Source organism: Hylobates moloch, unplaced genomic scaffold, assembly GCF_009828535.3.
Source record: "Hylobates moloch isolate HMO894 unplaced genomic scaffold, HMol_V3 SCAFFOLD_12, whole genome shotgun sequence".
Lineage (NCBI taxonomy): Eukaryota > Metazoa > Chordata > Mammalia > Primates > Hylobatidae > Hylobates > Hylobates moloch.
Window position 1 is genome coordinate 35704038 of NW_026652287.1, and position 66092 is coordinate 35770129.

The window sequence follows — 66092 nt, forward strand, 5'->3', positions numbered from 1 at the left end:
CCTCCGTCAGACCCAGAAGCCCAGGCCCCAGCCCCTCCTCCGTCAGACCCAGAAGCCCAGGCCCCAGCCCCTCCTCCCTCAGACCGGGGATCCCACTCCTTCAGCTGCCTCTTTGCGCCGACCCAGGACTATATAACCTAGCTCATCCTTCTCTAAGCACCTGAAGGGTCTTGAGGGTCCTGGTTTGTAGACTCGGAGGTTTTGAGGGAAGGACGTCAATTCGGGGCCTCTGGGAACGCATAGAGAGGCCAGAGGGATAGCTCGCGTTAACCCCTTTACCTGCTCTCCCAAGAACATGGTGCGGGGGCAGTGCCCTCCCCCCAATACAGGACTCTCAAGATTCGGGGGTAGGTGGAGGAGGGAAACTGGTCCAGGCTGAGTTGCGGGGTCTTGAGAAAAACATTAGTTTTAGACCCATATGAAACAAACACCTGTTAGACATTGACGCTGTCTACCCCATTTCCGCTTCTCATGCCAAGGCGAGGGGGGTGGTGTCTATAAATTCATCTTCTCTGAGGTGGCCCAGCGTCCCCTCCCCCCGCCCGGGCTGGAGGGAATGGGGAAGGAAGCACCCACTGCGCATGCCTCGCAGCCTGGGATGCTGAGGCTGTGAGCGGAGGCGAGCGTCGAGGACAAGTGATGGAGAGGCTTCCACGCCCAACCCTAGACACAGGACTCCAGCCTCCGCAGGAGCCCGAGCCCCTGGGGTCCAGTACTTACCACGTTGAATCAGGGGTCCGCTGATCGGATCCTGGGGTCCAAACCCGAGTCCACCCCCGCCCCCCGATTTTGAGCGCCGACCCCAAATCTCCCACTTTCATATGTCCAATCCCAGTACAAGGAGTCCACCACCGGGTCGACGGGCCTTTGGAGTCCTGCCCACCCCCAGATCACCGTCACCCAGAAACCCCGATTCCTGTCTCTCGTGTCCCTAGCCGGGTATTCAGGTCCTGGGTTTTATCCCCGCCTCCTTCCAATCCCCGCGTTCTATCCCCGCCCCCTTCGAGCCACGGCGTCCAATCCCCTCCATCCGTTCGATCCCCAGTCCTCCGTCTCCTTTTACCCCGCCAGATTCTCCATTTGGCCGCTCGCATTCTGCGCAGCTGTTCGGAACCAGGGTTCCTGGGCTCCTCACTCAGCGCATTGTCTCTTAGTCTCCTGTCTCTTCGAGGAACAAGGCTCAGCTGGGAGGTCTCAGCCCACCCCTAGGTGCATTGTAACGTCAGGCGCGTAGGGTGCCGCAGCAAATCTCAGCCCTTTCACGCCAGGGAGGGAGGAGGGATGTTTGGGGGTCAGGACGGCCCGCCAAAACCACCCACGGAAGGTGCATGGATTGAGTTGGCAAGAAAGAGGCGCTACAGCGGGTTGGATTCAAGGTAGACAGTGGGACTTCCGTGAGGGAGAAGCAGCATGGATAATGGAGAAGGGTATATTAGAGACCCAGCCCCGAATGAGAGGTCGAAATAGGTACAGAGAAGCAGAGACTGACACACAGAACTCTTGTTTATTCGGCTCTGGGCGTCAGTGTTCTTCGTCCAGCCTGGTCCCATGTGCTTCTAGGTCCAACCTAGTCGCAGCCCGGGGAGGGACTGGGGAAGACGGTTTCAGGGGCTGGAGTTAGGGGAGAAGAAATGTGGGGTAGAAGCTCCAATATATAGATAGGCAAACTGAAGCCGAGGAGGGGACGAGCCGTGCCCGAGGTCACCCAGCGAGCTGGGCACTGCGCTAGCCCCCTCGCTGCAAGCCGGAATCCTGGGAACCGAGCCGGGCTTCCGCCTCGCGCCGCCCATAGCTGTAGGGGTCCTGGGGCTCGCGGCTGGCCTTCCCCGAGGGCTCCTTGGTGGAGGCAGAGCGAATCCAGTATATGATCTCCGCCAGGCGGTGGGTCCGGCATACGCCCAGGTAGCAGACGTGCCGGCGGTTCTGGGGGACCTGGTGCTGGCCTCGCCTGGAGAGGGAGCGTGAGAGAAAACCGGGTTCAAACCGAATTGAGAGATGGAGCGTGATGGAGGTGGGCACCCAAGCACTCCAAGACCAGCGGGGAGGCTTACAGATCACCTGCCCGTTCCGGGCCGGGAGGGGGCGCTCGCCCTTTACGGTCTCCCTCCCGCCCTGTCCCTGCTGCCACCGGGGTTTCTCACCTGGCTGCAGTGTCCGGGTCCCCTTGGGCGGAGAAGGCGAGGAGCAACAGCAGGATGAGGATGTGGACAGTCATCGTGGGCAGGGCAGGGCAGGTCAGGATCCGTGGCCCGGAGTTGCAGCCACCCCGCCCCGTTCCCACACCGGGCTGATCGCCTCTGGGTGCAGCGCTGGAGCCAGGTACCAGGGCCAGTCCCCACTTCCCAGGCGGGGAACACTGACGCCAAAAGTCTGTGGGAAGAGGCCGCACCACACCAGAGGGGCAGGATTCAAACCCGGGTCCCCGCTTCCCGCACCGCGGCTCCAGAGCCTTCACTGGGTGTGCGGGGTCACACCAGCTGCTATCCCCCTGGGAGGTCTGTGGGGGCTGCAAACTCACCCCCTTTAAAGTGTGGGGAAATGGGGCGGGGCCAATGACACCCGCAGGTAGCTAAGCAGCGGGATTCCACAAAAAGGGGTGGAGGCGGGGAAGCGCCGGCTCTGGTTGTAGATGCGACCTCACCCTCACCCTGTCGGGAAGCCGTTTAGTAGACAGTTGAGACCCTGGAGCCTCAGGGGCCAGGCAATGCAGGGCGAGTGCACATGCGGCCCTCTGGAGGGTGTGGAGCGAGGGAGACCCCAAACACAGAGGAGCGCCCCTCCGAAAGAGAAAAGGCCGAGATGTCAGGCACCCACCAGTGAGGGCTCCAGTTGCACCGAAGCAGGTGTAGCTAGGGCTGTGTCAACGTGGAGGGTGTCCTGGGTCAACCAGGTCGAGTGCACAGTATTGTGGGGGACCCAGGACCCTGTGGCCAGGCCCTGAGGGTGGAAGGGTGGGTGCAGACGCCATGTCTGCAGCAGAGGCAGAGGGACCTCGTCTTCGCCTCTGTAAGATGGGTAGGCCCGACCACCTTACAGCTGCGACTCCCACTGACCTCAATGGAGGACGAGTCCCCAGCCCTAGGCCCCAAGCCATTCTAGGGGAGGAAGCAGGGCCACTCCCCCACAAGAAATTCTATCCTCCCAAACATACACCCCCAACCCACTCTGTGTCCCCAGCTGCAGAGGGCTGGGCACAGTTGGGCCTTGGAGGGACCCAAACAGGAAAAAACAGCCAGAGAGGAACAATGTTGAGTGTTGGGGGGAGGTGGGGAGACTGTTCTGGGAAACTTGAGGGCTGGCTGTGCTGGAAAGCCACCCCCACCCCCTACTAGGCAGGACACAGGGGTACTGCAGAGGGGAGGGGCGCAGACCCAGGAGGGGAATGAAAAGAGTTGGACAAAGACCCTGAGAGACAGCTGTGGAGGACAGGGACCCTGAGAAGGAACCAAGGAAGGGTAGCAAGAGGCCTAGAGACGGGGAACGGGAGACGCAGAGCCACAGAATGGCAGCCACCAGCAGGTGCCAAGGCCGGTCCCCCCACTGCTGAGGCTGGCACTGCAGTACATGCGAAGGGAACCCCAAACCTCCTTTGCCCCCAGGAAACGAAGCCAGACCCCAGCTGAGGATTTATTGGCGTAAATGCAACCATATAAAAACATAAGTTATGAAAAACACAGTCACGATGTGCCCTTCCCATTCCCCCAGCCCAGGCCCCTAAAACCCCCTTCTGCGGGAGGAAGGGAGAGGAAGGGGGAGCCCCGAAACCACCTAAGAACGCTCAGCCCCTGGGCCCGTGCAGGGCAGGAGAGCCGGGCCTCAGCGCATCCGGTAGTCGGTGGAGCAGGACAGCTCGCACAGCTGGCCCTTGAAGTCCAGGTCGATGGTGAAGTCCAGGTCCCGCTGCAGGGAGAGGCCGGGCATGAGGGCGGAACCCACCAGGAGGTGGTGGCAGGGGGGTGCAGGCAGGCCATGCGACAATGCGCCGGGCTCCGGCTTCCTGCCCATCTCCACGATGCAGACCCCAACTGCTGGTCCCACCCTAGCAGCTGCCCTGACCCTGCCAAGGGACAGCACCACATGGACACCCCCAAGCCTACTAAACTCACTCAGGAGCAGAGCCCAGCTGCTGTCCCTTGCCCTTGGATTTCTCCATCAAGATGATTCCCATGAGCAATGCAGCGATTGCTTCTTTCATAAAAAACAAAACCCCTCCCAAGCCCACTTCATCCTCAGGCAAACGTTCCAGTGAAACCAATGGTCCAGCCTGCGGCCTCCACTTCCCCTCCTCCCCCCATACCCTCCAGCACATGAAGACGAGACAAAGTCGCCAACGCCCCAGGACTCCCCCTCCCTCTCCAGTATCTGTTCCCAGCCAGCGCCATGGTCCCGGGGGCTGCATGAGTCTTTGTAGGGGGTGGTCCTGTGGTTGCAGGACGTTTACCAGCCCCCTGGCCCCTACCTACCAGATGCCAGGAGCACCCCTTCTCCGGAGTGACAACCACAAATGTTTCCACAGACACTGACAAACGTCCTCGGCGGGGGGGGGGGGGGGGGGGGGGGGGCAGTAAAACTGCCCAGTTGACAACTGCTGCTGTCACGGGCTCGTGGGTGTCCCGGGGTCCACATTCCATCACTGCCCTGAGTGCCACCCACCCTCGCACCCATGGGCCGGGACCCACTTTTCCAGCCCAGACCACTCCCGGCAACTCCAGGCTCAAGGCCTTCCATCCTCCTGCCTGCTCAGACCCACCACACTGGACCTCTGCCCAGATCCTCTCTCCGAGAAGCCCCCCAGCTCCCCCGGAAACCCCCTGATCTCAGGTGATGGCAGCTCCTGCCAGGTGCTCAGGAAGAAAAAGAAAGGGGAGCAGGAAACAAAAAGCGGCCTTTCTCCTCTCATGCCTCCCAGCTGGGCTAGAAAACCCCGCGCACTCTACTGGGTGCTGCCTCTTGCCCTGGAGCCCACGTACGCCAACACCTGTCTGCCCTGCTCCCAGCCTGACAGAGGTCACCTCCAACTGGCATCACCATGTCACTGAGCCCCTTATCTAGAGTGGAAGCACCAGGAGGGCAGGGTTTTGGCCTGGGTCCCCAGGCCCAGCTTCCGGTGAATGCTCAAGAAATCCTGCTGTGTAGACAGGCATGAGGCTGAGGGGCTCGCCCCCGCCAGCTGCCCCCATCCCCCACCCCGGCTGCCACCATTCCTCCCCCCCACTCCACCCTCCTGCCCAGCTGCCCAGGGCCTCACGTTGTTCTTGGCGTTGGGCCGCATGCCGATGGTGCCGAAGATCTCCTCGCCCGTCTTCACGGTCAGGTAGTCCTCCATGTAGAACACCGTCTGCTTCCAGTGCGTGTACGGAGACTCGGGGCCTGGGGACGCAGGCGGGTCAGCCAGCCTCGGCCTGCTGTCCCCACCCCACCCTTGCATTCCCTCTGTTGGAATGCCCACCCCCATGACAGCTGATGAGACTGCTGTCTGTGAGTCACCTCCCTGTCATTGAGCTTTGGAGACAGGGACCGTGTCAGCCTTTTGTGGATGAGGAAACTGAGGCACTGCACACTCTGGTCACTTGCCCAAGGCCACGTGGCTGCTACATGGCAGAGCTCACACTGGAACATGAGTGTCCCCATGGCTCCCTCTGCCCGTTTCTGTCACCCCCTCCAGTACGTGGGTGCCCCTCGGCCCTGGCTCGGGAACGGCCCCCAGCCCTGTGGGCCCTGCCTCACTGGTGGAGAAGCCGGTCCTCTTGTGGCAGCGCGTGAACTCGATGTTGAAGTAGGCCACCAGGGCGTGCACGTAGTCATTCCGCTTCACTTGCAGGCAGAATGGGGAGGTGAAGGTCAGATCTTCCACCTTGACGGTGTAGATGTCCACCTCCTGCAGGACAGGAGAGGGCGAGCTCCAGGATGTGTTCCCACCTTGCTTCATCCCCTCCTCCCTCCCTTAAGCTCCCAGAGGGCCTGTGACCTCGCTGTCCCCTTCCTGCTGGTCCTCCCTCACTGGCACCCAGCCTCAGCTCCTCATTCACTCCTCATCCTGCCTATCCAGCTCTCAAATAAACCGCCTGGGTTCGAGCCCAGATTCTTTGCTCCCTTCTCTCTGACACCCAAACCTGGCAGCGCCACCCTAACTCTGTCCAGACCTCCTGGAATGCAGGTGCCCCACTCCACCCTCTCCCCAACCCCTTGACAACTCCACCAACATGATGGCTTCAAACAGCAACCCAAATGCCAACCTAAAACCCTGGGCCAGTTCCCCTGGCTCTCAGGAGGGTGGCCCGGGTGGGGTCCCTGCCCCTCTAGTCTCCTCTCCTCCCCCACTCAACAACTTCCTCCTCCCCGACAGGAACCCCCGGTCAGCCACCCAGCTTCACCTGGCTCACACATCCCAGCTCAACAAATAACTCGTCACCGTATTTTTTTTTTTAAACAGGGTCTCAGAAGTAAAAAAAACAAAAGGAAAAAAACAAAACAAAACACTGTCACCAAAGCTGGAGTGCAGTGATGTGATCACAGCTCACTGCAGCCTTGAACTCCCAGGCCCAAGTGATCCTCCCAAGTAGCTGGGACCTCAGGCACATCTCGGAGCCCAGCCTGGCCCCGTGCTCTTCTGCAGTGGCCCGCGTGTATGTGCACCCGCTCATCGCCCTGGGGTCCTGCCTTTCCGTGCATGGGCTGTGGGCTTTAGCTGCCAACTTTGGGTGTTTCCTCCGCCGCACACCAAGTGCCAAGCATGGTTCTCACACAGCAGCGCTCACAAGATATTTAAAGGATGAAGTGTCTTTCCTGGGCCTCTAGCACCACCTCTGGCTGGCAGATCAGGCTCTGAGACCTCAGGCCAACATTCTGGGCCCCAAAGTCCCACGCCAGGGCCAGGTGATGGCCTCTCTTTGGTTTCAACCCAGGGGACACCTGGCCATACCCACCCCCTCACCTTTATGAGGCAGGCGTTGGTGACCAGCTGTTTGGGGTCCACAACATCCACTAGGGGCTCCTTGATGGCCACATCTTTGATGCAAGACATGTCGAAGCCATACACGTTCTCCCACCCTGGGGAGGCAGGCAGGGAGGGGGTGAGCCCCCAGCAGCCCACCCGGGGCCCCGCCCGCCAGCTCCCGGGCTGCGCTCACAGTGGATCTTGTAGTCTTTGTACTGCCGGTCCTCGATGGCCGTCACATATAGCGTGGCCCGGTCTGGGAAGATGAGGCCATCGGGCGCCTACAGAGGGGCGGGGCGAGGCATGAAGGGTGGGGCCTGGCAACACTACCCTGAGTCTTGCCTCCGAGATGTGGCCTCCTGCCCTGGTCTGAGCCACCCTCATGTCACAGCGGCAGCCACCCCTCACCCCCTCGTCTATTTCCCACACGGCCGCCAGAGGGCACCCAGGGGCACCTCAGTCAGCTCCTGTCCCTCGGAGGTTCTGGGGATCCTCAGACCCTCCCTGGCTGCTCTGAGAGGAAAAGCAAAGTCGCACAGGGTCCCATAAGGCTGCACAAAATCTGCACACGCCCTGTCACCCCTCACCTCCACTCCTCCTCCTGCTGCCGTTCTAGACCCTCCTTCCACACGGGCCTCCCTGCTGTTCCACACGCAGTAAGGGCACACCTGCCCTGGCCGTCCTTCCATATGCTTCATCCAGCTCTAGGTCACCTCACCTCTCCCGGGGAGGCCTGCTGGGGCCTAAGGACCTGGGCTATTGTCCTACTACGGTTTTCCTGTTCCTACGACCTCCCCTACATCGCATCATCTCCCTCCAGGGTCTATCACACCTGGCTCGGGCTGTGGCCTTCTAACACCTTGCAGCCAAGCCCCCATAGTAAGTCCCGTCTGTGGGAAAAATTGAGCGTGGTTTTCGTCTTCTGCCTGGACCCCAGCCCACGCGAGCTGCACCTGTCCCGCTGGGGCCTCACCAGCCACTTGTCCCGGGCATAGAGCACGGTGTTGAGCATGGACTCGTAGAAGAGGCAGTAGCCCATCCACTCGCTGATGATGATGTCCACCTTCTCCACCGGGAGCTCCACCTCCTCCACCTTCCCCTTGATGATGGTCACCACTGCGGGCGGACAAGGGCGGCCACATCAGCCCCCAGGAGGCCTGCCCCTTACCTCACCTCCCCCGGGGGCTACAGCCTAGGGACCCCACTCAGTTCAGAGAACTGGGTGAGCAGAAGCCATGAACCCTTCTAACTCTGTTTTAAAATTCATACATCGTTCTGGACATTTTTGAGGCAGGAGCAGAAATTTTATGTGGACTGGGTATCAGGTGATGTTACAATTTTTTTTTTTTTTTTGGAGACGGAGTCTCGCTCTGTTGCCCAGGCTGGAGTACAGTGGCGCGATCTCGGCTCACTGCAAGCTCCGCCTCCCGGGTTCACGCCATTCTCCTGCCTCAACCTCCCGAGTAGCTGGGACTACAGGCACCTGCCACCACACCTGGCTAATTTTTTGTATTTTTAGTAGAGACAGGGTTTCACCATGTTGGCCAGGATGGTCTTGATCTCCTGACCTCATGATCTGCCTGCCTCGGCCTCCCAAAGTGCTGGGATTACAGGCGTGAGCCACCGCGCCCGGCCACGATTTTGTTTTTAACTGGGTGGGCTTGATATGAGAAGTAACAGCATAGTCACATTCTCAGAACAGCCTTTATCTATTAGATAAGACACCTGCAGACGCATTTACCGGGAAAATTACATCACAGTGGGAATCTGCTTCAAATGGACTCGTGCATTCATTATAATAATCTCTTTTAAAAAATCACTTCAGGTCTGCACGGTGGCTCACGCCTGTAATCTCAGCACTTTGGGAGGCCAAAGTGGATGGATCACCTGAGGTCAGGAGTGCACGACCAGCCTGGCCAACATGGTGAAACCATGTCTCAACTAAAAAAATACACACACAAAAAAAAAAAAGTTCATGCCGGTAATCCCAGCACTTTGGGAGGCCGAGGCAGGCAGATCACGAGGTCAGGAGATTGAAACCATCTTGGCTAACATGGTAAAACCCCGTCTCTACTAAAAAACAAACAAAAAAATTAGCCAGGTGTGGTGGCTGGCACCTGTAATCCCAGCTAATTGGGAGGCTAAGGCAGGAGAATCACTTGAACCCAGGAGGCAGAGCTTGCAGTGAGCTGAGATCGTGCCACTGCACTCCAGCCTGGCAACAGAGTGAGACTCCATCTCAAAAAAAAAAAAAAAAAAGAAAAGAAAATGCTGGGGAGGTACCTGTGATGGTGGAAAACAGTGAATGCCGCAACATCCTGGAAAGTGTTACACAACATGACAAGCAGGTGTAAGAAGCCAAGGGCAAGAGGCTGGTACGAAATGCTACTGGCGTGAAAATTATGCGCGAGAATGTAAACGCATTTACATACGTATGTGTTTGTAGGTCCAGACTTCTCTGGAAGTTAGTGTTGGTTAAACTCAGAGGAGGGCAGCTGGGAAACAGGGAAGGCTTCTCACTGTGGGCCTTCAGTGGCCAACCACGTGACTCTATTACTCATTCAAGAAACTAGAGAGTGCTTCTTGCCCTAATTTTAAGACTGAGGCGCTAAGCTTGTGATTTTGACACTCAGATTCTCAGGCGGCCGGCAGCCCAAAAGACCATGGGTTGGGAGCTGCGAATCTGTGGCCATCCATAGACCCCACTGCTCTTCAGAGGGCCCTGGGGAAGCAGGGCATCACCCCCTCCACTCCCACAAACCCATCCTCTTTCTGGGCTCACCGTGGTCTAACTTGTTGGCTTTGACGATCTTCACCGCATAATCAGAGATACTGGAACACTCGATCTGAGGGCCCAGGAAGAAGGGAGGGTGAGACCCATCCCCTGCCCCCATCACCTCCATCCAATCCCTTAGCCCTGATGGGCCCCCCTCCATCCCCCAGGCTCGGCCCCGCCTGGCCACCCCGGAGACTCACCCCGATGACCTTGCGGGCCCCGGCCTTGGCAGCGAACATGCAGAGGATGCCGGTGCCCGAGCCGACGTCCAGCACCACCTTGTCCTTGAAGAGGTGCCGGTTATGAAACATGGAGTTGCGGTATGTGAGGGTGCGCACCTCGTCCTTCAGCATCTCCTAGGGCAAGAATGGCACAGAGACGCCGTGAGGGGCCCTATATCCCCAGCTGGAGAACAGTGTGTCCTGAGAGCTTGGAGGGCCAGAGCTCGGCCCTCTCGCTTTCTTCCATGCACCTCAGTTTTCCTTTTATATATTTTATTATTTTATTTTATTTTATTTTTTTTGAGACAGAGTCTCGCTCTGTCACCCAGGCTGGAGTGCAGTGGCGCGATCTCGGCTCACTGCAAGCTCCGCCTCCCGGGTTCCCGCCATTCTCCTGCCTCAGCCTCTCCGAGTAGCTGGGACTACAGGCGCCCGCCACCACGCCCGGCTAATTTTTTGTATTTTTAGTAGAGACGGGGTCTCACCGTGGTCTCGATCTCCTGACCTCGTGATCCGCCCGCCTCGGCCTCCCAAAGTGCTGGGATTACAAGCGTGAGCCACCACGCCCGGCCTATTTTATTTTTTTTTTATCTTTTGAGATGGAATCTCACTCTGTTGCCCAGGCTGGAGTGCAATGGTGCAATCTCAGCTCACTGCAACCTCCGCCTCCTGGGTTCAAGCGATTCTCCTGCCTCAACCTCCCAAGTAGCTGGGATTACAGGTGCACACCACCATGCCCGGCTAATTTTTGTATTTTTCATACAGACAGGGTTTCACCATATTACCCAGGTTGGTCTTCAACTCCTGACCTCAGGTGATCCTCCCACCTCAGCCCCCTAAAGTGCTGGGATTACAGGCGTGAACCACTGCACCCAGCCAGTTTCCCTTTTTAAAAAATCAGATTAGATGGACTAAACTCCAATCTTGGCCACACTTCACCACTGCTACCTAAGAACCAGTGAACCCTGGCTTTTAAAAGTCCTCAGGCTGGGAGCAGTGGCTCACGCCTGTAATCCCAGCACCTCAGGAGGCCAAAGCCGGAGGATCACTTGAGCCTAAGAGTTTGAGACCAGCCTGGGCAACAAGGCAAGATTATCTCTACAGAAAAATAAGAAAATCAGCTGGGCGTGGTAGCGCACGCCTGTGGTCCCAGCTACTCCGAAAGTGGAAGTGGGGGGAATCGCCTGAGCCGGGGAAGTCGAGGCTGCAGTGAGCCACGATTGCACCAATGCACTCTAGCCTGGGCGACAGAGCGAGACCCTGTCTCTAAAAATAAAAAAATGGCACTTTTATGCATATTTTGCCACAATTTTATGAAAAAGGCCTCAGGGGGAAAAGAAAATTCCTTAGAATGCCACCCCAGCTTCGTTCTGGGATTTCAGTGTCTTCAGTCAGATCTCAAGGGTGCAGAAGGTGTCAGGGCGGGAGCAGCCGGGGCGCAGTCCCACCGCCGGTCACTAGAGGGCGGCAGAGACCAGCGGGCCCTGCCCGACCTCTGGCTAAGGCCCCAGGCACGCATGCGCTCTCCCACCCCAGCCTTCGGCAAGAGGCCCCTGCAGAGATTCAGGCTAACCTCGGTCTCCAAGGCAACGGCTTGGCGAGGAGACCCTAGGGGGTGCGCAGCAGAGGGGCAGAGGGGCGGCCTGCTGCCAGGGGAAGCAGTGCGCATGCGTGGGAAAACAGGTTCCACCCCTTCCCCAACATTTAACCCCCGCTAAGATTGGGGCCTTGGGGACTGTCCCCACTGACCTCGTGGATGCCAAAGTGGGCGTAGGAGTCAAAGTAGTAATCTTTGGATGTCATGTCCTCAGCGTTGGGCTTCTCGCTGCTTTCCGCCTGGCCACAGGACACCTGGGAGGGGGCCGATGGGATCATGGGTCAGATCTGGGGGCTCCCCACAGCCTCTTAAACCTCCAGGTCCCTACTTTTCCCTAAAGAGTAGTACAGAACCCCCAAAATCATACCATGACAACCCTACAGCCCCCGCCTGCCATCTTGCCCCCCAGGAACCCCAAAACCTAACAACCCCATTTTCCACTTCCAGGACCCCCCCAGAGCACCATCCAGGGGAGCACCCCGATACCTCAGCCACGCCTACCATCTCTCCAGTCTCTCTGCCCCCGTCTCTAGCTCAGCCCACAGCTGGGGAGGGGAGGGGAAGGAAAATGGGGGCAGACACAGGGAAGGGCAAAGGGGGGTTGGAGGTGGAGTTAAGGAAGTAGCCGCGATACTGGGGGAGGCCAGCGGGGGCTGTGAACCTGGAGGGGTTGCTACTAAGTGTCTGGGGGCCTGGAGTAAACTGGTTTGAAGCAAGAGGGGTATGGTTAGGCCTCAAGAAAGGGCCAGATGTGTGGCAAGATATATTGATGTGGAAGTCGGGGTGGGGAGGGGTCTCACAAAAGGATATTTACTTCTTCAAGAGGCGGCTGGAGGCTCATCCCATTAGCCAAGGTGGCTACAAAATTCTAGGAGAGAGTAACAGGGAGAAAGGATTAGCTACTGGGAGTGGCTGTGGGAGGGCTGGGCGGCGGGACCTGGGCTCTGGCGGGGGTGGGGGGTGGGTTTCCAGCAATTCTCCTTCTTGGTGGGGAGTGGTGGCAAAGGGGGCAAGTAATGAGGTGGAGTGTTTAAGAAAGGGATGGGAAAAGTGAGGGGAGAAGAAAGGGGGTCTCCTATCCCAGCTGTGGCTGGAGAGATGGTGGCCCACCCCCACGCTGCCCCTCTCTGGCCAGGCAGCTGACCACACACCTCCCCCATCCAGGGAAGGGGAATTGGCACCCGCCACGGCCAGCTGTCGCTCCCTCTCATCACCTAATCTCCCCCAGATTAGGTGACACTTCCTGACACACACACTCCTATCCTAGGGTGCCATGAATAGCAGGAGGGAGCGGGGCTGGCAGGGTATGCCCACAGGGCATCTGCCACCTCTGCAAACCAGTCTCATGTCTGAGAGGATTCCAGAATAGAGGTGTGGCACACGGGTACTTCCCCAGAGCTAGCACCCCAGACCCCAGCTCCTGCCTTGGACTCAGGAGCCCCAAACAAAACCAGCTGGAACCAACCCCCTCCCTTATGACCCTCTGCCCACAAAGGTAGGGTCCCAGGGAGGATGGGCAGCTCCTGGACCCTCTAAGAATGAGAGGACTCCAGAAAGTGGCTTGGGGGCACGGTGGCTCACACCTGTAATCCCAGCACTTTGGGAGGCCGAGGCAGGTGGGTCACCTGAGGTCAGGAGTTTGAGACCAGCCTGACCAACATGGTGAAACCCCGTCTCTACTAAGAATACAAAAACTAGCTGGGCCTGGTGGCGGATGCCTGTAATCCCAGCTACTCAGGAGGCTGAGGCAGGAGAATCGCTTGAACTCGGGAAGCAGAGGTTGCAATGAGCCGAGATCAAGCCATTGCACTCCAGCCTGGGTGACAGAGTAAGACTCCGTGTCAAAAAAAAAAAAAAAAATATGGCTTGGGGAGTCAGCCCATCGCCCCCATTCAGACACCCATCCCAGGCCCTGAAGACTTCCAGGCGCGGCCAAGCCTGAGGCCACCTCTGGGAAAGTTATTTCCTCCACCCATAGAGCCCCAGGTGCAGGAGACAGCCAAGAGGGTGGGAAGTCATTATAGCGACCCTTGGGAGCTGCATCCTGACAGCTGAGAGCTGACCTGCCCCTCCAGCCAATGCCATAGGTAAGGGATGGAAGGACAGAGGCCCCATCAGATTACATCTCTTCCAGATGTGACCACTTTTTCAAGTCTCCAAGAAGGGCCACGTCACAGACCATGACCTACTAGGCTCCAAGCACCCTCCCTCCAGCTCTCCCACGCCAGCGGGGATGCCTATAAGAAGAAAGGTGCTGAGGGGGTTTCCCACTGGGGCCCATTTCTCAATACCACTGAAAACTACCGTCAGACAACCCCAGCCCCAGAGGGCTTGAAACGCAAGACTGAAACCTCCCCCACATGGCTGCACGAGAACCAAACCTCACTCGAAACCATTTCAGGCACCCACTCTCAGGACCCCGGGGCTCAGGACCCCCGCACAGGGCTTCAGGAAGGGGGAGGTCATCTCCCACCCTCACAAAGGCCCGGGGGAGATAAAGGGCTCCAGTAGAGAGTAAAGCTCTCAGCCTACGTATTTCCCACAACTCCTTCCCAGCGGACATACCCTCCTCCCTCCGCCCGCCAGGAAGAAATCCGACGGGAGGTGGGCTTCAGGACACGCCCCATGAAAAAGATGTCCCTCCCACACACCCAGAAATGGCCACAAGGGGGTGCACGGCGCTTATTAATGGCAAAATGATCTCGATGCCCCACCACCACCCAGAGGGAGGTCACAGTGGCATGCCCCATCCCCCAACTCCTAAAGCCCTGGGCGAGGAGGAGAATTCTGGGAGGGGAAACGGGGTCGGCGGGGGACCCCACTCTTGGTTTTCCTCCAGTCCCTAACCCAGAACGCACAAAACCGGGGCCGATATCCCAACAGATGCCCCCGGAGCTCGGAAGGAGGTTGTAAAGGGCTGAGAAGCACTGCTCCTCCCAAGAGACTCCCTTCATCCTGGAGAGCCCCAGGTCGATCCCACCCCACGGCGTATGCCCAGGTCCCCGGGGAGGAGGGCTGGGGACGTCAGGAGGGTCGGACCCCCTCCTCGCCCCCCCCCGCGGGCGCCCCTCCCCGGCCGGGGGCGGGGCCTTTGTCCCGCACGTGGAGCCCGCCGGGCCACCGGACTCGGCACACCCCCTCCCCACCCACCGCGCCGCGGCCACGTGGGGGCCTGGCCGGAAGCGCCCCCGGCCCTCCTCCACGTGGGAGGGGGGATAAGACCCTCCGCTAGGCCGGATGCCGAGGGCCCTTGAAAGCTAGGGAGCCGTCACCTCAAACGATATCCCCGGATGTGGAACGTGCTGCGCCCCCGTGTGCGGCGGGGGACCTCCAACCCCATGTCTCCAACTTAGAGCCCTTTCCCCACCACAGAGGCGTGAAACACCGACCCAAAGCTGCCCCCCGCCCACGGCGTCGCTCCAAGCGCTCACCTCCATGATGCAGTTCGCGGCCTCGGCTGCCGCCATCTTCACCCGCACCTACTCCTCCTCCGGCCTCCAAGACCCCCCCCTTTCTCCTCACTCCCCCGGGACCGCCTTATACCGGAGGGTCCACGGCCCGCCTACCACGACCCCGCTGGAAGATTTCATTGGCAATGGAGACGGCCCGTCTGAGAATACCGTCTAGTAATTGGCTGGGGAATACGTCCATCATAGGTCAGGGGTTTGCCAACTCTGGCGTCCAGAATCCCGCCCCCTCAAGTCGACCCGGGATGGGGAAAACTGCCCGTCTATTGCAAGAAGCGCGACTGGTGATTGGGCAGAATCCACCAGGCTTGCCCTCCCCTTTACACCCAGCACCGCCTCAAAGCTTCCCGGGGAGCCCCGCGCTAAAGGGGCGTCTTGAAACACCTGTCCATCACCAAAACGACCCGCCTCCTAATCGCTGCCATTGGTCTATCCGGAAGTGACGTTACGCAGCCTTAGGCCCACCCTCGCCTAGCGGCCGGCCTCAAGGAGAACACGGCAATTGGCCCACGCGTGGGGAAGAAGGCGGGGCTTCAGGCACCAACGATTGGCTCAAAGGAATTATCACTCCTCGTCCACTCGGTGGATCCTCCCAACCCGGGGGGAGTCTGGAGGAAAAAGGGAGCTTGTGCTCATTACCTGGGGGAAAACGGAATCGGCGAGAGGCCCAGAGAGAGGAAGGGCATAGCTGGGGTCCCGAAGCAAGTGAGGAATAGGAGTTCATCGTCAACACATTAAATCCCTAACCCTTGACATAATCATTCCAAGTTTTTTAAAACCATCAACCCCTCTCAAGCCACTTGGTTTTTGCCAAGTCCCTCCCCCTGCCAGGAACGCCCACCTCTCTTTGTCTGGTCAGCTTCTAAACGTGAATCAGAGCGCAGTTTAGGCACCACTTCCTCCGGGAAGCTTTCCTTGATTTGCAGAAAAAATTCCTAGTTGAATGAAGCTGAATGCAAAGGGCCGAATGCGTGGGTCCTGTCTCTCCTCTCCCCGATCCCTCTACTTCCCTCCGCTCATACTTCTCTCCAATCCCGGAATGAGCTCGCTCTTTGGTTTCTGGGCCTCGGCGCAGGCCATACTCTCTGGCGTGCCGCTGGCAAACGCCTGAGACTTAAAATTTCCAATAGGGTTCAGGCGCAATGGCTCACGGGTGTAATCCCAGCACTTTAGGAGGCGGAGGCAGGCGGATCACTTGACGTCAGGAGTTCGAGACCAGTCTGGGCAACATGGTGAAACCCTCATTTCTATTAAAAATTTCTACAAAAATTAGGCCAGGCGGCCGGGCGCAGTGGCTCACGCCTGTAATCCCAGCACTTTGGAAGGCCGAGGTGGGTGGATCACAAGGTCAGGAGTTCGAGACCAGCCTGGCCAATATGGTGAAACCCCCGTCTCTACTAAAAAAACAAAAATTAGCCGGGCGTGGTGGCGGGCACCTGTAGTCCCAGCTGCTCCGGAGGCTGAGGCAGGAGAATCACCTGAACCCGGGAGGCAGAGGTTGCAGTGAGCTGAGATGGTGCCACTGCACTCCAGCCTAGGCGACACGAGACTCCATCTCAAAAAATAATAAAATAAAATAAATAAAAATAAAAAAATTAGCCAGGACTGGTGGCACACGCCTGTAATCCCAGCTACTTGGGAGGCTGAGGCAGGAGAATCGCTTGATCTCAGGAGGTGGAGGTTGCAGTGAGCCAGGATGAAGCCATTGCACTCCAGCTTGAGCGACAGACCGAGACTCTAACTTAAAAAAAAAAAAAAATTTGAAAAGCGTGGCACTAAACAAACCAAGAAAAGGACATTTGTTTCCAGTGTTTGAGCTGAAGCAAGAGAAGCCCAGCTGCAAATATGCACATCAGGTCTTTAGCTTGTTGCAGCCCTGTGCATAAGCATTGCCCTCCAAAACACCACAAAAGCACTGCCTTAATTTTTGGGGTATGAATACATTGTAGCAAGGATGCAAATTTGCAAATAATCTACAAATACTGAGGATCAATTGTAATTGGTTCGGTTTGTAATCCTGTATGTACATTTCACTTTATTAATTTACAAACATTACTCCGTGAAGGGGGATATGGCCCTACAAAGGAGACAAACCACGCAGGCACAGTGACTCATGCCTGTGATCCCAGGACTTTGGGATGCCCAGGTAGGATTGCTTGAGCCCAGGAGGTGGAGACCAGCCTGGGCAACATAAGTGAGACCCCATTTCTACAATTTATTTTTTGAGACGGAGTCTCGCTCTGTTGCCCAGGCTGGAGTGCAGTGGCGTGATCTCAACTCACTGCAACCTGTTGCCTCCCGGGTTCAAGCGAGTCTCGTGCCTCAGCCTCCCAAGTAGCTGGGATTACAGGCACCCACCACCATGCCCGGCTAATTTTTGTATTTTTAGTAGAGATGGGGTTTCACCATGTTGGCCGGGCTGGTCTTGAATTCCTGACCTCAAGTGATCCACCTGCCTCGGCCTCCCATAAAAATTCTTTTTTAAAAATTAGCTAGGCGTGGTGTCACATGCCTTTACTTCTAGCTACTAGAGAGGCTGAAGTGGGAGGATCACTTGAGCCCAGGAGGTTGAGGCTGCAGTGAGCCATGATAGTGCCACTGTATCTATACAACAGTGCAAGTATAGGCAACAGAGCAAGACCCTATCTCCAAAAAAAAAGGGGGGTGTGGGGGGTGTGTGTGACAAACCACTGGTCTGTAGGTAGATGAGAAACCAGCAAGAGAGACTTGAAAGGAGCAATGGGAGGAGAAAAACAAGAAGAGGGTGTCCTAGACACAGGTGAAGTTAGAGTGTACCTTTCTGCGGAACTCGCTGGAAAGATCCCATGACCATCATATAGCATTAGCTAGAATAACCAGATCGTGCAATAGGAAAAAAAAATGCAAGTTGCTGGAATATTTACAGATATTCTCTCAAATATGCTACATGTCCAGGAGACAGGCTCTTGTAGGTGCTGCAAATAAATATTTCTAGAATGAATGAACTGGTTCTTTCCTCAATTTGTGTAAGCCACAGAAATCTCCGAACCAAATCTCCTCTCCTTAGAACTTTAGTTCTCAAGTGTAAGAACAGACAATTGAATACTTTGTAACGTTTTTAATATGAAAAGTTTTAAACAATTTATTTTTGGCAAAAACAGGTAGGGCAACCACCACCCCACAGCCCTGAGTGGAATAGGAAGGCTTGGAAAAGCACACGAACAGGGCAGGGACATGAGGTGTCATCTTGTAGCAGCTTCTGAGAAAGAGCTCAGTCCAATGGCAAGTTCAAGTCCACGGGTGAAACGGCCAGGATGCCCTCCTGGAAGGGAAAAGTGGCAGAGCCCTGTGAGCAGGGCAGGTGTTCCCCCCATACAGCAGCGTCCACATCAGCCCTGTGAGATCAGAGACGGGAAGGCAAAGAACCAGAGAGCGGAGGGCGACAGACACCCAGAGAATGGGACAGAGACCCAGACGGAAGGGCACAGGGATGAGGGGGACAGGGTCCTAGCAGGAGGAGGAAAGGATGAGCCCGAGGAGGGTCAGGGCACTGGAGTGGGGTTAGACAGAGACCCAGAGAGAGTGAAGAGTCACGGGACAGAGTCAGAGACGGGGAAGAGAGTCTTGGGATTTGAAGAATTCAGAGTCGTGGCTTCGTGTACAAATCCAGATTCAAACACTCTGCATGCTGGGAACTTTCCCTCTCTGCCCCCACAAGACGAGGATAATAAGAACCCCATGAGGCTGTAGTGGGTTTAAATGGGATAATTCCATTGAAATCCCTGGCAGAGGACCTGACCCACTGAGAAAACTCATCTGCTATCAATCCTACTTAAAAAAAATTTTTTTAAGAAATTGTCCAGGCGTGGTAGCTCAGCCTGTAATCCCAGCACTTTGGGAGGCCAAGGCGGGTGGATCACTTGAGGCCAAGAGTTTGAGACCAGCCTGGCCAACATGGCAAAACCCCATCTCTGCTAAAACTACAAAATTAGCCGGACATGGTGGTGTGCGCCTGTAACCCCAGCTACTCAGGAGGCTGAGGCAGGGAATCGCTCGAACCCAGGAGGTGGAGGTTGCAGTGAACCAAGGTCGTGCCATTGCACTCCAGTCTGGGCAACAGAGTGAGACTCCATCTCAAAACTTAAAATAAAATAAAATAAACGAGCTTCTTTGCTGAGCCCAACACTTATATCCAGTTCCCTCAACATGTGCTATGAGTTCTGATCTTACTGTAGACCGGACCACCTCCAGTCCTGCTCCCCACCCCCATCGCCCCCGTCCCCACACCTTCCTCATCTCGGGGAACTTAAGATGTTGCCCTGCAGCTGCTCGGGCCAGCATCCTTTAGTCTGTCCCCACATCTGGCCCATTAGCCAAATCTGTCAGCTTCACCGCTAAGTTAAATCCAGCATTCTCCACTGCTCCCGACTTGGGTCAGATCCACTCACCTCCTCCCTGTGCCCCTACTTCTGCCCTCGCCCCCAGCAGTCGGTCCCCAGGCGGCCGCCAGAGGGCGCCCATTGGCGCCTAAATCAGCGCCTGTCCCTCCGCTGCTCAGAGACCTTGGCTTACCCATAGTCAAAGTCCGAGTTCTCACTCACCGTGACCACAGGGTCCTGGCTGGCCCGGCGCCTCTCCTCCTCTCATCTCTCGCCCGCTCACCCTACTCCAGCCCTACTGGCCTCCTCAGCCCTACTGGCCTCCTCCTCCCTGCTCCCCAAACACACTTAATCAGCTCCTGCCAGGGAAACCGGTTCCATCCAGAGCCTGGCTTGTGTCCCTCTCTCAGTGAATACCCACAGGGACCCCCCAAGGCAGGTAAATGAGACCGTGCTCACTGGACCAGGGGGGAGAGTGCCGCTCAGGGAGACTGCGACAGTCGCCAAGCCACAGGGCCAGCATGCTGGAGCCCAATCCAACTCTGAAACCGGCACTGGAGATAAAGTAAGAAAAGGAGAGGGGAAGACTTCTGGGTCTTCTGAAGCTGATGTGTTAGAGGCGGGAGACACCAAGAAAGAAAAATAAACCAGAAGAGAAGTAAAACAAGTCAATTCCACCATCTGTTGGAAGGCGCAAAGTGCTATGGAAGGAAAAGAAAAGCAGGAAGGGGGAAGGAGGGCAGTGGGAGGGTGTGGAGGTGGCTGTGATTGTCAATGGGGACCTGGGAAAGCCTCATTGGGGGTGAAACCAGAACCCACCAGAAGGAGCAGAGGACGGAGGCAGGGGGTTCCCCGGGAGGGCATCCTGACAGGCACTGTTGGAAAGGCAGCAGGTAGCCATATAACCTCACCAACAAAATGCCTGCATGCCAGGCAGTGCACAGAGGGCTTCCCAGATTGACCCCATTTTAACCCTCAGAGCGACCCTTTGAGGTAGCACTACTACTCTATTTTTTTTTTTTTGAGACGGAGTCTCGCTCTGTCGCCCAGGCTGGAGTGCAGTGGCGCAATCTCGGCTCACTGCAAGCTCCGCCTCCCGGGTTCACGCCATTCTCCTCCATCAGCCTCTCCCAGTAGCTGGGACTACAGGCGCCCGCCACCACGCCCGGCTAATTTTTTCGTATTTTTTTTAGTAGAGACGGAGTTTCACCGTGGTCTCGATCTCCTGACCTCGTGATCCGCCCGCCTCAGCCTCCCAATTTTTTTTTTGAGACGGAGTCTGGCTCTGTCACCCAGGCTGGAGTGCTGGAGGGCAGTGGCGCGATCTCGGCTCACTGCAAGCTCCACCTCCCGGGTTCACGCCATTCTCCTGCCTCAGCCTCTCCGAGTAGCTGGGACTACAGGCGCTCGCCACCATGCCCGGCTAATTTTTTATATTTTTAGTAGAGATGGGGTTTCACCGTGGTCTCGATCTCCTGACCTCGTGATCCGCCCGCCTCGGCCTCCCAAAGTGCTGGGATTACAAGCGTGAGCCACGGCGCCCAGCCTTACTACTTTATTTTTTGAGACAGGATCCCACTCTGTCACCCACACTGGAGTACAGTGGTGCAATCATAGCTCACCGCAGCCTTGAACTCCTGGACTCAAGTGATCCTCCCGGATCCTCTGCCTCCTGAGTAGCTGGGAGTAAATGTGTGCGCTACCATGCTTTGCTAATTATTATTAATTTTAAAAATTTTTATTTTTTGAGACAGAGTTCCGCTCTTGTTGCCCAGGCTGGAGTGCAGTGGTGCAATCTCGGCTCACTACAACCTCTGCCTCCCGGGTTCAAGCAATTCTCTTGCCTCAGCCTCCCTAGCTGGGATTACAGGCATGCCCGGCTAATTTTGTATTTTTAGTAGAGACTGGATGTCACCATGGTCAGGCTGGTCTCAAACTCCTGACCTCAAGTGATCCACCCACCTCAGCATCCCAAAGTGCTGGGATTACAGGCATGAGCCACCGCACCCGGTTTTTATTATTATATTATTTTGTTGAGACACAGGCTCACTCTGTCGCCCAGGCTGGAGTGCAGTGGTGTGATCTCAGCTCACTGCAATCTCTGCCTCCCAGGTTCAAGCGATTCTCATGCCTCAATCTCCCCAGTAGCTGGGATTAAAGGCACCTGCCACCGCGCCCGGCTAATTTATGTATTTTTTTTTTTAGTAGAGACAGGGTTTCACCACGTTGGCCAGGCTGGTCTCAAACTCCTGACCTCAGGTGATCCACCTGCCTTGGCCTCCCAGAGTGCTGGGATTACAGGTGTGAGCCACCGCACCCGACCCTGGCTAATTATTTTCAATTTTTCTAGAGATGGGGTCTTACTATGTTGTCCAGGCTGGTCTTGAACTCCTGGCCTCAAATAATTCTCCTGCCTCGGCCTCCAAAAGTGCTGGGATTACAGGCATGAGCCACCTAGTCCGGCCTCTCCCTGAGTAACCTCAGTCACTGGTTTCACGCTTACAGTATTAGCGTACCCAGTCGTTGACGCCAAGCATAGCGTCCGCACTCATCGCTGCAGTCCTGGCATACAGCAAGGGCTCAACACAGAACGAACGCAGTGGAGCTGGGAGAATACCTGAGGTCTGAGAGGAACCTAAGAAGTCCCCGCCCCTCCTCTATCACATGACAGTTGGGTAAAGTGAGGCCCGGAGAGAGAGGCTTCAGCGGCTCACCCAGCCCCCGTGGGCCTGGATCCAGGGCGTGAAGCTGTGCACGTGCTCCACACTGAGTCCGGCCAGGGTGCCCCCCAGCCCAGCCACGCGCCGGCTCAGCTCCATGGCCAGGGCCAGGCGGGCCAGGGGCTCCGGGGAAGGAGGCGGGGGCCCGGGGCATGCTCGGCTTGGGCGAGAGCTGTCCTCCCGGCTACAGAACAGCTCCACCAGGCGGGCGAAAGAGCCGGAGGACAGGCGGACCAGCTTGCTGCGCAGGGCGGGGTCCGAGGCCAGCTGTAGGGTGGAAGAGGCAGGGTCCGCGTCAGCAGCGCCCCCGGGGCCAACCAATAGGGGGCTGGGAGGCGTGGCTTCCCGGTTCAGGATCGTTCTAGATGCTAAAGTTCTAGGCCACCCCTCATCCATATTAGCCAATCAAGCCAGACTCTAGGGTCTCTGCCAAACTACCCCTGGGATACTGGCCTAGAACGTGAGTCGCTAAGCCATGCCATCAGGGCCAACCTCTACTGTAACTGAGTTAATCTAGCCATGCCCCTGGTGGCCTTTCCCAGGGGCCAACCTAGTGTCTACAACAATCTTGCCCTCTACCATTCAATTAATATTAGAGGACGATGTACCTTGTCCAAGCTCCGAAGCCAATCAGATTCCAGGACACAGCCACAAGCCACGCCTCCTCTGGTAGTACATTTTCCCCTACATTCTAAGCCAGGTCCCTTCTACGCTCAGTAAGATTTTAGCCACTCCCCCACCCCCACATTCATTCCCTTACTTCCCCAACTTGGCCAGTCTCTTGTCGATAATGTTTTTGATGGCCACACCCTCTGCATTTAGACCATGCCCCTCTAACAATCAATTAAAACCACTAATTTACAGTACAGTACTATCCTAAGCATACCCCTGTCATTCAACCATTCTTTTTTTTTTTAAAGACAGAGTCTCACTCTGTCATCCAGGCTGGAGTGCAGTGGCGCAATCTTGGCTCACTGCAATCTCCACCTCTTGGGCTAAAGCAATTCTCCTGCCTCAGCCTCCTGAGTAGCTGGGATTACAGAAGCGCGCCACCACACCTGGCTAATTTTTGTATTTTTAGTAGAGATGGGGTTTCACCATGTTGGCCAGGCTGGTCTCGAACTCCTGACCTCAAGTCATCCGCCCAACTCGGCCTCCCAAAGTGCCTCAATCCTTCATTGAAACCTTGTCCCAGCCTCTTTCCACCTGACCATCCAAAGAAAATACAGATTCAGCTTCTGATCCCAGTGCCCCACCATTCTGCAACTCCTGTCCTTGCCAAGGAGTGGGACAGATGCCCATCACCTTCTGGTTAATGACTTCTGCCTCCTCCTCCAGCAGGGCCACCAGCCTCCGCAGTATGGCTTCCTTCTCTGTGGGCGGGGGACCCTGTAATTCTGGAGGCAGAAGAGAATTTGGCTGGGGGCAGAACCCTGGCTATCCTCCTACCGCCATCTTTCTCTGGGGCTCCTCTGTGCCTCACCTGGGCTAGGCGGAGATTTCAGTTGCTCTTGGACCAACTGTTCCAGCCGCTGGGCCACCAAGGCATAGAAGTCTGGAGTAGCTGGGCCTGGGGTGAGAAGAGTTAATGACAGGTTTCCAGGACATTGGAAACTTATGGATTCTCTCCTTCCCCCAACTACCTTGGCAGGTGGCAATTATTCCCATTTTATTTATTATTTATTTATTTATTTATTTTGGGAAACGGAGTCTCGCAATTCTCCTGCCTCAGCCTCGTGAGTAGCTGGGACTACAGGCGCACGCCGTCACACCTGGCTAATTTTTGTATTTTAGTAGAAATGGGGTTTCACTGTGTTGCCCAGGCTGGTCTCGAACTCCTGACCTCAGGCAATCTGCCCACCTCAGCCTCCCAAAGTGCTAGGATTACAGGCATGAGCAACCAAGCCCGGCCATGATTCCCATTTTATAATGGGGTAAACTGAGGCCCAGTGAGAAAACTTGGTTAAAAATGCCAAAACCCTTGTACTTTTTCACTTTATGAGATCCTCAAACTGGACTTAGAATGTCAGAGCTGGGGCCAGGCGCGGTGGCTCACGCCTGTAATCCCATCACTTTGGGAGGCTGAGGCAGGCGGATCACTTGAGGTTGGGAGTTCAAGACCAGCCTGATAAACATGGAGAAATCCCGTCTTTACTAAAAATACAAAAAAAAAAATTAGGCAGGCATGGTGGCGCATGCCTGTAATCCCAGCTACTTGGGAGGCTGAGGTAGGAGAATTGCTTGAACCCAGGAGGTACAGATTGTGGTGAGCCGAGATCGGGCCACTGCACTACAGCCTGGGCAACAAGGGTGAAACGCCGTCTCAAAAAAAAAAGAATGTCAGAGCTGACCGGGTGCGGTGGCTCGCGTCTGTAATCCCAACGCTTTGGGAGGCTGACGTGGGAGGATCACTTGAGGCCAGGAGTTTGAGGCCAGCCTGGCCAACATGGCAAAACCCCGTGTCTACTAAAAGTACAAAAATCAGCTCGTATGCTGGCATGCACCTGTAATCCCAGCCACTCGGGAGGCTGAGGCACGAGAATCGCTTGAACCCAGGAGGTGGGGATTGCAGTGAGTCGAGATTGCACCCCTGCACTCCAGCCTGGGTGACAGAGCAAGAATCTGTCTCCAAAAGACTGTCAGAGCTCAACTAGACCTTGAAGATTATCTCATCCAAGGAAGGCAAACACAAGACACTACTGTTAGTATCCCCCTTCCCTCACCCACTTCAGACATCACCAGTTGATCACAGCACTTCCTCTCCCCACCTGTAAACCCCTTTTCAAGCTAGCACTCCCAGCAGCCATTACCAATCTGTCCAGGTTCACACCTACGAGGAAACTTGTGGGTCACTTTGATCAAGTCCAGTGACCTCCTCCCCAATTCCTACTCTGCTATTGGAAAAACAGGAGAGCAGGGAAGAGAAAGCATTTTCCCCAGAGTCATGCAACTAAGACAGCCAGGGAGATGTGATTGAAAACCAGCCCTTCTGCCCCTCTATCAGGGGTATTCCTGGCTACAAAAGTCCTAGGGGCAGGGAAGTAGTTATGGAAGGAAAGAGACAACAACCAGATTGACCAAATGCTTTCTGAAAGCCAACCCACAGAATTGACAGAAATCTAATTGGGGAGGGGAGAGGACAGGATCCTGAAGGCTGGTGCTAGAGACTCCACACAGCCACCCCCTAGCTGAGTGATCTTAAACTAGCACCTTATCCCGTGTTCTGCCAGCTTCATGGATGATCATGGAAATCTCTTACCAGGCTCTGAACCATAGCAGGGGCGGATGGGCAGAGAGCAAGGCCGAGGGGACTCAGAGGGGGCTGCTCCTCGCCCCAGGGAGCAGGGAAGACATCTTCGAAGGCGGCTCAGGAAGTCTGTTGGCTCTTCTTGGGCAGGGCTTCTGGGGAGGAGGACTTCAGAGACTGACCCCACCAGAGATCCCCTGCAAGCAGTCTCTTTCCCCAACTCCCTCCCTCCCCCGCTGAGGACCTCTCTCCAAAACCCCAAAGACAGAGAATAGAGCTGGATATAAAGAGAGGAGACAGACTGAGACCAGGAGCAAGAGTTAGGAGGGAGCCTCAAATGCTGGCCCCTGGGGGAGAAGGGCCACTCCTCTTACCTAGGTAGAGTTGGAACAGGAGACCCGGCAGCCTCACCACGCCTAAGGAAGGCAGCTAGGACCCTCAGCGTGTCTTCCCGGAGCCCCAGCTCTTCAGAGCCTGCCATGGAGGCACCTGTGAGAGAGAGGGCTAGGGACTGGACTCCAAGGGTTTAGCAAGAAGTGGAGGCTTGGGGACCAGGACTTGTGAGTCCCAAGGAAGGTGCTGAGGGCCTGGACTCCTGGGTCCTTTGGAGAGTGTGGGTCTGGGACCTAGACTCTTCAGTCCTCAGACGAAAAAGGGATCAGGAAAAAGACTCTTTGATCCAAGGAAAGGTGGTGGGGCTGGGTGCCCAGATTCGTGGGTCTAAAGGAGGAGGGAGCTGGGGTCCTAGACTCCTGAGTCTTAGAGAGAAAGGAACTGGAGCCCCAGACCCTTAGGTCTCTCAGGAAGAAGGGGCTTAGCGCCCCAACTCCTGGATTCTGTAAGAGGCATATGCCAAACTCCTGAAACCCTTAAAGCATCGGGAACTACCAATCCCAGGAGGTTTCAGGGCAAATCTTCCCCTCGGTCCGCGCTTCTTCGTCGCGCAGCCTGCTGTGAGGTGTAGTTCCAAATCTCCGACTCCTGCTGGAATCTAGAGGACCCTGGACCCTTGGATGTCGGAGAAGCGGGACTGGGGTGCCCACTACTGGATCCTGGCCCCTTCCTCTTCCCTCCTCACCCCACCCCTCGTCAACACCCCGCTGACCTGGTCCGGGGCCCCACCGCCGCCTCCTCCACTCAATTTGCCGTCTCCTCCACTCAACTCGTACAAACTTTATTAGTTCAACTTTCCCGCGCCTGCGCACTGGGCCGGGTCGATAACTGGCCCAACGAAGGAAGGGCGGAACGCTGGGTACACGCTTAATTTGCATGTGACGCTCCCAGCATGCCTCTGGCCGGAAACCCAAAAAAGGGCATGGGGCGGGGACAGCCCCGGGCCCAGCGGGCCGTCCCATCGGCTTTCGGGTCTGTTACCCAAAGAATGATAAAGTTGGTTTTATTTCAAGAAGTCGATCGAAAAGAAAGCCCCAGCGCTCTAGAGCTCAGCTGACGGGAAAGGGGGTGCGCAGCCTCCAGTTTGAGAGCTACCCGGAGCCGCAAAACAGGAGTGGGCTCCAGCTCCCCGCACGCCCCGACCTTCCATCGTAGGTAACGCGGAAAAGACCGGGAGAGCGTTAGTGGCGTCCGAGAGCGAGGAGCGGGAAAGAGGATGGGTCTGCACGGAGAGTGGAAAGGCAGGCTGTGTATTCTGGGGAAAGTGGAGCAAAGAAGGAGCTACAGTGGCCGACGCCGGAGGTCGGCTGCAGAAAAACTAGAAAAAGTAGGGAGGGAAGAGGCAAAGAGGAGGCGTCTACACTGAGTGGGTTCTAGAGAGGGAGGGGTGGACTCCGTAGATGGGGGTAGTTCACTCTCGAAACCTGGGGCGTGCTCTGTCCTGGAGGAGGGAGGCGGGCAGTCGGGGGGGAATTGGATGGAAGTTCTGTGTTGGAAATGTTTCGGGAGATCTTTTGTAGGGGGACTGTGGAAGGGGCTCTACACTGGGGTAAGTGCAAGAGGTAGAGGCTTACACGTGAATCGATTCTGCACTGAAATAACTAGGGAAAGAGGATGCTACCCTGAAAGTGGGGATACTTACTTTCGATGATGTGGGGGAGAGAGGAGGTCTATACTGGCGGAATTGAGGGAGTGGAGGGTCTGCACTGAAGACGCTGGGGAAGGGTGTGCCATGGACATGGGAAGGAACCCTAGCTGATTAGGGAGCCTCTCGGGAGGATGGGAGGATGGGAAGAGGAGGTTTCCTGTTTGTACCCCTGAAAATATGGGTGAAGGACCTGTGCCGTGGCCCGTGAGAAGATCTGGGTGCGGAAACTCCAGGCCAGGTGGGTCCGGGGGAGGCCGGTCGCGCCCAGGAAATGCCCTATACGCGCAGGCCGGACCATGGGAACCGCAAAGCCACGGATCCTGCCCTGGCTGGTGTCGCAGCTGGACCAGGGGCAACTGGAGGGCGTGGCCTGGGTGAACAAGAGCCGCACGCGCTTCCGCATCCCTTGGAAGCACGGCCTACGGCAGGATGCACAGCAGGAGGATTTCGGAATCTTCCAGGTGCGTGCGACGACCGGGGACGCTGGAAACCTGGAGCTGCGCGCTGGGCGGAAAGGACTCCTAGTGGGCAGGGCTGAGAAGGCGGAGGTGGCGCGCGAGGAGCGGGCTCATGCCAACGCTGGCGGGTGGGGCTAGAATGGGAGGGGCGGGGCTAGCCGGATCAGCTGAGTGATGGTGGGGCGCAAGCAGGGTTGGAGCTGCCCGGTTACGGGGATAAAACCGGGAAAGCCGGTTAGTACGCAAAGGAAATGCATCCTGGGGGTTTGGGGCTCTCTAGTGGCCGGGGCTCTTGGTTGTAGGATAGATACTGGGGGATGGTTCTTGAAACATCAGAGGTGAGACCTGGAGCCCCAAATCTGAGGTTCCTAACCACCGAATTAGTATATGCTAGAGGTGGTAAACAGTGTGAGGGGCGGGGCTATCACAGAGGGTGTTGCGGGGCAGGTGGTGCACGGGGTTAGACACCAAGTTGGACTTGGAAGCCTGGCTTAGAAAGAAAAGGTTTTTGGGCCGGGTGCGGTGGTTCACACCTGTAATCCCAGCACTTTGCAAGGCCAAGGCGGGAGGATCGCTTGAGCCCAGGAGTTTGAGACCAGCTCGGGCAACATAGGCTCCATCTCTTTAAAAACAAAAATGAAACAAAACAAAAACCAAAGAGGTTTCAAAGGTTTTTGAAGAGGCCGAGCACAGTAGCTCATGCCTGTAATCCCAGCACTTTGGGAGACCGAGGAAGACAGATCACCTGAGGTGATCAAGACCAGCCTGGCCAACATGGTGAAACCCCGTCTCTACTAAAAATACAAAAATTAGCCAGGTGTGGTGGTGCCCACCTGTAATCCCAGCTACTCAGGAGGCTGAGACAAGAGAATCGCTTGAACCAGGGAGGCGGAAGTTGCAGTGAGCTGAGATTGCGCCACTGCATTCCAGCCTGGGTGACAAGAGTGAAACTCCATCTCAAAAAGAAAAAAAGGCTTTTGAAAACTAGAGGTGGGGGATGGAGGTAGGTGGGACGGGGGGATTTGGGGATGGACCTTGCAGAGTTAGAACTTGCCAGGAAAAGAGGGTGGTGTTAGGACTTGGGAGACAGGGTTAGGGCCCCAGGAGCAGGATCTAAGTCATCCTCCCCCACTATCCTGACACCACTGTTGCCCCAGGCCTGGGCCGAGGCCACTGGTGCATATGTTCCCGGGAGGGATAAGCCAGACCTGCCAACCTGGAAGAGGAATTTCCGTTCTGCCCTCAACCGCAAAGAAGGGTTGCGTTTAGCAGAGGACCGGAGCAAGGACCCTCACGACCCACATAAAATCTACGAGTTTGTGAACTCAGGTCTGCCAGATTGGAGTTCGTGTGGGAGGCTGGGCCCCAAGGGTTCCTGGCACGCCTACTCCCCTCACCACCTTTCTCAACAGGAGTTGGGGACTTTTCCCAGCAAGACACCTCTCCAGACACCAATGGCGGAGGCAGTACTTCTGATACCCAGGTGAGAATGTGCCCAACCTTCATGCCCCTCAGTCTCTAACCTGTCCCCATGGGCCTCGTCCTCTCCCTCTAGACCATCCCCCCGCTCCCCTGCCTCCAGCCTGCCCCTCACCTGAGCCAGTGCTGGCCCTGTCTGTCCCTGCTCCAGTCTCCTCAGGAGAAAATTCCAAGTCTTCACCCAGCATTCCAGGCCCGAGCACACCTTCCTGGGATTTCATGGATTTCCATTGGCAGGGGGCTGTCAGCCTCTTGGGAACTGAAAAACTCCCTCACCTTGATCCTGCTGAGGCCTGAGCCGGGGCAGCATCCCGTCTGAAATTCTACCCAGCCTGCTCTGCCCAGGTCTTACCTGCATAGAGCCAGATCCTTGGGTTGGAATGGTAGCACCTGGTGTTCATTAGTGTTTGTTTGGCTGTTGATGCCATGGCTGGCTCTGTCCCCAGGCTGGAAGCCCCTTGAAGGCAGAGCTCAAGCCTGACCTCCCTGCATTGCTGAGAACAGACCTGGTCCATATGAAGTCTCCAGAAAAGGCTATGGAAATGCTTGATTCTCTTTTTTTTTGTTTCCCTCCAGGAAGACATTCTGGATGAGTTACTGGGTAACCTGGTGTTGGCCCCACTCCCAGATCCGGGACCCCCAAGCCTGGCTGTAGCACCTGAGCCCTGCCCTCAGCCCCTGCGGAGCCCCAGCTTGGACAATCCCACTCCCTTCCCAAACCTGGGGCCCTCTGAGAACCCACTGAAGCGGCTGTTGGTGCCGGGGGAAGGTGAGTGTCAGCTGCAGGCTGGGAGGGCTGAGGTCTGGACAGTAGCCCCTGACTCTCAATCCCTCTCCCCTTCACGCCACTGCTGCCGCTGCTCAGAGTGGGAGTTCGAGGTGACAGCCTTCTACCGGGGCCGCCAAGTCTTCCAGCAGACCATCTCCTGCCCGGAGGGCCTGCGGCTGGTGGGATCCGAAGCGGGAGACAGGATGCTGCCTGGATGGCCAATCACACTGCCAGACCCTGGCATGTCCCTGACAGACAGGGGAGTGATGAGCTACGTGAGGCATGTGCTGAGCTGCCTGGGTGGGGGACTGGCTCTCTGGCGGGCCGGGCAGTGGCTCTGGGCCCAGCGGCTGGGGCACTGCCACACATACTGGGCAGTGAGCGAGGAGCTGCTCCCCAACAGCGGGCATGGGCCTGACGGCGAGGTCCCCAAGGACAAGGAAGGAGGCGTGTTCGACCTGGGGCCCTTCATTGTAGGTGAGTGAGACGGGGGCTTCGCCCTGGCCAGTACGAAGCAGCCTGCACAGTGGTTAACAACTCAGGATTGGCCGGGCACGGTCGCTCACGCCTGTAGTCCCAGCACTTTGGGAGGCCGAGGTGGGCGGATGACAGTTCAGGAGTTCGAGACCAGCCTGGCCAAAATAGTGAAACCCCATCTCTACTAAAGATACAAAAAAATAGTCGGGTGTGGTGGCACGCGCCTGTAATCCCAGCTACTCGGGAGGCTGAGGCAGAAGAATCGCTTGAACCCAGGAGGCGAAGACTGCAGTGAGCTGAGATCGCACCACTGCACTCTAGCCTGGCGACAGAGCAAGACTCCGTCTCGAACAAAAAAAAAAAAAAAAAAAGAACTCAGGATTAGGACTGAATTCAGACCCTGGCTGCCCTTGGCCCGCTGTATAACCGAGGCAAAGGACTTTGCCCTGAGCCCGTGGAATCTGAGAATGGTCTCCTCTCTCTACCTGCCTGCCAGCGCTGGGGTGAGACACAGGCCCAGTACACAGAGCATGCTCAGGGAATTTGCTGCCACTGTCATCATCATCGTAACTAATGATGGTGAACAGACCAATAGCAGGAAAGCTACGTCCCTTAGGGTTTTGCTGTGCGGTGGCACTTTCTGCCATGATGGAAATGACAGTCACCTGCACTGTCTGATGCAGCAGCCACTAGCCACAGGGGCCGAGCACTCAGGTGAGGCAAATGCAACCAGGACGTGATTCGTTTTAATTGGTTACAATTTATTTATTTATTTATTTATTTTTATTTTTATTTATTTATTTATTTTTTGAGACGGAGTCTCGCTCTGTCCCCCAGGCTGGAGTGCAGTGGCGCGATCTCGGCTCACTGCAAGCTCCGCCTCCCGGGTTCACGCCATTCTCCTGCCTCAGCCTCTCCAAGTAGCTGGGACTACAGGCGCCCGCCACCACGCCCGGCTAATTTTTTGTATTTTTAGTAGAGACGGGGTTTCACCGTGGTCTCGATCTCCTGACCTCGTGATCCGCCCGCCTCGGCCTCCCAAAGTGCTGGGATTACAAGCGTGAGCCACCGCGCCTGGCCAGTTGGTTACAATTTAAACTGAGATAACCTTACATGACTAATGGCTGCAATTGGACGGTGCAGCCTCAGACAGGACTGAATGCCAACCAGCTTCTCCAGATTAACTGAGCATCCTTGGGAGCATGGGTCCCCTACTCTGGGCCTGTTATGAATGCTGAGGCTTGGGGGCTTGGGGGTGTGGCCTTCCAACAACCCCACCCTGATGGGAGGGAGGGAGAGAAGGAGTGGACTTTCCCCAAACAAGCAGTCCCCTGGTCGAGGCAGCAGAGGGCCTTAGGTCAGGGGAGATGGTGGGGGTTATCATTCAAGTTTACGGGGAAGGGTGGGTAGAGGGTCCTCTTCTCATCCCTGACTAGGCTCCTGGGCCCCCAGATCTGATTACCTTCACGGAAGGAAGCGGACGCTCACCACGCTATGCCCTCTGGTTCTGTGTGGGGGAGTCATGGCCCCAGGACCAGCCATGGACCAAGAGGCTCGTGATGGTCAAGGTGCCTGCAGACCTGAGTCCCTGGGGCTGAGAGGGGTGGCCTTACAGAGGGAAGAGGTTGCTCCCAGGAACTCCAGCTCCCAGAGGGCCCTCTAAAAAACTGCAACTTCCAAGATCTCTGCAATAACCAGTTTTTCATCCCCGGGAGCTCCTTCCCATGGCCTCACCTGCAGAACCTGTTTTGAACTCTCTAAACCAGTGGTCCCCAAACTATTTGGCACCAGGGGCCAGTCTCATGGAAGATAATTTTTCCACGGACAGGGAGGGGGTGGTTTCGGGATGAAACTCCTCCACTGCAGATCATCAGGCATTAGATTCTCCTAAGGAGCAGCCTACATCCCTCCCGTGCACAGTTCGATAGAGTTCGTGCTCCTCTGAGAATCTAATGCTGCCGCTGATCTCACAGAAGGCAGAGCTCAGGCAGTAATATTCCCCCACCCGCTGCTCACATCCTGCTGTGCAACCTGGTCCCTAACAGGCCATGGGGGGTTGGGGACCCCTGCTCTAAACCATGTAGAAGCTGGGGGACTCAAGTTTTAGCTGCCATTGTGAGGCCATGGCTGTGGCTTCTAGGAGTCGAGATCACAGACTGCTCAGCCCTGACTCCTGGGAATTATGTGTGTGTGTGTGTGTAAAACTGTGTGTGTGTGTGTGTGTGTGTAAAACTACAACTCCCAGCAGCCCTGGGCCTATGGTTCATTCTGGGTGTGTGTGTGTGTGTGTGTGTGTGTGTGTGTGTGTAAGACTACAACTCCCAGCAGCCCTGGGCCTATGGTTCATTCTGGGTTTGTGTGTGTGTGTGTGTGTGTGTGTGTGTGTGTGTGTGTGTGTGTATGTAAGACTACAACTCCCAGCAGCCCTGGGCCTATGGTTCATCCTGGGTTTGTGTGTGTGTATGTGTGTGTGTGTATGTGTGTGTAAAACTATAACTCCCAGCAGCCCTGGGCCTATGGTTCATCCTGGGTTACAGCAGGGGCTGCAGGGAGTTGTAGTCCTCCCAGCCCTGACTCCTACCTTGGTGGACAACTGGCTGGGTGTTTCCCCTGACTCCTGTCCCCACTTCCCCCACAGGTTGTGCCCACGTGCCTCAGGGCCTTGGTAGAAATCGCCCGGGTAGGGGGTGCCTCCTCCCTGGAGAACACTGTGGACCTGCACATTTCCAACAGCCACCCACTCTCCCTCACCTCCGACCAGTACAAGGCCTACCTGCAGGACTTGGTGGAGGGCATGGATTTCCAGGGCCCTGGGGAGGCTTGAGCCCTCGCTCCTCATGGTGTGGCCTCTAACCCCCCTGTCCCCCACGACCTCAACCAATAAACTGGTTCCTGCTATGATCACCTCTTGTGCGTGTCTGGTGTTGGGTGCCCTCTGACCCAAGATGGTTGTTATTCCCACTCAGGGTCTCAGTTTACCCATCTGTGCAGCTATGTACAACTCAGGTGCTCAATGCATGAGGACCAAGCACTGCAGGGGGCAGCTGACACCTCCTCACTTCTGCCCAGGGACCTGATGGGTGATGGCTGCCCCCATTTTGTAGACCAAGACACAGGCTGGGAGAGGCACAAAGGTCACAGAGTAGGAAACACAAAGACTAGCCAGAACCCAGGCCCCCTGCCTTGCCTATGAACAGTTTGGGCAAATGGCCCTTCTCCTGCCAGGCCTCAGGCTCCCCTCTACGTGGGGCTGGAGGGGGCCTTGGTAAAGGGTCTCTGCGGCCACCCTGGAGCCTGTGAAGCCTGCCTGCCCAGTGACCCTGGGCACTGTCACCTCTCCTGGTTGGGCCTCAGTTCTGGGTGATGAAACTGGCAGAAGCCAGCGCAGCCCTGACTCACCCTTCAGCCCTTGCGGCTCTGTGCCTCAGTTTCCCTCTCAGGAGAGTGGATGAGATCACCCCAGCTTCACGGGGCTGCTGAAAAGAGAAGCCAACTCAATAGGGAACACAGATCCTGCTCTGGGAGCAATTCCAAGGCAGGCACATGGCACCCAGGAGCCCTGAGCTGGGAAGATGCTGATCAGGTGGGGCCCAGCCCCCGCCTCCCTGAGAGCAGCTCGCTCCCAGCCAGAGACTGCGCTAAGTGCTCCACCTGTGTCTTGTTCAATCGTCACAACACCCACTATACAGATAAGAAACTGAGGCCCAGGGGAGGCAGCTGCCCCAAGTCACAGTCTGGTCTCCCTGTCTCCCACCCTCAGCCTCCTGGGGGTCCCTCCCCAACCCTCTGGCAAATTTGTCTCTGAAAACAAAGGGTTAGAACCATGGGGCTCAGGGGTAATGTTTCATGAAATCTTTAATGAAATTGGGGAGAGGGGCACGAACAGAAGGGAGGGGCACTGGGGAAAGGCTTGGGGGCAAGGGAGGTGGGCACAGGGCAGGGCAGGGCAGGGGGCTCTCCTCTTCCCTGCAGCAACCCTCCCCCAATCATCCCACTGATGGGGGAGGGAGGTGGGGAGGTGGAGCCATAAATATGTCCAGAATTTCAAAGAGGTGAGGGGCGAAGAGCTGGCCAGGGCTCTCAGAGAGGGGGCAGGGGCAGGCCCGGGCCACCCTTGTCCGGGGGCCCTGGCTCCTTGGGCGGCCGTGGGGGCCCTGGGGGGTCCCCTGGCTTGCGACCGTGCTTGCGGAAGTAGCGGTAGCGCTGGACGTAGGCCCGCACCAGGTTGCTCACCTTCACCGGGTTGATCTCCCCACTTTTGCTGTGGCAGATCTAGGGGGCCGGGGACAGTTGGAGTCACCACCAGGCTCCCGGGGCCCCATCCACCCGGGACTGTTGGGCGCAGCTTGGGACTGCGGTAGGAGGAGCTTCCCCAATAACCAGGCCAAAGTCCCTCTGTCCCCCTAGACGATAGGTGCCCCAGGGCCAGTGGAACAGGCCCAGGTGGCCTTGAGAAAATCCCGTCACCCTCCTCACCTCCCAGACTGACCTCCTCCCCGTCTCCCATCCGTGTCCATCTGTCTGCACACATCTGTCCCTCCAGCTCGTTCTCTCCCCGGCCTGTGTCTGCCCCTCTCTCCGGGTGCCCACCTTGTGGACAGCCTTCCTCAGGATGTCCTTGTACTCCTCCTTGGTGATGTCCTTCTTCTGATAGTACGGCTTGATGGCCAGCTTCACCTCCTCCACCGCCCGCTCCTGCGTGTGCAGCTTCTTCAGATACTGGTGGGGCGGCGACAGCAGGGGAAGACACAGCAAGGGCCAGTGAGTACCTGCGGAACCTCCACCTCCACTCGCCTCTGCTGCCAGCCTAGCCTCTCTGGCCGTCCGGCTGCTCTCAGGCTGGAAGTCCTGCTGAGCGTCTGTCCCATGCGCCCTCTGCTGCAGGTGCCCGGGACCAAAGGCCAGGCCTGAGCCTCTGCATGTCACTGAACATCTCCTCTAGGCCAAACCCTGGGTTGCTCCAGGCCTGGCCAGGACCAGAACACGTGTGTCGCCTGCCCTCACAAAGTTCAGTCTGATGAGAAGACAGGCATTGGCCAAGCAATTGCAGCTGGTTTTGAATCAGACTCTATAGGCGGGGCTGTAGAAAACTGCACAGGGCTTTACACCACGGGAGCAGGGAGGACTCAGTTTAGGTTTTTACAATACTGCTCTGGTCACCCAGGGGATGGAGGGGGTGGCTAGGGCTGAGGGGCACTGGGGAGTGGGGGTGGGGACTGACCTCGAGACCATTTGCATCTGCCACTCCCTGTCTCTGACCCCTGGAATGCTCAGCCAAACCTTTTTGTGGCTCATTTTTTGTTTCTTTGTTTTTGAGACAGGGTCTCTCACTGTCATGCAGGCTGTAGTGCAGTGGCACAATCACTGCTCACTGTACCCCTGGACTCCTGGGCTAAAGTGATCTTCCCACCTCAGCCTCCTGAGTAGCTGGGACTAGATGTGCCACCACCACGCCTGGCTAATTCTTGTACTTTTTGTGGCAACTGGGTCTCACTACGTTGCCCAAGCTGATCTTGAACTCCTGGGCTCAAGCGATTCACCCGCCTCGGCCTTGCAGTGTTGGAATTACAGGCATGAGCCACCGTGCCCAGCCACCTTTGTGGCTCATTTGTAAAACGGGGACAGCACCTATGGGCAGGACTACAGCAACACACATGGAGGACATGGCACAGGCTGGGTACAGAGCAAAGACTCAATCCAGGGGAGCTGTGCCTGTTCCAAGGGGGATGGCCATGGGATGAAAAGGGGAGGACGGGACAGGGACAGAGCAGAGAGCCTCCGAGGCAAGGCTCTTCCTGCCTGTGGCCAGCAAGCTAGGGGATCCTGCAGCCGCAGGCTGGGGACAGCAGCTGCAGCCCTGGCCTCAGGCAGAATCTTTGCAAAAGCAGACAGGAAACCTCTAGCCAGAGAGCCACGTGGGACCACAGAAGAACAGGCCTTCTGCAGGCACAAGGGACAGTCCCTTGGCGCCACCCTTGGAGAGGCTGCCCTCCCAAGCCAGGTGACTATCAAAGTAGGGGCAGGTAAACTGAGTCCTGGGAAGGGCAGGGCACAATGGCTAGCAGACTCCAGGAGCAACATCAGTGACACTGTCTGATGAGCTACTGAGCTGTTAGGGCAACTCTATGGCCAGAAGAGACGCAGGCCGCCCTGGAGGGACTTCCCAGGCTTGCCTGGCCCCACAGGATGTGGGTCTCTAGAGAGACACTGCTCCCCAACACTCATCTCGGATGTGGCAAAGCGGGGCAAAGGGCAGAGCACAGACCAGGGCAGAGAAAGGGCCACTGTAGACCAGGGGGTCCTCACCGTCCGAGTCCTGCAGTGCAAGGCACAAGCTACGGACAAATGACCGGCTAAGCTGCAGCCCCGCCTCCGCGGCTCACACGGGATGTTTAATGGGGTTTATACAGCTTTATCTGGCATGGTACACAGCTGTGTAAGGGTGGCCAACACCACCGTCTGGCTATGGACTACTGGACTGTAAGAAAACACATCTAGGCTGGGTGCAGTGGCTCATGCCTATAATCCCAGCACTTTGGGAGGCCGAGGTGGGAGAATCGCTTGAGCTCAGGAGTTTGAGACCAGCCTGGGCAACACAGTGAGACCCCAACTCTACAAAAAATTAAGAAATTAGCTGGGCATGGTGGTGCGCGCCTGTAGTCCTAGCTACACAGGATGCTGAGGTAGGAGGATCCCTTGAGCCCAAGAGATCAAGGCTGAGGTTACAATGAGCTGTGATTGTGCCACTGCATGCCAGCCTGGGTGACAGTGCGAGACCCTGTCTCAAAAACAAACCAACCAAGGCCGGGCACGGTGGCTCACACCTGTAATCCCAGCACTTTGGGAGGCCGAGGCTGGCAGATCACCTGAGGTCAGGAGTCAAGACCAGCCTGGCCAACGTGGTGAAACTCCATCTCTACTAAAAATAGAAAAATTAGCCGGGTGTGGTGGCGGGTGCCTGTCATCCCAGCTACTCGGGAGGCTGAGGTAGGAGAATCACTTGAACCCTGGAGGCGGAGGCTGCAGTAAGCCAAGATGGCACCATTGCACTCCAGATTGGGTGACAGGGCAAGACTCCATCTCAAAGAAAAACAAAAACAAAAACAAAAACCCACATCTAGACCTGACCAAGAGAGAAACAGCCCCAGAACCCAGGAGTAGAAGCCGGCCAGAGCAGCTGAATAAGAACCTACATTACTGTCTGCCTGGCACCCATTCTCCCTCCCTTCATCTAGAAACAGGTTCTTGAGTTTTCATTCAGAAACCACCCTCCCCCACTCACACAGAGAGGGAGACAGCACGAGCAACAGATAATCAAGGAGTGGGATGCAGCGCGGGGCGTCTCTTCCAGGGTGTGTATATGTGGGGTGTACGCACACAGCCCCACGCACGCACAGATGCGATTTTCCTTTGGACACGCCCAACGCATTTCCTGCTCACCCATTCCAGCAAAGTGGAGTTCCTTATGGTTCCATGATTTTGGTCTCTATGGCCCTGTCTGCCTGCCTCAGTCTCCCTTTCTCCTTGGGCCCCTGCGTCTCAGTTCCTGTCCATATTCTCTACAGAACTGCCACCACCGCCCCACCTCTCCCCAGGCCAGCTCACCTTATCTGTGTCCCCACGGCCCTCAGAGCTGCTGCTGCCCTCTCTCTTGTCAGATGTGGCAGCCAGCCCAGTGGGGGTGGGGGGGGTCGAACCGCAGCCCCCCAGAGGGAGGCTGCCAGGAAGCAGGTAGCTGGAGGGTCCAGGGGGCAGACCCAAAGAGGTGGGCACAGGAGCTGGGGTCACCCCCAGACTTGAGGGTGGCTTTCTGTGGCTGAGGATCTGTGGGAAGAGGACGGAGGGGTGATGAGTAAAGGGAGGTGGAGGGGAAGAGGGCACGTGCACCCCACTGTTCCCACGCTGACTTCCCCACAGCTGAGGCAACAGGCTCCTCTTCAGGCCGATACCTTGCCCCAGAGCTGCCGGGCCTGCGGTTCCTCTCCTAACCCGAGGCAATGGACAAAAGAAGGGGCGGCAGGGACTCTCCCCCAGGGGAGCCCACCTGGTTGGTGGCCTGGATCAGCTCCTGGGCCTTCGCTCGGCTCGCCAGGTTGGCTTCTTCCATCTTGAAGAGAAGTGCAGTCACTGCAGGAGGCGGAGAGGTGACAACATGAAGATTGGGGAGGTGACAGGACAGGAGCTGGTGAACCTCACCTGGACACCTGCTGTCATCTCCCGCCCTTGGCCCCAGAACAGCCACAAGGCCTCATACTCAGAACTGGGAAAGGGGGCCTTGGCTAATGAGAGAACAGCCCATACCACGAATGTTCTTGGGACTCCAGGTGTGTGGGTGCGGGGGTGGCCAGGGTCATGCAGTGATGAGACAGTGGCAGGAGTGAGATTCTGCCTCCTGACCCGCTGTGGCCAGTCCCAGCCTCTCTCCCCACCTCTGCAGTCTGGTAGAGGCAACCGCCATCCGTAAGGAATACGGTGCCCTGCTCAAGCCATTCTTTCTGGTCCCTTTCTCCTACTCCCCGTCTAGGGGAATCCCAGAACCCAGCCCACCACTCGAGTCTGTGCTGGCCACCACCTGCTCCAGCCGGCCCCTCTCTCCCAGTACACCCAGGCACCTAGAGCCTCTGGACAGACTCTGGCTGGCCTTCATCCACCCCCACCCTCCCAGTCTATGTCCCTATAAACCTCCCCCTGCCAGGGCACCCCACTGCCTCTAAGTCTGTACCCTCCAGTCCCCATCCTGTCTCACCTGCCCCAGCACCCCCCTCCCCCAGGGAACACTCACAGGCCAGGACGCCGCTGGTGGTGCAGTCCACACCAGCCGGCAGATTCCAGGGCATGGGCGGGGGCAGCGTGGGCAGCTGGGAGACACGGGAAGCTGGCCCATCCTCCGCCCCCGAGTCACCGGCTGTGGACCCCGCGCTGGGGGCAGTGCTTGGGGCGGCTGCAGCAGTGCTGGTGGCCGTGGTGGTAGCAGGCTGCTGCTCCTCCTCCTCTTCCTCTTCCTCCTCCTCTTCTTCCTCCTCCTCCTCCTCCTCTGCCCCACCTCGGACCCCAGCCTCCTCAGTGGCCTCCTCAGGAAGGAAGGAGACCTCAGGTGTCTTGCAGCTGCTGTCCACGGTCTGCGAGTCCGGAGTGAGGGCAGGGGGTGGTGGGGCTACCTTGGGGGGCGGGGTGCTAGGAACCTTGGCTGCCCGCTCCTCCCCGGACCACGAAGTCTCCTCCGCCCCCTTGGTGCCTGCCGCCTGGCTGCAGCTATCCGCCTTGGACTTCTTCAGCGACACCTGGCCGCCACTGCCCCCGCTGCCACCTCCGCTGCGGACCTTTTTCCTGGTCTTGGATGGCTTGGTCTTTCCCTTGGTCCCCTTGGCTTTCTTGGCCCCTGCCTTGGCCTTGACCTTGGTCTTTTTGGGCTTGGTGCTGCCCGGAGCTGCTTTGGCCATCTCAGTGGGGGCCCGCTCGTCGGGTTTGAGGAAGGGGGAGCGACTCTCGCGGTCACGGCTGAATTTGACGCCAATGGAGCCCAGGCCGGCTGACGCGGCATCCTTGGCCGGGGTGGTGCTGCTGACACCCTCGCGGATCAGCACCGCCACCTTGGACTGCAGCTTCACTTTCCGGGAAGAACAGGACGACGACGAGGATGAAGAGCCTGAGCCGCTGCTGACTGGTGGCTTTGGCGGGGGCCCTGAGGAAGGCGCCGACTCCTTGAGGGGCCGGGCCTTCTTGGATGACCTGTCCCTGTCCCTCTCTCTGTCCCTGTCCCGGTCCCGGTCACCCCCGTCCAGCGCCTTCCGACGAGACCCCTTCTCCCGGGAGGAGGAGGAGGACGAGGCGGCCCCCGAGCGGCGCCGATCCTTCTGGCTGCTCTTGCCGCCCCGCTCCTCGCCGCTCAGTCCCTCGGAGTCGTACAGGACCTCCCGCTTAGGTGACGAGGCCGGCGCAGGAGAGGGTCCTCGGGGGTCGGACTTGTCAAGCCGGCCCACCGTGATGGTCCGCTTGATGGCAAAGAGGTCGTGGTCCGTGAGGTCCTGGATGGAGGGTGGCACGGCCCCCCGGCGGCGGCTGTCGCGGTCACCACCCGAGGTGGAGCCGGAGGGCGGCGGGGCGGGCGCCGGGGCCTTCTCGCTGCCATCCCCAGACCGCTTCTCACCCCGGGATCGCGACCGCTTCTTCTTCTTCTTGCTGCCGCCACCGTCCCGGTGTTTCCCACGGTGCCGCTCGCGCCTCGAGGACGATGATGAGGAGGTGGCCGGGGGCGGGGAGGCGGAGCGCCGCCGCCGTCGCCGCTTCTCCCGGGACCGCGACCTGCGGCTGCCCCCGCGGCGGCGGTCGGTGCTGCGCGAGCGGCGGCGGGCGGAGCGGGAGCGGGAGCGGGAGCGGCGGCGGGCAGACGACGAAGCGTGGGAGCCGGGCTTGCGGTCTCGCGAGCGGTGCTTCTTGGAGTCCCAGGGGGAGGCCGGGGCGGGCGGCGCGGGCTGGGTGCCCGACGAGGACGAGGCGGCCTCCTTGGCCTCGCCGCTGCGCTTGCGTTCCCGCCTGGACTTCTTGCGCGTGGGCGGACCAGCAGCTGCGGCCGGGGCGGGCGTGGGCGCCGGGGAGGGCGAGCGCTGGCGGTAGCGCTCCCGCCGCTGGGTCAGGATCTTGCGGCGCAGGTCCAGGCCGCCCCAGCGCGAGTCGGCGGTGGGCGGCGCGGGAGCCGGCTCCCCCAGGTCCACCTGCAAGGCGCCCTCTCCGTCCGACTCCGCATGCAGGGACAAGAAGTCGTCCCCCTCGGGGGCCCGGGGAGCGGGAGGCTGGGGAAGGGGCTGGGCCGTGGGGGTGGCCGAGGCGGCCGGCGGAGGCCGGGCAGCCCGGACGCCGGGACGGAAGAGGGACAGCGCCACCCTGGGCTCCTCCTCCGGCTGGACGATCTCGCCTTCCTCGATCTCCGAGTCGCCGGGCGGCAGCAGGGGCGGCGGGAGGGCGGCTCCACCAGCGGTCACCACCTCCACCGAGACCTTGCCTTCCCGACAGGCCTCCGCCTCTGTCCCCACCACGAAGACCCGCCGGCGCGTGGCTCCATCAGCCCGGGTGGAGTCCACCTGGGGCGGGGTTCCAGGGGCCGGAGTCGGCTGTGCGGGCTGCGGGTCCGGGCGGGGGCTCTCGTCACCTGGGAAGTCCTGGCTCAGGCTGTTGTCATCGTAGATGCCTGCCAGGGTCTCTGAGATGCGGCTGATGCTCTGGGACAGGCCTTCCTCCTCCTCCTCGTCTTCCTCTTCCTCTTCTTCTTCCTCTTCCTCCTCCTCCTCTTCCTCCTCAGGTGAGGGCGTCCCGGCTGATGAGCTGGGGTTGGAGCCAGTGGGCTCGAAAGGGTCGTACTTTTGCTCCGGAGCAGGCGGTGGAGAGTAGGCCTCGTCGGTGGGGTGGAAGGGGTCATAGATATCGAACCGGGGGGCAGGCGGGGCTGGGGGTGCAGGGGGCGGTGGGGGTGGGGGAGGGGAAGGGGAGGAAGATGAGGGAGAAGGGGAAGGGGAGGAAGATGCAGAGGAGGGGGCAGGGGGTGGGGCAGGGCCCCCGTCTCCAGTGCCCAAGGTGAGGTGACGGGCACAGGTGGGCCGAGAAGAGTTCGACTGTGGAGAAACTGCAAAGGAACAGGGAGAGAGAGGCGGTCAGGGCCTTCGCCTCCCTCCTGGCGCCTGCTTGCTGGCCCAGCCATGGAAACTCGCTGGGCCACCAGGTCCTGCCCAGGAAGCCCCAAGTGCTTCACAGGAGCCAGCCGTAGGAAGCTCCCAACAACTGCACACCATGGTTCTTAACCCAAAGGTCACTAGAGGAAACTGAGGCAGAGGGCTGCAGTATCCTCCCCAAGGGCATACAGAGAGGAGGCAGCAGTCAGGGTGTAAACTCAGTCAATGAGGCCGCGAACCTGCACTCCCATATCCTGAGACAGCACTGGCCTGACCCTGGGCAATGTACCCTGGCCTTGAAACTAGGAACTATCTTGACCAGTGCTGGCCACCCATCCCAGGAGGTGGAGGCTGCAGTGAGCTATGACCACAACACCGCACTCCATCCTGGGCGAAGAAGAAACAGGAAAACAGGCTGCAGGGGGAGAGCTGGGATTCAAACCTAAGTCCCCCTCCAAGACAAAAACAAGCTCCGGCCTGCTGCGCCAGCTGCCTATCGTGGGAGTTTCTCCCGTTTGGTAGAGGGTGAGATTCCAGTGCACAGCCAGGAAATGGCAGAGCTGGGGAGCCCAGGAAGGCTGGTCTTCAGCCCAAGCTCTTCACTCTGTGCTGAGTCCCCACCCAAGGAATTATATCTGCTCAGGTCTCAGAGACACCACTGACCAGTGACGGTGGCAATGACAAAGGTTTGCCTCTTCTCCAAACCAGGCATGGTGCTTCGTATGTCACCTCGTTCACCCCCAAAGAGCGCGCTGCACTGTGCTAAGTACTACAGTCGTGATTCCACAGTCACACGATGGAGATGGCTGACAGAGGGCTTGATCCAGGGGCTGGCCCTCATCAGCCACATGACCACAGGCAAGTGAATCAATGTGTCTCCCTCAGTTTCCTCATCTATAAAATGGGGGTTTGTTCATTCATCCAACACCCTTTATGGCCAGGTGGGGTGGCTCATGCCTATAATCCCAGCACTTTGGGAGGCCGAGGTGGATGGATCACCTGAGGTTGGGAGTTCAAGACCAGCCTGACCAACATGGAGAAATCCCATCTCTACTAAAAATACCAAATTAGCCGGGTGTGGTGGCACATGCCTGTAATCCCAACTACTTGGGAGGTTGAGGCAGGAGAATCACTTGAACCCGGGAGGCAGAGGTTGCAGTGAGCCGAGATCTGCACTCCAGCCTGGGCAACAAGAGCAAACTTCATCTCAAAAACAACAAAAAAAACATATCAAACAGTCCCTCAGCTGCCGAGGGCTTAGGGGAAGATGAAGCAGGGGTGACGATGACAGCATTTACTTCCCAGGATAAGTGGAGGAATAGATGAGCGCGCAGAAAGAGCCAGGCTGCACCTGCTGCCGGGTGAGGACAGTCTGAGCCTCAGCTTTTCCTAGCCTCATTGCTATTCCCAGCACCTTAAGCACAAGGTACTCCATAGACTAGAGCGCTCTGCAAACACGCGAGATCCACAGCTTTATATAAATTTCTGTATGGGACAGGATTATGGGTGAACTTTCTTTTCTTTTTAAAACTACCTGGAATAAGCAAATAAAACATAATCTCAGAGTCCCCCTGAAAACAACTACTATTAGCTTCCGGATATACCTTTATCACTCTTAAGGCCCAGGGGCCGAATCGAGCATACCACCTGTTTTCCTAAATCAAGTTTTAGGGGAACACTGCCCCACCCATTTGTTTACTTATCCTCTGCAGCTTCTGATTTTTTTTTTTTGAGAGGGAGTCTCGCTCTGTCACCCAGTGCAGTAGCACGATCTCAGCTCACTGCAACCTCCATCTCCTGAGTTCAAGCGATTCTCCTGTCTCAGCCTCCCCAGTAGCTGGGATTAGAGGCGTGTGCCACCATGCCCAGCTAATGTTTGTATTTTTAATGGAGACGGGGTTTCACCACATTCGCCAGGATGGTCTCAATCTCTTGACCTCATGATCTGCCCACACTGGCCTCCCAAAGTGCTGGGATTACAGGCGTGAGCACCGCACCCAGCCCTACAGCTTCTGATTTTAAAGAAGTTGAAACACTTTTGTGGACCCCTAAGAATGTCATGAGTCCTAGGCACCATGTCTCTGTACTTAATGGATAAATCATTTCCAGCTGTTAAAAAAAAAGGGGGGGGGTGTGGCAGGCATGGTGGCTCACGCCTGTGATCTCAGCAGTTTGAGAGGCCAAGGTAGGAGGACTGCTTGAGCTCTGGAGTTCAAGACCAGCCTGGGCAACATATCAAGACCTCATCTCTATTAAAAATTTAAAAACATAAATAAATAAAGGCTGGGAGTGGTGGCTCATGCCCGTAATCCCAGCAGTTTGGGAGGTTGAGGCAGGTAGATCACTTCAGGTCAGGAGCTGGAGGCCAGTCTGGCCAACACAGTGAAACCCGATCTCTACTAAAAATACAAAAATTAGCTCAATGTGGTGGCATGCGCCTATAATCCCAGCTACTTGGGAGGCTGAGGCAGGAGAATCATTTGAACCCGGGAGGCAGATGTTGCAGTGAGACTAGATCACACTACTGCACTCCGGCCTAGGTGACAGAGCAAGACTCCATCTCAAAAAAAGAAAAAAGAAAAAAAGAAAAACTAGCCAGGCATGGTGGCATGCACTTGTAGTCCCAGCTACTCCAGAGACTGAGACAACAGGATAACTTGAGCCCGGGAATTTGAGGCTGCAGTGAGCCGTGACTGTGCCACTGCACTCTAGCCTGGGGCACGTAGTGAGACCCTGTCTCAAAAAAAACAAACAAGGTAGCCGGGCACGGTGGCTCATGCCTATAATCCCAGCACTTTGGGAGGCTGAGGCAGGCGGATCACTTGAGGTCAAAAGATCAAGACCATCCTGGCCAGCATGGTGAAACCCCATCTCTACTAAAAATAAGAAAATTAGCTGGGTGTGGTGGCACGCACCTGTAGTCCCAGCTACTCAGGAGGCTGAGGCAGGAGAATCGCTTGTACTCGGGAAGTGGAGGTTGCAGTGAGCCAAGATTATGTCACTGCACTCCAGCCTGGGCGACACAGCGAAACAAGGTAAACAAGGTAAACATGACCTGCCACAGAGTGGTGTGCCTGTTCTACCACAGAACTGGTGCTCACGGCTCACAGCTGGTGCCCATAGCTGACTGCACCTTCCTCTCCTCTCCCTCCAACCCCTCCTCCAAATACATATGTTCACGTAGAAGGAAGGCCTAAACCCAGGGTTCTCAACAGAGTCCAAGGCTCAGCAGCATGTATTGTTTAAAATGAAAATTCCCAGGTCCCAGCCGGGCGCGGTGGCTCAAGCCTGTAATCCCAGCACTTTGGGAAGCCGAGGCAGGCGGATCACGAGGTCAGGAGATCGAGGCCATCCTGGCTAACACAGTGAAACCCCGTCTCTACTAAAAATACAAAAAATTAGCCGGGCACGTTGGCAGGCACCTGTAGTCCCAGCTACTCGGGAGGCTGAGCCAGGAGAACGGCGTGAACCCAGGAGGCGGAGCTTGCAGTGAGCCGAGATCGCGCCACTGCACTCCAGCCTGGGTGACAGAGCAAGACTCCGTCTCAAAAAAAAAAAAAAAAAAAGAAAGAAAATTCCCAGGTCCCACCCCAGACCTGCAGAATCAGAACTCCTGGGAGTGGGCCCAGCGATGTGCATAGTAACAAGTCCTCCTTGCAACTGAGATGTGCGTTCAAGTTTGGTCTAAACTGCTCACAGGGTTACCATTGTGTGTAGGGTTGGAGGAAGAGATTCCTCCTTGGGCAGCGCACATCTCAGAAATCAAAAATTTGGGCTTCAGACTCAGATACACCAGGGCTCAAGGCCCAGGCACCCCATGGAGAATCTGGCTGTGCGCCCCTGGGCAAGTGCCTGCCCTTTTTCAGGCTGTCTGCTTCTCTGAAGATAGAGACTCAAAGAGACCCCCTCCTGGGGAGATGAATGCCCAGTGCAGTGACACTAATACTTAGCATGCCGAAACCAAGTGTCACACACGCTGACTGCTCCCACATAGCCCCAGCACATCGGTTTTTACTTTATGTACATCTGTATGCACCTACAGCCTTAATCATGTCTAATACGAAGAGAAGGGAAAGATTTTGTCTAAATGACATGATCACCACTACCATAACTACCAAAAACAGCCGATCCCCACACAACTCCAAGGCCACCTGCCCAGCTCCGCCCTGGCCCCACATACCCGTTTTGCCCGTCCTCCAGGCCCTGAGACGGGGCAGCAGGCTGGGCACAGGCAGAGGGATGGGATCTCTGTCCCCGATTCGGACCTCAGCCACCAGCTCCAGCATGTCCTCACTTCTGCAAGGCGGAAGGGGTAGGTGAGCCTCAGGGGTGCTTCTGGCTCTCATGCCAAGGCCTCTCCCACTCCAGCTGCCCAGCTACTCACTCGCCAGGCCGCAGGTCCAGGCGGCTGGGAACCCAGGTATCCGGGGGATCCAGGACACTCACCAGCCCTGCAAGGAAGCTGTCCGCGGCCATGTCCAACACCTGGAAGAGGCCAGAGAGGCTCTACGCTGTCCCTGGTCACATGAAGACTGGCAAATCCTGCTTCCCCACTCCCTAACCTCTCAGGAACCCAGACATTTAAGATCCCCAAGAAAACTGAGGATCTAATTCCTGTAGCCTGACTGCCATCAACACTCAAAGCTCAGGCCCACAGATCAGGCCCCCAGACTCTCCAACATTGCCCCTGGTCAGCATCGCAGAGCCAGGAGTCCAGGTCCCCAAACCCCATTCCCCCAGACTCAGACCCCTGTCCCTTCCTCCCTGATACCCGTGAGTCAGGCCCCAGCCCCCTCTTCTTACTCACAGTAGCCGTGTCAGTGCCCCCTGATTCCTGGGAACGGGGCTCTGACCGTGGACTCCGGCAGCGCCGCCATCGAAGGCCATGACACCGAGAGCCATCTGGTGAGAGATTTGCATGGGGGATTGGACACAGAGGACTCGCTGCAGAGACTTGTGGGGTAGAGGAAAGAGGAGCTTTATCTAGTTCCTGACAGCGGAACCAGCCTACCGCCTGCTCTCCAGGCCTCCATGCACTGCCTCCCAGGAGGACTTCCCAGTACCCACTTCTGAGGCTCCGACGCTCAGCCATTCGTCCTCCTGTCTGCCCTCAGACACCTCAACCTGGCATTCAGGCCTTGCTGGGATCCAGTCCCCACAGACCTCTCCTGCCTCCCCCCAGCCCACTCACACCCTCCTGCATGCCAGCCCCAAGGAAGCCCAGCCCAGCCCCTCGCCACCACACCCGTGCTGTGGGCCTGCTGTGGCCAATCAGGCTTCCCTCCAATCCTAGGTCCTTAGACTCTTCTAGGTCCTTAGAGAGCCGTTCACCTGTGCCCTGACCTGTCTCCCACCATGCTAGCTCAGGTGGGCCTCCTGCCCTCTCCCAGCACTGTGCCTGTCTCCCATCCACTGCACACTAGGCCCTTCCAAGGTAGCCACAGGGTGTCTGCCCCTTTTTGGCTCCCTGTGCCAGCACAAGGGTGGCACCCAGGAGGCTTCAGAAAAGCTTGTATGAATGACATTAGGATAAAGAATGCAGAGAGGGGGCAGGGGCTAAAAGGAACCGGAAGCCGCCATACCTTTATCATTGGGCAGGTCCCCCTGCAGGGAGCTTCCCACAGCCTGCTGGATGGCTCGCTGGGGAAGGGGGGAAGAACCAAGCGTCAGAGGACCCAGGCAGATGCTTTGCAACCTCTGCCCCTTGGGAGACAGACATCCCAGACACTGACAGCCAGACTCAAGTGCTTCACGGGAGCCAAGACTCCAGCGCCCCTGCCTCAGGTGCCGGAGTCAGGCCCCTGGAGTGTGGACGCCCAGCTCCTCCATCCCTCAGTGCCAGGAGCCCAGCAGCCTCACCAGGATAAAGGCAGAAGGAGAAAGCGTAGGGTCTCTGTCTGGCGGACCGTCGCCCCGATCCTCGCCCGACTCCTCCGTCTTCCCTCGAGACTCATCTTCTTCCTCCATGGTCACCTGGGGGTCCAGGGGCGAGAGTTTGGAGTGGAGGTCCCGGGAGAAAGGACGGAAGTAGAGGATAGACATGAAGACCTCAAGGGCCCCACACTGCCTCCCTCAGCATCCCCTCTGGCACCCCTCCTCTCCTCCACCTCAACCCACTCTACCCTGTACTTGGGTGGGCGCTGGGCCCAGCATAGACACTCCAGGGACTAGGAGCAATTTTCTTCCTTTTTTTCTGGGTTTCAGGTGCCTCTTATGTGTAAGGGAGGCCTCCCTGGCCTCCGCTTTTAATCTCTCACTCCTCAATTCCCGCAGCTTCTCCAACAACCTACTTCAAGACCTCATTCCCCGGCCTCCTAGGAGGCAAAGCGAACACCGAGGTTTTCTGTGTGTGCTGCACTGTGATTTCAAAGAGGGTGTTCCGCAGTCCTAGAAATCCACCTTTCCCAAGGCCAATGTGCTTGGCAATATTCAACGCCATGCCTCAAACACCACACAGCTTCCTAGAGCATCAACTGTCCTCGATGGTGAGGACCACCCCCAAATTTTATTTATACACCTAAGTTGGAAACTTCATTGATTGATCTGCAAAACCAGTATGCCATTTTAAAAATGAAAACGCTAAACTTCAGAAAGGCATGCTGAAGGAAAACTTCATAGGAAGCATTTAGCTATCGCTGTCTGCACAAAGCCTTTGTAATGTCATGGAAATTCTTTGATATGATTCCCCAGTCAGGGAGTTGAAAGATCATCCACCAAACAGGTGGATGTCTTGATTAGGGCTTCAGAAAAATATGAATATTTCAGCTGTAAGCCTCCCCATGACTATCAAATCTGCTACTCGTAAGACAATATCCAATCTCAAAATTCCTAGAAAGCTTCAAAATCCCTAACCCACAACTCAGTATGCTTAATTGTAAATTCACGAAATAGAAGCATCTATCTCAGAGAATGGCTGTGAATATTGAAAGCCTGACTTCTGTCACACATTCAGAGCACCTCAAGTGCTCAATACGGATGAACAGGAATGACACTATTAGCCCTTAAGGCCCAGGTTTCCCCTACATCTGTCTCCTCGCTTCCCCCACAGCATGCCTGCAAAAACAAGACCCTGGTCCTGTTCTAGATCCCATATAGATTTTCAAACCATGCCAAGCCTCCATATTCAGCCTCCCAGCTCCACCTAATTCCTAACTTCCTAAGACACACCCAACCCTGATAGTCTATTACATCCCAGCCTCTTTCACCAATACTCAATATGCTCAGCCCCAGTTCCTGGCCCTGGAACTGCTCTCCAGCACCTCCCGGGGAAGCACATGCTACCTAGAACAGTGACTGTCACATATCAGAAGCTTAATCAACATCTGCTGACTACAGGCTGAGGGATCCCCAAACCCTCTGCAGTATACAAAGATGCTTGCTTGCTCATTTAGAAAGCACCAGGCTTTGCAGACACACCCTCAGCTACTCAGATCTTCTGAACAGAAGAATGCTCTGCAGATACTGCTAGGTCCTGTCTGGATCAGTGGTTTCCCCAACAAGAGGGTCATATACCAGTTTAGTGCTTCACAAATAGCTTGTTTTAAAAAGTAAATAGAACAAAACAGTTCTTTGCAGCACATCACAAGTAGTAAGTGGAAATGCCAATTCGTGGAAGGTGAGTTAATGTTAATACATTATGTTATATAATGTTAAATACATTATGACTGTCTGTACTAGGTCGCAATGAAAAAATGTATCTTAATGCATATCACGGTCAACATGGCCCAGGTTTCCCCTTGAAAAGCACTGTAATAGTGGGTCTAGATGACCCTCCAGACTCTTCCAGAGTAGATTAATTCTAACTCTCTCAATAACCCCCAGGGTAATGCAGAATCTTAAAACATTTTTTATTTGAATTACTTTCTGAAGGGCAAGTATATCTAAGCTGGGCAAAATTTCCTCATTCTCTTTCCGTATTATTCGCCACAAGCTGATCTGACCCCAAAGGTATTCGAATTTGCTCCAGGCATAAAAGCTGCATTCCTTCGGTCACATTAAAGCCATCTAGATGGTTCCAGGTCCTTCTAACTGCCCCCAGCCTCCTGTCACCCATTATTAGACACTACCCATACCTTGGAGACCCCAGACCCTCAGTACATCTCAATATTTGGTGCCCTCCCCTGGTGGGCATAACCCAACCCCCTAGGGGGCCCTAAAAGACTCCTAGCCCTTGAACACTTCTTCTAGGCCTGATAAATGGCCCCAGACCTATGCAGACCAGTTGCATCCTCAGGCCAGCCCATGTAGACACTTTCCAGCCCTAACAGACATACCCCAGGCGCTCTAGATGGCTCTGAAGATACTCCTCAGGTCTTGCAGACCCTCCTTCACCCCTGGGACATATCTCAAGATCTCAAGATGGCCCCAGAACCCTCTAACCAGACCCTAGCCTCCGGTCGGCCCATAAACACAATCTACAGTGTCAACAGACACGATCCAGGCCAGCTATGTGATGGAGGGCAGGCCTTAGGCTCGGTCTAGGCCCAGGGACGCCCCAAGTCTTCTCGGAGACGCCCCACAGACGCCCCCAGGAACCCACGGATGCGTCCCGGGGCCCTGAGAAGGCCCCCCTCTCGGCGCCAGGTTTCGCCGCAGCTGCCGGGCCCGAGACCGCCCCGAGACGCCCTCCAGGACCGGTGGCTTGTGGGGAGGACCCCGGGACAATTAGCGACCCAACTCTGCCCCGCCCACCCCAATAGGCCCGAGCCCCGCGGCCCGGACCGTCGCCGCCATCTTACCCCGCCGCTCGGGCTGCGGCTCCGGCCCCGGCGCGGGGCGGGGCGGGCTGGGGCGGGGTTCGTGAGCAAAGGAGGAGAGAGGCGGAGCTAAAGCACCGCCGAGCTTGCCGGGATTTCAAGTACCGAGCACGGCGCCGTGAAGGCCGGCGGGAGGGCAACCGGACTCGGTTTCCCAGAAGCCAATTGGACACATGGGGCGGGGTCCGCGCGATGCACGCCGGGAGGCGTAGTCCGCGCACCGTCTCTGTCGCGCGGGGACCGCTAGTGGGGTGAGAGGTGAAGTGGGCGGGGCCGCGGTAGCCCGCGATGACGCCCCACAGTGCCCTGCGCGCGCGCGGAAAGAGTGGCGGAACAGGAGGTGACGTAAGAGGCGCTAGGCAGAACAGATGCAAGGGAATTGTAGTCCGGCGGAGTGAGCACGACTTGCTGGATGTTGTCCTGCCCACATTGTGGGGCTCTCAGTAATCCAGATCCTCTAGGCCCCCCTAAATTTAGAACCAGACGGAATGCAGTGGCGCACACCGTAGTCCCATTCGGGAGACTGAGGCGGAAGGATCGCTTGAGCCTAGAAGTTGGAAGCCAGCCTAGGCAACATAGGGAGGCCCCGTCTCTAAAAAAATAAAAATAGGCCAGGCGCGGTGGCTCACGTCTGTAATCCCAGCACTTTGGTAGGCCGAGGCAGGCAGATCACCTGATATCAGGAGTTCAAGACCAGCCTGACCAACATGGTGAAACCCAGTCTCTACTAAAAATACAAAAATTAGCCGGGCGTGGTGGCTAACGCCTGCAATCCCAGCTACTCGGGAGGCTGAGGTAGGAGAATCGCTTGAACTCGGGAGGCAGAGGTTGCAGTGGGCCGAGATCGCGCCATTGCACTCCAGCATGGGCTACAAGACGGAAACTCCGTCTCAAAAATAAACAAATAAAAATAAACTTAGAACCTAGAAGCCCGACCCCATAGCCGCCTCATTCACTACAGACAAGTCTGAATTCCGAATCCTCTCACTCAGAGCAGAGTCCAGACTCCTATTTCCCTCCTCCCTCGGACTCAGGAGTCTGATTCTTCCTTCCTCGGATCCAAGAGTCGGTCTCCCAGACTAGTACTGGTCTCAAGCTCTCACATACGAATTCGGGTCCCCCCAAGCCAGTGCCCTCGCTCGGACCCAGAATCCTGGGTCCCCAGCCTCTCCAATCCCTGGACCTAAGAGTCCAGGCCCCCGGCTCCCTCCTTTACCGAACCTAGTACTAAGGAACCTGTCTACCTTCCTCCCTGACACCCTCCTCCCCAGGACCCAGGAGTCCACATCTCCAGCCCCATTTTCTCCTAGGGACCCAGGAGTCTGGGCCCTCTGCTTCCTTCTCCTTAAAGACCCAGAAATCCTGGCCCCAGGCTCTTCATGACCCAGGCATCCCGACTTGGGCGAGCTGGCTCATGGATTAGGAATGCAGTGATCTCACGGCCCCTCCCTGCCCCGTTACCCTGCTGTCCCCCTCTAGGGCCCCACTCTCCTCCCAGTCTGTCTTCCGTTTGGCTGGGACAGCGGGAACCGGAAGCCTGGGTCCCTTAGCGGGCGGAGACTCTAGCTTCTAACCCAGACGCCCGGGTCGAAAGCTTGGCTAGGATCCCAGGAGGGAGGTGGAGCTTCTCCTCAAAACCTGCTGCTTCCTCGGAGCGCCCTATATACGGCCGCGCGCGCGAGTCGACGAGCCACGCCTACCATACTAAGGCCTCGGAGACGATGCCCCAAGCAGCAGTGTCACAGGGGTCCTTATTTGCATAGGCCCTCCCCTGAGGAGCTTCCCGCCCCGTCTGCTGAAAGAATAAATTCTTATTAGCATAGCCACGCCCACAGACCGCCCTCCCGCTGAGAGCGCGTGGCGCCGCTCAGGGCGAGCACAGGTCTCTCATTAGCATAGCCCCGCCTCATTCGGAATTCCCCTTCGCAGCGAACGCCGTTCCCTTTCCCTTATTAACATAGCTCCTCCCTTTCTTTGGCCCGTCCCCCTCCTTAAGTGTCCGGAGACGCGAGCCCTCCATGCCAGAGCTCATGATTATGCAGTAGCCTTATTAGCGTAGCCCGCCCCCCCCCGGTCCCGCCCGGCTCCCCCGCAGGCGGTAGCGAAGGCAGCAGCAGCGGTGGCGACATGAGCAGCGGGGCGGCGTCCGGGACAGGGCGGGGGCGGCCCCGGGGCGGGGGACCTGGGCCCGGGGACCCCCCGCCCAGCGAGACACACAAGCTGGTGGTCGTGGGCGGCGGCGGCGTGGGCAAGAGCGCGCTGACCATCCAGTTCATCCAGGTAGTGGGCCCTCACCCGGGAGGGTGTCCCCCGGGACCCAGAACTGAGCCCTTGGGGGGATCCCCGAGGCCCCTTTTCCCCTTTGACCCATCACTGAGACCCTCCTATAAGGCCCTCTAATCTTAAAAGATCCCCACAGATTGCAACCTAAACTCTTGGAGAGCCTCCATCCCCTGCACGGGGGAGCCTTCCTTCAGCACTCGCATCCCGAGACCCACCATTCCCTTTCCCAGTGCCTAAGACCCCGCTTACCTGCTGACCTGGCTTTGAGCACCTCCTGGGAGCATGCTAAATATAAAACACTCACCCCATTCGGACTCTAAGCACTCCCAGGCCCCCCCACCACGCCCTCAGTGCCACCTTCCAACACCCTGAGCCCTATCTCCCCCAAATCCCAGTCCCCAACTTCCCCTCTAAGCCATTGAGAGCCTTCCTGGGAGATTGCCAGTGCCCAGCACCTTTGAGATTCCCCCACGTTCAATTCTTTTTTTTTTTTTTTTTTTTTGAGACAGAGTCTCACTCTGTCGCCCAGGCTGGAGTGTGATGGAGTGCAGTGGCGTGATCTTGGTTCACTGCAACCTCAGCCTCCTGGATTCAAGCAATTCTCCTGCCTCAGCCTCCCGAGTAGCTGAGACTACAGGCGCGTGCCACCACGCCTGGCTAATTTTTGTTCTTTTTAGTAGAGACGGGGTTTCACCATATTGGACTGGTCTCGAACTCCCGACCTCGTGATCGGCCTGCCTTGGCCTCCCAAAGTGCTGGGATTACAGGCGTGAGCCACTGTGCCCGGCCCCACGTTTGATTCTTAGCCCCTTCCATGACCGCCCCCAGAATCTAGAAATTCTACCCAGACCCTGGCCCTGAGACTCTTCTGGAACTACCCAGTCCTAAGAGAGTCCTGCTCTCCGACCCAAGATTTAAAAAGAGATCCTGCCCCTGGGCCATTCCAGAAATCTCCAAGACCCCAAGTCCTGACAATCCCCCCATTCCTGGAGGCCCAAACCTCCACTCTCCCACCCCACCCCCAAGGAAAACCAGCCCCTCCTCCATCCCATGCTTTTTCCACTGCAACTCCCTGAGCCCCTCTCAGAAAATCTGAATAGCTCTCAAATCATCTCCAAGGAAGAAGCCCCCAGATTCTTGGCACCCCCAGAAAGACCTACTCCTTGGGAGATTCTCTGACCCCATAAATGAACTCAATGTTTCTAAGACTGTATATACTATAACCTCCCAAAATCCCTGAGCCACCTCCGGGCTGGCTCCCAGTTCTCAGCCCTGAGCTTCTCACGTTGTACTCTGAGGTCACGCCCCTAACTACCGCCAGAGCCACAATCCCTCCCAGGGCCTGGTCCTTACAGCCTCCCTCCAGGACAAGCCCCTCACCAAGCACCCCTCTAACCGACGGATGCAGCCTTCAGACCCCTAGCCTCCAAATCACCCCCTTTCCTGAAATTCCACCCCAGCCCAGGAAACCTCCTCCCCATTCCTGAGGGAGGTCCTCCCCGCTTCAAAGAAATCCTAGAAAAGTGTCTCGGCCTGAGATGCCACCGCAGAGGCCCTGGGGCCCCAGGACACCCCCCTCACCCCCACCAAGAGACTGGGAGGGAGCCCTGCTTGTGTAGAGAAAAGTCCCAGCCCTGGGCCCCTTGCACCCAGAGGTAGTCCCAGAGCTGGCCAAAGGCCTGGCTGGCGGCGGGCAGGACCCAGGCAGGAAGGGAGGGGCCGGGGCCCGAGGGTGGGGCAGCCTCTCCGCAGCCAGATTGGAACCGGGACCTTCCCCTGGGAGGAGAAGCTGGAGGCCGCCTGAGCAGGAGGAGGAGACGGGGAGGAGGAAGAGAGGGAGGAGGCAGAAGAGGAGGGAGAGATATAAACAGGCAGTCTGGACAACAACGCCTCCGATAACTGATACATTCAATATTCAACGGGGATTTGCTCTGAATCTCGCCGGTGCTGGATGGAGTGTAGTGCTGTTCTTAGCCTCCTTTTTCAAATGAGGAAACTGAGGCTCAGAGAGGGGAAGTGATTTGTTCAGTGTCACACAGCTAGGATGTAATCACGATGTGGGACATGTACCTTATACCAGAAAGAGAGGACAAGGAGTGACTCAGAGAGAAAAAGACTGGTAGGAGGAGTGGGGGGCAGGGAAAGGGGGGCAGGGGAGCAGCTACCTAAAGAGAAGGGGACAGAGACCCAGAGAGAGAGTAATAGAGACTCAGAGAGACAGAGGGGACACAGACCCAGAGAAAAGGGGGCAGAGACCCAGCAACGGGGACAGACATTTAGAGAGAGAGGGACAGAGACTGAGAGAGGCAACCCAAGGGCAGGGCTTCGTCCTGTCTGCCGGGGCACTGCAGTAACTATCCTCTCCCCACCCCGCCAGTCCTACTTCGTGTCTGACTACGACCCCACTATTGAGGACTCCTACACGAAGATCTGCAGTGTGGATGGCATCCCGGCCCGGCTGGACAGTGAGGGCAGCGAGGATGGATGATGGATGGGGGTGGTGTCAGTGGGGGCTGAGGGCTCTTGGGGGTGACTAGGGGGAGCCTGGTCCCCACGATGGCCCCTCTCCCTGTCTCTGCAGTCCTGGACACCGCAGGCCAGGAAGAGTTCGGGGCCATGAGAGAGCAGTACATGCGTGCCGGCCACGGCTTCCTGCTGGTGTTCGCCATTAACGACCGGCAGAGGTGACAGGGGTTGCTGGTGGCGGAGCAGTGGGTGGGTGTGCGGAGGACCTGGGCTCCGCAGCTGGCTGGACCTCATGCCTCTGGCTTCACTCGCAGTTTCAACGAGGTGGGCAAGCTCTTCACGCAGATTCTCCGGGTCAAGGACCGCGACGACTTCCCCGTTGTGTTGGTCGGGAACAAGGCAGATCTGGAGGCACAGCGCCAGGTTCGGGACACCCCTCTTTCTGGGGACCCCATCTCAGTCTGGGAGGCTCCTTCCAGCACACCTGTCCCCCATCAGCATCCTCCTCTGTTCGTGCAGTCCTGCAACTGCCACTGTCACACAGCTCACTTAGATGGGTTACCCCCAAACCGGACCTTCGGGGTCCCCAGCATCACCGAGCAGAGGACCTAGCATGCAAGCGTCCTCAGGAGAGACTGCTGGATGGAACAAAGGACATTCACCCCCCGTCCGCCAGCTCTCTTTGCCCCTTCCTCGCGTTCCTCCCTTCCAGCCAACCTCCCACCAGCCCCAGCACCTCCCCTGCTCATGGCCAGCCCTCTCCATGGCTCCCCAGTTCCTCCCCAGGTGCCAGATGCCCCGCACAGTCGTGCCACTCCTTTCCCTCCTCCCATCACTTCCCCCACGACAATGATTTCCACACAGAACTCAACCATTTGGCGAAGGCTTTGGGGATTTCCAGGCTTTGGGGCTCCGCTGGCCTCTGCCGGGAACACCCTGACTTCCCTGCCTGCCCACTGCTGGTTATCTAAGGCACAGCAGGGCAAGTGTCCCCGAAGCCCGCCCCCATCCCTTACTTAGAGGACACCAAGCCCCTGCAGCATCTCCCTCCATAATCTCTCAGGAGCTCTTCCTCTTTGAGTTCTCACAGTGGGTCACCTCTCCTAGAGTATCCAGCCTGCCTGTCTCTCTGGCTGCGGTCACCCTGAGTGCAGGGACTTGACTCCCCCGTGTCCCCCATACCCCCAGGTCCCCCGATCAGAAGCCTCTGCCTTTGGCGCCTCCCACCACGTGGCTTACTTTGAGGCCTCGGCCAAACTTCGTCTCAACGTGGATGAGGCTTTTGAGCAGCTGGTGCGGGCCGTCCGGTGAGCCGAGTCCCCTTCCCGTCATCCTTGTCCTCAGCCCTTCCACTCCAAACTCACTGGCCTTTTCCCACAGGAAATACCAGGAACAAGAGCTCCCACCGAGCCCTCCCAGTGCCCCCAGGAAGAAGGGCGGGGGCTGCCCCTGCGTCCTCCTGTAGCCCAGGCAAGAGAGAAGCAACCAGCACAAGCTCTCGGGACTAGCTGCCTTCGCACCTTGCTGTGTGACCTGAGGCCCTCACTGAGCCTCAGTTTCCTCATCTGGGTCTCCCAGGACACATCACATACCCACCCTTACTTCCTGGCCTCTTCTGGGCTACTGCCACTGTGTGCCTTCTGCCAACGCCTCCTGTCCCCACCTAAGCCTGGTGGGGGTGAGGGGCTCCGGGTCACTGCTGTATATAACTCCCCTCCCCCAGAAAAATAAACATCACTGCCAACATCAGGAGGTGCTTTCTAAAAAGGTAATGAGGGTCGGGCACTGTGGCTCACTCCTGTAATCGCAGCACTTTGGGAGGCCAATGCGGGAGGATCGCTTGAGTCCAGGAGTTTTTTTTTTTTTTGAGACGGAGTCTCGCTCTGTCGCCCAGGCTGGAGTGCAGTGGCGCAATCTCGGCTCACTGCAAGCTCCGCCTCCCGGGTTCACGCCATTCTCCTGCCTCAGCCTCTCCGAGTAGCTGGGACTACAGGCGCCCGCCACCACGCCCGGCTAATTTTTTTTTTGTATTTTTAGTAGAGAGGGGGTTTCACCGTGGTCTCGATCTCCTGACCTCGTGATCCGCCCGCCTCGGCCTCCCAAAGTGCTGGGATTACAAGCGTGAGCCACCGCGCCCGGCCGAGTCCAGGAGTTTTTGACCAGCCTGGGCAGCATAGCGAGACCCCCATCTCTTAAAAAGAAAGGGTGGGGGAATGAACTCTGGGAAGGTGAATGGATTCAGGGCACAGATATTCTAAAGCCTAGAACCCTCGCATCTAGAACCTATTGCTTGGGGAGGAGCAGAATAATTTTAAAAAGCAGAACCAAGTGCCTGGACTCCCACTTTCCCTTCAACAGGGTGACTCTACCCTTTTCTGTTTTTTTGTTTTGTTTTGTTTTGTTTTGTTTTTTGAGACGGAGTCTCACTCTGTGGCCAGGCTAGAGTGCAGTGGTGTGATCTCAGCTCACTGCAAGCTCCGCCTCCCGGGTTCACACCATTCTCCTGCCTCAGCCTCCTGAGTAGCTGGGACTACAAGCACATGCCACCGCACCCAGCTAATTTTTTTTTGTGTTTTTAGTAGAGGCGGGGTTTTACCATGTTAGCCAGGATGGTCTCAATCTCTTGACCTTATGGGTATTTTCTTGGGATAAACTTTGAACATCTGATGAAGGAATTTTTTTTTTCCTAGAAAGTTACAGAATGCGCTCTTCAATATGGTAGGCAGAAGCTACATGTGGCTATTTAAATTAAAATTAAATAAAATTTGGCTGGATGCAGTGGGTTATGCCTGTAATCCCAGCATTTTGGGAGGCCGAGGTAGGCGGATTGCTTGATCTTGGGAGTTCGAGACCAGCCTGGGCAATAAAGTGAGACCCCCCGATCTCTACCAAAAATACAAAAATTAGCTGGGCGTGGTGGCACACGCCTGTAGTCCCAGCTACTCAGGAGGCTAAGGTAGGAGGATCGCTTGAGCCTGGGAGACAGAAATTGCCGCGAGCCAAGATGACGCCACTGCACTCCAGCCTGGGTGACAGCAAGACAGTCTCAAAAAATAAAAATAAAAAAATAAAGGCCGGGCGCGGTGGCTCACGCCTGTAATCCCAGCACTTTGGGAGGCTGAGGCGGGCAGATCACCTGAAGTTGGGAGTTCGAGACCAACCTGACCAATATGGTGAAACCCTGTCTCTACTAAAAATACAAAAACTAGCCGGGCATGGTGGTGGGCACCTGTAACCCCAGCTACTTGGGAGGCTGAGACATGAGAATATCTTGAACCCGGGAGATGAGGGAGGTGAAGGTTGCAGTGAGCCGAGATTGTGCCATTGCACTCTAGCCTGTGCAACAGAGCAAGACTCTGTCTCAAATACAACAACAAAGTAAAAAATATTTTGATAAAACTTAGTTCCTCAGTCAAATCAACATTTCAAGACCTCAGTTGTCACATGTGGCTAGTGGCTTTTTTTTTTTTTGAGACAGAGTCTCACTGTGTCACCCAGGCTGGAGTGCAGTGGCAGGATCTCCACTTGCTGCAACCTCTGTTTCCTGGGCTCAGGCGATTCTCCTGCCTCAGCCTCCTGAGTACCTGGGACTACAGGCGCATGCCACCATGCCCGGCTAATTTTTGTATTTTTGGTAGAGATGGGGTTTCGCCACGTTGGCCAGACTGGTCTGGAACTCCTGGCCTCAAGTAATCTGCCCGCCTCAGCCTCCCAAAGGGCTGGGATTACAGGCGTGAGCCACCGCGCCCGGCCTCTAGTGGCTATCTTAATAGATAGGGCAAATAGACAACATTCCTATCATTGCTGAGTGGGCTATTGGATAGTGTTTTCGAGAACGTTCCAATAGAACGTTCTAGGACACTGGAGACAGGCAGCAACTCAGCTGGGTGTGGTAGCTCACCCTTGTAAGCCCAGTACTTTGGGAGACTGAAGTGGGTGGATCCCTTGAGGCCAGGAGTTTGAGACCAGCCTGGGCAAGAGCTAGACCCTGTCTACAAAAATAAAAAGAGACAGAGAGCAACTGCTACAAACCCTGCCTGTCCCACTCTCAGCTTCAATGTATATCGAGAAGGGACAGGTGGGTGGAATGGCATCCAAGCAGCCGTCTGGCAAGTCCTCAGTTCCAGAAAGTTCCCAGTGGCACTGACAACTGAATCTAAATACTAAATCCAATTTGGGGTCAGTGTGGACATCCCCCATCCAACTCCCTATTCTGTCCTGGGAGAAGCAGAAGTGTCGGGTGTCTTAAGGCCACAGTGGGTAAGTGGATGACACACTTCAGTCTGGAAGCCCAAAGCCCATCTGTGTCCTAGGAACACTTCATTTTTTTACATTTTATTTATTTATTTGAGACAGGGTGTCGCTCTGTTGCCCAGGCTGGAGTGCAGTCACATGATCACAACTCTGCAGCCTCAACCTCCTGGGCTCAAGCAATCCTCCTGCCTCAGCCTCCCAAGTAGCTGGGACTACGAGCGCGCACTTGGCTTTTTTTTTTTTTTTTTTTTTTTAGACAGAGTCTCCCTGTCGCCGAGGCTGGAGTGCAATGGCGCGATCTCGGCTTACTGCAGGCTCCGCCCCCCGGGGTTCACGCCATTCTCCTGCCTCAGCCCCCCGAGTAGCTGGGACTACAGGCGCCCGCAACTACACCCGGCTAACTTTTTTGTATATTTAGTAGAGACGGGGTTTCACCGTGGTCTCGATCTCCTGACCTCGTGATCTGCCTGCCTCGGCCTCCCAAAGTGCTGGGATTACAAGTGTGAGCCACCACGCCCGGCCTAATTTTTCATTTTGTTGTAGAGATGGGGTCTCCCTATGTTGCCCAGGCTGGTCTTGAACTCCTCCCTTTAAGCAATCCTCCTGCCTCGGCCTCCCAAAGCTCTGGGATTACAGGCATGAGCCACCATGTCCAGCCTGGGGACACTTAGGACTCTCCCACATCCAACCTAAGCTCTGGTTGGGGGAGGGGCAGTCCTACCCACTATTTGCTACCCTGGAAGGCTGAAGCCAACTGGAGACCACCGTCTACCCACCTCCCAAGCCTGTGTGACCCGCCATCTTTAAAGCCCCAAATCTACCCAACACACCAGGCTAAAAACCTCAACCGGCCGGGCGCGGTGGCTCATGCCTGTAATCCCAGCACTTTGGGAGGCTGAGATGGGCGGATCACAAGGTGGGGAGATCGAGACCATCCTGGCTAACACAGTGAAACCCCGTCTCTACTAAAAACACAAAAAATTAGCCAGGTGTGGGGGCGGGTGCCTGTAATCCCAGCTACTTGGGAGGCTAAGGCAGGAGAATCGCTTGAACCCGGGAGGCAGAGGTTGCCGTGAGCCAAGATCGTGCCATTGCACTCCAGCCTGGGCAACAAGAGTGACACTCCGTCTCAAGAAAAACAACAACAACAACAACCAAAAAAAACTGATTAGCTAAATATCCCTTTCCGGGTTCTATTATCACAGAATCTTTGGCCTGTTCTCAACCTTCTGCCCTGGGAAAAAGTACGGCTCAGATGTACTGTGTCACATGTTGGCTCTCTTCCCTGCTAGGAACTCTGCACACCAAGGGTCCACCCCTGCTGGATGGGGAGTGGTGGGGCAAGAGGATGGGCAATGTTCCTATCAGTTTCCAAACAAGCTCTGACACTTCCACCTAAGCCCCAGCTGCAGGTACTGAGCCCCCAACAGGGAGGAGTCCTGTGCCAACATCTCTCTTCCCAGATCTCACCATCCACATGCCCCCTGCAGATCGGAGTCTTTCCTGCACTGCCCAATGGAGCCAACTTCTTGGCTGGGGCACCCTGCTTCTAGCAGGACCAAGATGCACTTTGAGAAGGTGATTAAAGTTACTGCTTGCCCCCAAATGCTCAAGACAACTGGCAGACCATTTTTGGAAGGTTTACAGCCACCAGTGTCCCAAAGATCAACAGACAACAGCGAAAGGGCTGGCATCTCCCTAGGCACTGTTAGTGCCAGAAATTATGTATCCGGTTCCTCCCCTCCCCTGAGCTCTGGCAGGCCCTAGCAACGATTCTAAAGCTTTCCAGGTTTTGATGTCCCCATCTTTTTTTTTTTTTTTTTTTTCTGAGACGGAGTCTCACTCTGCCGCTCAGGCTAGAGTGAGTGGCATGATCTTGGCTCACTGCAACTTCCATCTCCCAGGCTCAAGCAATTCTTCTGCCTTAGCCTCCCAAGTAGCTGGGATTACAGGCACCTGCAAGCACGCCCGACTCAATTTTTTTTTTTTTGAGACAGAGTTTCACTCTTGTTGCCCAGGCTGCAGTGCAATGGTGCGACCTCGGCTCACCACAACCTCCGCCTCCCAGGTTCAAGCGATTCTCCTGCCTCAGCCTCTTGAGTAGCTGGGATTACAGGCATGCACCACCACCCCTGATCTTGTATTTTCAGTAGAGACGGGGTTTCTCCATGTTGGTCAGGCTGGTCTTGAACTTCCGACCTCAGGTGATCCTCCCACCTTGGCCTCCCAATTTGCTGGGATTACAAGCGTGAGCCACTGCGCCCGGCCATACCTGACAAATTTTTGTATTTTTAGTAGAGGCAGGGTTTCACCATGCTGGCCAGGCTGGTCTCAAAATCCTGACCTCAGGTGATCCACCCACCTTGGCCTCCCAAAGTGCTGGGATTACAGGTGTGAGCCACCATGCCAGGCCAATGTCCCCATCTTTATCTTTCTCTGTGTCTCTTCTTTTTCTGTCATGTTGTGGACCTCTGTTCAGCTTCTCTAGATCTCCTGCTACAGGTCACAGGAGCTGCAGGCCAGGTGCTCCAAACTGGTTGTCTTCCTTCATTTTGACAAAAGCCCATTTAATGGATGGCAAAGGTGAAGATGGGGTCTGTTACCCAACCTGCCTGGTTAGTGCTGCAGCTGGGATTCTAATTTGGGCAGCTGGATACCAAAGGCCAACCACAAGGTGATTCTGTCCCTAAAGGGATGATTCCTGACCTCACTGTCCACGCTCACAACACTCCACTCCCGGCCAAGCACGGTGGCTCATACCTCTAATCAATCCCAGCACTTTGGGAGGCCAGGGTGGGTGGAGCACCTGAGATCAGGAGTTAGAGACCATCCTGGCCAACATGGTGAAACCCCGTCTCTACTAAAAACACAAAGATTAATTGGATGTGGTGGCACGTGCCTGTAGTTCCAGCTACTCAGGAAGCTGAGGCAGAAGAATGGCTTGAACCCGGGAGGGGGAGGTTGCAGTGAGCAGAGATCGCGTCACTGCACCCGCTTGGGTAACAAAGCGAGGCTCTGTCTCAAAAAGAAAAAAAGGAAAAAAAAGAAAAAGAATACTCCACCCATTTTCCATTCTGGAACTCTGACCTGGGACAATGCCAATCCTTTGGCCTCAATTTTAGCTTTCTTTTTGTAGACATGAAGATCTCCCCATGTTGCCCAGGCTAGACTCAAGCAATCCTCCTGCCTTGGCCTCCTGGAGTGCTGGGATTATAGGCATGAGCCACTGTCACCTGGCATTTGGCCTCAGTTTCACAGCCTAGTCCAGGACCTGGAGTGTATGGCTTTCCATCAAAGGCTGCACCCCCACATGCTACAGGCCACAGTTCAAGCACAATAATAGTTTGTACTCAGCCCTCTTAATGATTCTAGAAAGTTCATGATCCTTTTTTAAATTTTTTGAGATGGAGTCTCACTCTGTTGCCCAGCCTGGAGTGCAGTGGCGCAATCTAGGCTCACTGCAACCTCAGCCTCCCGGGTTCAAGCGAATCTCCTGCCTCAGCCTCCTGAATAGCAGGCGCAAGCCACTATGCCTGGCTAATTTCTGTAATTTTAAGAGAGATAGGGTTGGCCAGGCGCAGTGGCTCATGTCTGTAATCCCAGCACTTTGGGAGGCCGAGATGGGCAGATCATGAGGTCAGGAGTTCGAGACCAGCCTGATCAACATGGTGAAACCCTGTCTCTACTAAAAATACAAAAATTAGCCGGGAGTGGTGGCATGCACCTGTTATCCCAGCTACTCAGGAGGCAGAGGCAGGAGAATTGCTTGAACTTGGGAGGCGGAGGTTGCAGTGAGTCAAGATAGCGCCACTGTACTCCAGCCTGGGAGACAGAGCGAGACTCCGTCTCAAAAAAAAAAAAAAAGAGAGAGAGGGTTTTTGCCATGCTGGCCAGGCTGGTCTCAAACTCCTGACCTCAGGTGATCTGCTCATCTCCACCTCCCAAAGTGCTGGGATTACAAACGTGAGCCACCACGGCTGGCCTCATGGTCTATTGTTGACTCGCCCATTATGGTTTTCAAATGCTACTATCCATCCTCTAGTCTGAAACCAGGCTCCAGGCGCGATGGCTCTTGCCTGTAATCCCAGCACTTTGGGAGGCCGAGGCAGGCGGATCACGAGGTCAGGAGATCAAGACCATCCTGGCTAACACAGTGAAACCCCGTCTCTACTAAAAATACAAAAAAAAATTAGCCAGGCATGGTGGTGGGCACATGTAGTCCCAGCTGCTTGGGAGGCTGAGGCAGGAGAATGGCAAGAACCCAGGAGGCGGAGCTTGCAGTGAGCCAAGATCGCGCCACTGCACTCCAGCCTGGGTGACAGATCGCCATTCCGTCAAAAAAAAAAAAAAAAAATCTGTAACGTGACGGTCTAGAGTCTAGATTTGTCCAACCCACCTTATTTTGTTGTTGTTCTGTTTTGTTTTAGGCTTTTAGCAGCCTGAAGCCATGGTTTTTGGTTTCTGTCTCTAGTAATAAACAAAAAAGAAGGATGAGGAAGGGGCTTTACTGGTACAACAGAAACTAAGAACCCATGACTGTATTCTCTCCTTGGACACCCCTGGAACAATACTCAAGGTTCTAGAACGATGAGGGTTCTTCCTCAATCTCACCTGAAAGGGCATCTGGAATGCTGATGTTCCACCCTCAAATCTCACACTGGGTCCCTACCCACAGACTAAGCCAGGGTTCTGGAACACCAGTGGTCTATCTATCCAGGCTCTAGAATGACAACAGCCTGTTCACTGCTTCATAGGCTGGGTTCTAAAATATTGCCAGTTGACCTCCACATTTTTTATTTTTTGAGATGGAGTCTCACTCTGTCATCCAGGCTGGAGTGGTGCAATGGCGCGATCTCAACTCACTGCAACCTCCGTCCCCCGGGTTCAAGTGATTCTCCTGCCTCAGCCTCAGCCTCCCATGTAGCTGGGATTATAGGCGCACGCCACCACGCCCGGCTGATTTTTGTATTTTTAGTAGAGATGGGGTTTCATCATGTTGGCCAGGCTGGTCTCAAACTCCTGACCTCAAGTGATCCACCCACCCCGGCCTCCCACAGTGCTGGGATTATAGCCGTGAGCCACTGTGCCCAGCCAACCTGCACATTTTTAACATTCTTGTTCTAGAACACGGTTCTTCAAACTTGAATGTGCTTGAGAATCCTCTCGGCATTTTACTAAAAAGTGGGCTCTGATCAAGCAGACCAGAGCAACAGCCTGAGATTCTACATCTTTTCCTTTAAGGGTGGGAGGAGGGGAAACAGCCCTATTCGACCTGCCCTCTCGTCTGCTGCCTGTGCCGATTCTACATTTCTACAAGCTCTTGGGGAACTCCGAGAGTGCTGTACCATGGACCACTCACTTGGATTCAAGAATACAGGACTTGAGGCCGGGCTCAGTGGCTCACACCTGTAATCTCTTTGGAAGGCTGAGGCTGGCGGATCACTTGAGGTCAGGAGTTCGAGACCAGCCTGGCCAACATTGTGAAACCTGGTTTCTACTAAAAATACAAAAATTTGCTGGATGTAGTGGTAGGCCCCTGTAATCCCAGCTACTTGGGAGGCTGAGGCAGGAGAATCGCTTGAACCGGGGAGGTTGAGGTTGCATGAGCCAAGATCGAACCACTGCACTCCAGGCTGGGCGATAGAGCGAGACTCTGTCTCAAAAAAAAAAAAAAAAAAAAAAAAAAAAAAACTACAGGATTTGAGCTGGGTGTAGTGGCATGCACCTGTAATGCCAACTACTTGAGACTGGGGGAGGAGGATCCTTTAAGCCGCCCAGAAGTTCAAGGCCAGCCTGGGTAACATAAGGAACACAGGGCCAGGCACAGTGGCACTTGCCTGTAATCCCGTCACTTTGGGAGGCTGAGGCAGGAGGATCGCTTGAGCCAGGGAGTTGGAGGCTGCAGTGAGTTATGATCATGCCACTGAACTCCAGCCTAGGTGACAGAGCGAGACCCTGTCTTTAGCTAAAAAACAAAAGAAACCCCCCAATGATAAATATTTGTTGTCTGAAGTCGTTAAATTTCAGGGTGGGATACTCTGCTGGGTGGGGACACAGAACATATGCCAGCCTCAGGCCCCCCACTGCCCAGGGCTCTGGGAAAGTCCCGTTCCAGACCCTCTG

At 56.4% G+C, this 66092-nt stretch overlaps 7 protein-coding genes across 23 annotated transcripts in view; 2 read left to right on the forward strand and 5 right to left on the reverse strand.

Moving 5' to 3' along the window:
* Nucleotides 1–1521: 1521 nt before the first annotated feature.
* Nucleotides 1522–2225, reverse strand: ADM5 (adrenomedullin 5 (putative)). Its single transcript, XM_032169224.2, is given in 3 exon segments — nt 1522–1849; nt 1852–1948; nt 2142–2225. Coding segments are annotated over 3 exon segments (453 nt in total). The 5' UTR covers nt 2216–2225; the 3' UTR covers nt 1522–1567.
* Nucleotides 2226–3614: 1389 nt separating this feature from the next.
* On the reverse strand, nt 3615–15063 carry PRMT1 (protein arginine methyltransferase 1). 4 transcript variants are annotated; one of them, XM_032169187.2, is made up of 11 exons: nt 14963–15059; nt 12346–12399; nt 11684–11785; nt 9914–10069; nt 9720–9783; nt 7911–8053; nt 7131–7218; nt 6935–7050; nt 5728–5878; nt 5249–5370; nt 3615–3900 (listed from the first exon to the last, which is right to left on the reverse strand). In XM_032169187.2, exons 1-11 carry the CDS (start codon nt 14996–14998, stop codon nt 3817–3819), a joined length of 1116 nt encoding a protein of 371 aa, XP_032025078.1. In that variant the 5' UTR covers nt 14999–15059; the 3' UTR covers nt 3615–3816. The 4 variants fall into 4 exon arrangements, with proteins under 4 accessions (XP_032025078.1, XP_032025079.1, XP_058281550.1 ...); XM_032169188.2 differs by lacking the exon at nt 12346–12399 and having other exon boundaries at nt 14963–15063; XM_058425567.1 differs by lacking the exons at nt 12346–12399; nt 14963–15059 and adding an exon at nt 12018–12132.
* A 3017-nt stretch (nt 15064–18080) lies between these two features.
* Nucleotides 18081–26727, reverse strand: BCL2L12 (BCL2 like 12). Of its 7 annotated transcripts, none has more exons than XM_032169196.2 (7): nt 26429–26678; nt 25698–25812; nt 25336–25475; nt 23560–23646; nt 23382–23473; nt 22071–22343; nt 18081–18299 (listed from the first exon to the last, which is right to left on the reverse strand). In XM_032169196.2, the coding sequence occupies exons 1-7, from the start codon at nt 26676–26678 to the stop codon at nt 18249–18251; spliced, it is 1008 nt and encodes a 335-aa protein (XP_032025087.1). In that variant the 3' UTR covers nt 18081–18248. The 7 variants fall into 7 exon arrangements, with proteins under 7 accessions (XP_032025087.1, XP_032025086.1, XP_058281553.1 ...); XM_032169195.2 differs by having other exon boundaries at nt 25336–25478; XM_058425570.1 differs by lacking the exon at nt 22071–22343.
* Nucleotides 26728–26765: 38 nt separating this feature from the next.
* IRF3 (interferon regulatory factor 3) lies at nt 26766–33451 on the forward strand. 6 transcript variants are annotated; one of them, XM_032169177.2, is made up of 8 exons: nt 26766–26867; nt 27653–27825; nt 28980–29151; nt 29235–29305; nt 29878–30070; nt 30167–30547; nt 31984–32115; nt 33186–33451. In XM_032169177.2, exons 2-8 carry the CDS (start codon nt 27661–27663, stop codon nt 33398–33400), a joined length of 1329 nt encoding a protein of 442 aa, XP_032025068.1. In that variant the 5' UTR covers nt 26766–26867; nt 27653–27660; the 3' UTR covers nt 33401–33451. The 6 variants fall into 6 exon arrangements, with proteins under 6 accessions (XP_032025068.1, XP_032025067.1, XP_032025069.1 ...); XM_032169176.2 differs by having other exon boundaries at nt 26777–26871; XM_032169178.2 differs by having other exon boundaries at nt 26777–26871; nt 32000–32115.
* A 933-nt stretch (nt 33452–34384) lies between these two features.
* On the reverse strand, nt 34385–52452 carry SCAF1 (SR-related CTD associated factor 1). Of its 3 annotated transcripts, none has more exons than XM_032169148.2 (11): nt 50949–51171; nt 48070–48183; nt 47793–47850; nt 47018–47112; nt 46595–46695; nt 46391–46506; nt 39330–42164; nt 38592–38674; nt 38153–38371; nt 35138–35266; nt 34385–34819 (listed from the first exon to the last, which is right to left on the reverse strand). In XM_032169148.2, the coding sequence occupies exons 2-11, from the start codon at nt 48175–48177 to the stop codon at nt 34628–34630; spliced, it is 3936 nt and encodes a 1311-aa protein (XP_032025039.1). In that variant the 5' UTR covers nt 48178–48183; nt 50949–51171; the 3' UTR covers nt 34385–34627. The 3 variants fall into 3 exon arrangements, with proteins under 3 accessions (XP_032025039.1, XP_058281555.1, XP_032025040.1); XM_058425572.1 differs by lacking the exon at nt 50949–51171 and adding an exon at nt 52428–52452 and having other exon boundaries at nt 34479–34819; XM_032169149.2 differs by lacking the exon at nt 50949–51171 and adding an exon at nt 50484–50894 and having other exon boundaries at nt 34479–34819.
* Nucleotides 52453–52911: 459 nt separating this feature from the next.
* Nucleotides 52912–57462, forward strand: RRAS (RAS related). Its single transcript, XM_032169219.2, has 6 exons — nt 52912–53246; nt 55627–55714; nt 55831–55933; nt 56030–56138; nt 56904–57022; nt 57096–57462. Exons 1-6 carry the CDS (start codon nt 53094–53096, stop codon nt 57178–57180), a joined length of 657 nt encoding a protein of 218 aa, XP_032025110.1. The 5' UTR covers nt 52912–53093; the 3' UTR covers nt 57181–57462.
* Nucleotides 57463–64367: 6905 nt separating this feature from the next.
* PRR12 (proline rich 12) overlaps nt 64368–66092 on the reverse strand; it is a 40723-nt gene continuing 38998 nt past the window's right edge. The window contains exon 14 of the mRNA XM_032169146.2: nt 64368–66092. This exon is cut by the window's right edge and continues 1042 nt beyond it. The gene's annotated coding sequence lies outside the window, so the exon portion shown is untranslated.

Coding starts and splice junctions, on each gene's coding strand:
- BCL2L12 (XM_032169195.2), bottom strand. CDS start 26,678: ATGGGACGGCCCGCTGGGCCCGGGGCTGTCCCCGCCCCATGCCCTTTT. Junction 23,647..25,335: donor CTGCTATGGTTCAGAGCCTG/GTAAGAGATTTC, acceptor TTCTCACCCCAG/GCCCAGCTACTCCAGACTTC. Junction 23,474..23,559: donor GAAATCTCCGCCTAGCCCAG/GTGAGGCACAGA, acceptor TTCTGCCTCCAG/AATTACAGGGTCCCCCGCCC.
- IRF3 (XM_032169177.2), top strand. CDS start 27,661: ATGGGAACCGCAAAGCCACGGATCCTGCCCTGGCTGGTGTCGCAGCTG. Junction 29,306..29,877: donor GCAGTACTTCTGATACCCAG/GTGAGAATGTGC, acceptor GTTTCCCTCCAG/GAAGACATTCTGGATGAGTT. Junction 32,116..33,185: donor AGAGGCTCGTGATGGTCAAG/GTGCCTGCAGAC, acceptor CTTCCCCCACAG/GTTGTGCCCACGTGCCTCAG.
- RRAS (XM_032169219.2), top strand. CDS start 53,094: ATGAGCAGCGGGGCGGCGTCCGGGACAGGGCGGGGGCGGCCCCGGGGC. Junction 53,247..55,626: donor TGACCATCCAGTTCATCCAG/GTAGTGGGCCCT, acceptor CCACCCCGCCAG/TCCTACTTCGTGTCTGACTA. Junction 56,139..56,903: donor ATCTGGAGGCACAGCGCCAG/GTTCGGGACACC, acceptor CCATACCCCCAG/GTCCCCCGATCAGAAGCCTC.
- PRMT1 (XM_032169187.2), bottom strand. CDS start 14,998: ATGGCGGCAGCCGAGGCCGCGAACTGCATCATGGAG. Junction 7,219..7,910: donor ATGCCCGGGACAAGTGGCTG/GTGAGGCCCCAG, acceptor GCCCCTCTGTAG/GCGCCCGATGGCCTCATCTT. Junction 5,879..6,934: donor CCAACGCCTGCCTCATAAAG/GTGAGGGGGTGG, acceptor CCTGTCCTGCAG/GAGGTGGACATCTACACCGT.
- SCAF1 (XM_032169148.2), bottom strand. CDS start 48,177: ATGGAGGAAGAAGATGAGTCTCGAGGGAAGACGGAGGAGTCGGGCGAG. Junction 46,507..46,594: donor CTGGACCTGCGGCCTGGCGA/GTGAGTAGCTGG, acceptor TCCGCCTTGCAG/AAGTGAGGACATGCTGGAGC. Junction 35,267..38,152: donor GCCGTGGGGACACAGATAAG/GTGAGCTGGCCT, acceptor CCGCCCCACCAG/TATCTGAAGAAGCTGCACAC.